We start from the raw sequence: 72,089 nt of genomic DNA, 5'->3' as shown, positions 1-72,089 counted from the left end.
AAAATCTTCTCTCAAGGTCGGTAGTGGAAAGGCCTAGAGGTTCACAACAAGCTGCACACCGCTCTGTGGATCAGTCTTAAACTTGGAGGTAGAACATACAAGTTATTATGGAAGTGTCCTAGAGCATTGGAGGCACTAGACTGGAGAGAGTTAACAAAGTAATTCAAAAACTCCATCTCTCACCGGTCCCCTTGGCAAATATCCCTCTAGACCCTTTTTGGAGAGAAATGTCTAGAAGGATAAACAATAAAGGACTCAGATAATTGGTCCATTTCTGGGACAACAATAGTAGAAGCTGTAAAGTAACATATCAACTCGCTACCTAGTTCAATCTAATTAGTGGGACTTAAAGACTACTAGTCAACAACGCTTTGGAAGGGCTTTCAATACAACTACTATATGTCAGTGTGTGAGTCCAAGTACAAATGGAAAGCCTGGTGATGACCCAAGAGTATACATTTTTGTAAACCAAAAACCAAGGATACCTACCTCACTCTAACAATCTTCACTGATTGGTTTCCCCCCTCAACAAGCAATGGGAAAGGCAATCGCCGCAGGCAAGATGGGTAGCGATAGCAAATAGTATATGCAATCCACAATGGCCAATGGTAATGAAGTTCTTTCTATGGAAGGTGTTATGGAGGGCTTTGCTGATAGGAGTAAAGATTCTTGCAAGAGGGATTGGATTTGATAGATGTTTAGGCGGCAGAATGGCTTGTGAGAACCTCCTTCACCTATTTAACGAGTACTCGGCTATGAGTGGCCTAGGAAGGAAGACTTGAAAATGGGTACAAAAGACCTAGAAAGTAGGGTTCTTCAAGAACGACGTGTTCCTTGAAAAGATGGTGATAAAAAGCCAAGTTCTACTTGTATGCACAGAAATTGTTAGATTTTGCTACTCCAGGAAAATATGGAAGGTTAAGAGCTATCAGATGTTTGTGAATGGTCGTTCAACTACTAGATTCATGGAGATCGTTCAAGACAACAAAAAATTGATTGTTTCCATTTGTCAAAGGAAGGACTCTGAAGAGTGGTATAGGGCGATCAACATCGTAGTGGCAGATTAGGACTCACCAGAATATATGCGTAGTTGTTTGCCTCTTGGTGAGGCCTAGTAGCTTATGGATGTAGTAAGAAATTATTAAGGCTTGACACAAGCTTGAGGTTACTTTGTACATTTCTTTTGGAAAATACAATACATCTACTCACTATTGTGAGTTTGGAAAAGAAACCACTTTCTTGCCAAACAGCTCTAGGAGCCAAAAACATGATTTGTATAATCATGATAAAGGAGCGAAGCATTAAATTTGTGCTATTTATTCATAATAGTTCTTCAAGCTCTCTCTAGGAGAGCCCCCACCCTCACGCTCCCCAACACACACACACACAAAAAAAAAAGGAAAATCACCACCACAAAAAAACCCACACACACATTTATTTACGCATACATAGGAATACTTACAATATACAAACATACAGATGTGTATGTGCATGCACAAATACGTGTCTATCATATACACATAGCCATGTGTGTCATAATCGACATTTTTTCAAACATAGAGTAACGAACCTTTTACAAAACTCACAATTTGTGGAGAGCATGAAACCTTAATTAGGTTTAGCTTGCTTAAAACATAATCTGACAATAACATACAGTAGATTCTTGGGTGCATATTAAAGCATTATTTTCACATCCATATTCAAACTAGCATGCTTATCCCTAAAATTAAGAAAAAGTGGCAGGGGGGAAAGCAGTTGCTCTACTTTGTGCATTGCCTTGCCTCCCGGGGGGGGGGGGGGGGCTCCTCATAGGGGCTACCTATGGTAGGAGTCCATGCTAGGTAGGGGTGGCTCCAACAATGGGAGGGAGGCTCCACCTACGGAGGAGAGGGAGTTCTGTCTTGGTGGGGGATGATCGGCCCACTCACCCTAATTGTCCTTCATCTCTTTTTCTACCTTGTTTTTTGGAGTGAGGGATGCATCCCTCCCACCTCCCCTGGAAGGAAAAGGATGCATGCATGTGCTTGGTGGGTCCCGACAATTCTATGGTGGATGGTAGGCATTTGGTTTTGGTGGCAGCGGGATTAGTGGAAGGATCTTGGCCCCCCTCATGGCCTGTTTCTCTTGGGATGCATTGTCTTGTGGTTCTAGTTTTGGTTGGTGGGCTGGTGGATGGCTTATGTAATGGAAATGGCCTATGAACTTTGAGAATAGCGGAATTAAGAGAATTAGAGTAAGCATTTTTGTGAGACTACTTTTGAGAACATAGAGGGTGAACTTAATTAGCCGTAGCAACATAACCATACATTTAATTAACTTGGCATGAACAATATTTTTGCAAGAGAGAGAGTTAGAGAAGTTGACAACAGTGGAGGACCCGATTTATGTGGAGCCGGTCCCCCCTCCAATAGGCTTTTGTATTATATATTCTCCCATCAAGAGAGACTTGGTACAATACAATAGTTGTGTTCCTTGTGACCTAGGCAATGCAATCAAGACGGAAAGATTCATGCATCACAAGAATAACATAGTCTTTGTAAAAGCATTAACCATCCCCGGCCTCAATCCCAAGGCTTCAAACACCTTCAAAGGTGAAGAGAGCTAGCGGGGAATGAGGGTAGGGAAGAGGAAGAATAAGCATTCATAGGAGAAAGAAGTAGTTCCTCACTTATCATCACTCTTCTTGCTTAGCATAGCATAATATCGTAGTAATGAAGATGAAGAATATGGAAAGCTTAAGCATTGCAGCATGACTCTTGGTTGGATTTTCATTCCATAGCCAAGACCCTCAACTTCTCAACAAGCTTGGAGAAGAAGATGGAGCTCTTGCACTTTGCACTTCACACAATGAGAGAGAGAGAGAGAGAGAGAGAGAGAGAGAGAGAGAGAATACCCCCCCAAGCTAGCCCCCTCCTTGCTTTGGTCGACCCCCCCCCCCCCCCTTCTAGCTCTTGGTGGAGTCTCATTGGAGCCCTTCAAGCCTAGCCAATCACATGCAGAGTGCATATCAAGCAAGCATGCTAGCCTTGAGACAAGTGTCCCCCTTTCCCCTTTGAGAGAGAGGACTTGATAAATACATACATAATTAATTGAATTAGTTAAATTATCATTGGACCCATTGAGAGGCCAACCAATATGCTTTAAGCATCTTATGAGGGCAACATGGAGAGGAACTTGACTTGGGTTGCATTTATACGCCCATATAATAATTTTTATACGTATTATACGGGATTATATGTGAATATCCCGTATCATACGCAAATAGCCCGTATTATTTTTTTCAATCGAAAAAAATTCTTTCAATTGAAAGATTTTTTGATCTAAAGACTTTTAGATCCAAAATCTAAAGCAGTATAAATGTTATGCGTGTATGCTTTGCTCCATTCAAGCACACACTTTCTTCTCCATTAGAGATGTAAAGGTTAGCTAAAAAATAAAAAATTATATATAATAATTTAGTCCTCATAAATAGATTTGAAGACCAAAAAATTTATAAAAATACATTTTCCAAAGTAAAATAGAAAAGATGAATTTAGAATATAACTTAGATAAATAAAAGTTTGGTTCAATTAGCTCTTAGAGCCAAGTCACGCTCGGGGTTAGCAGAGCCAACAAGATAATTTACTTGCCAATTTTAGGCATGTTCATGTTGTAATGCACGCAACCGGAGCCCTCTTGCAATGATGCTATCACTATGGATTTTGGAGGTGTTAAGCGAAAGACACGGAGGTGCAAAGCACCTCTCATTTCCAAGTCTTCAAGAACCAATTATGTTGCTCACTATTGCCCAAGCCTACGCCTAGAAAATCTCTCCCTCTTCTTTTTGTGTAAGTGCGACCACAAAGTGGTTTTCACTATAAATTGCTTTCACTATCCCCACTAGTACTAGGTGCGACTCAGACGGTAACTCTTTTAAAGAATATATATAAATACATATATTTATAAATGAATATACTAATAAAGAGTTAAAAATAAATAGCTAGATACATAGATAATGAGTTTGAAAGTATAAATATTAACAAGAAAATAAGAACCATTCAAAAAAAAGAATTAAAGATAATAATAATCAATTAAAAAAACAAGATAGACAGAGACACATTTGGATAGACAAGCAGATTAATAGATATGTAGGTAGGTAGATAGGTAGGTGGATGGATAGACAGATAGATGGATAGAGGGATGGATAGATAGGTAGATGGATATGTAGATAGGTAGGTAGATAAATAGATAGATAGACACATAGATAGGTAGACAATTGATAGATATAAAGATAGAGACATAGATAGATAGTAAAAAAGCTAGATAAATTTATAGATAAAAAATAAATATATTTATGAATAGATAAATAGACACACAAATAGATAAAGTAAAGATAGTGTAATAGATACATAAGAAAATTTAATAATAAAAAGAGATAGATAAAAGATAGGTGAACATATAAATAGCTTGATAGATAGATTTAATTTTTCCCCAGTTACCAAACTAGACTTAACTCTTTTTTATTTTCATCTTCTTTTTGTTGCATTACTAAACAATTGTTAGTTTTTTATTTTAAAGTTATAGCTTTTATGTTTAATTTTTAACTATATATAATACTATTTAAAACTTCAAATTTTCTTATTTTTTATTCATAAATTTTTTTGTTAGTATTTATATTTTATTACTCATTTTTTGTTTACTTAAGAGATGCTTTGTGATCACACAAAAATTGCTCTTATATAGAGAGTTTTTAAGTCTAAAGATCTTTTGATCAAAATATCTTTCAATCGAAAAATCTTTCGATCAAAAAAGTCTTCGATCGAAGAAACAAAGAAATAATACGGTTGCCCGTATTTGCTGATGTTTCAACGTATAATACGCTCGTATAATATGGGATATTATATAGTACATCCGTATATGGCGTATTATACATATCTTGTATAACATATAATGCAACTTAGTGCTTGATATGTGTCCTTGTTTCCTCCTTGGAGTAGGCTTACCTTGTGTGAGGGTGTATATGTTCTCTCTCTTGCACCTACTTGTAGGGATTGTCCCCTCCTTTTAGAAATCCTTGTTGACTTTTGGAACACATTAAGCCCCTCATGCTTGAAGAAGGTTCCCACCTCAAGCTCAACTCTATCAGGCTTGGAGAAGGTTCCCACATCAAGGTCAGCCCTAGCACCTCAAGCACGACAAGCACCTCAATCACCTTAGTCATCAAGCACAACAAGCATCTCAAGCACCTTAATCAGAAAGCACGACAAGCACCTCAAGCTTGGGCCGGGTTCCCACCTCAAGCACATCCCTAGCTTGCCAAAGGGCTAAGGACTTTTAACACTAACCTTTGGAGGTCTTTAATGAAGCTAACCCTAAGGTCTTTAAGCTCCATTAGCTAGCATTTTTCTTTGACATACCATCTCTCATTTTGACCCCTTTAACCTTGGCCCTGTGTTGAGATAGATCCATAAGCATGTGTCTATATTATAGCCCTTGTTCTCGTTTATTCTCACACATTAAATGATCGGTTTAATATGAGAAAATCATTTGGGTTGGTTAGATATTAGATTTTATGACATTACCTCTCTCTTGAAATCATAGTCGTCCTCGACTATGAGGTAGAAGAGATAAATCCTTAGTCATTAGTTTATGTTTCTTAGTGGGTAGAGGATCCTTTTTTACCCTACGAAATCATTCCAAGATGTATGACTAATCCATTTGGTGTTTGGGAGATGTAGTTGTCGCAAGTGTGTCTGCTCTTTAGTCCATTTCATTCTCCCAAAGTAGAATGACAAATTCTACTTGGTATTTGAGAGACGTCGTCATCACAAACATGATTCTAAGCATGCATACTACTTAATTTGTGCACAAAAAAAAAGAGAATTAGTCTTATAAGACAAGAACATTGGTCATTTAAAATACTTTGCTTACTCTAATGTAGCATTGTAAACATAAGGTTCATACTCTCCTTAAGTTATATTCCTTGCATCCATCTAGCATCTTCAAAAGGATAATTTTTTAACTTAATAAGATGCCTTCATATAATCTTACCATGTCGTAGTACCTTGTCTTCATGCCGAAGGATAGCTTCAGGTTGTAACACCTCTTCTTGGTCTTGAATTTTTGGAGAGTCTTCAATAATTGGGTCTCTTGGTGGCTCTCCTTTGTAGGGCTTAAGTAAGCTCGCATGAAAAGCATTATGTATGAAGCAATGGTTGGTCAACTTGAGTTGAAAATGACCATAATATCTTTTTGGTAGTTTAGTATAATACTTTTGTTGGCCCGTAGGATTTTGCCCGTCATTTGCCTTAATCGAGCCTTGGGAAACTTGAGTAGGACCCAATCATTTTCTTTGAACGTTAAGGCCCTTCTATGCTTTTTATCAACAACAGCCTTTTGCCTTTCTTGAGAGATGGATATTGTTGAGAGATGGATATAGCCTCCTTAATCTTTTGGAAAGATTCTTGTAGGTCTCCGCTATACTCATCATCACTGAAGATCTTCCCATGTAATTTTAGTAGCAAGGGACTTTTAGGTCTTCCCTCTATGATCTCAAAAGGTGTCTTTTCCATAGTAGTATGTAAAGTATTATTGTACGCATACTCTACAAGGGGTAAGTACTTCTCCCATTGTGAGCATTGATCTACTTTGGTAACATAAGTCTTTAGTAGATCTTGTACCTAGATTTTTGAAGAGATCTTTCTAGAAATTACTGGTCATTCTAGAATCTCTATTCGACATGATGGATGTCGGAAATGTTTGAAAATTTGAGATATGAAGAGAGTTGCCATTTGGGTGTGCCCTAATAGTCTTTTCAGCAGGAATAAAGTGTGCTTGCTTGCTAAACCTGTCGACTATTGTCCATATTCCCGTCTTTCGTTGGATAGACTTAGGTAATCAAAGATGAAATCCATGGATATACTTTCCCATGGTGAATTAGGGATTGGAAATGCCTGGAGTAATCTAGGTGTTGCTTCCCTATATCATACTTGGTCTTTTGGCATACCATACATTTTGAAACATACTCTTGTATGTCCACTTTCATGGTAGGCCAATAGAAGTACGTCTCTACTCCTTGAAGAGTAGCTTGAACACCTCTATGCCCCGCATAGGGAGGAGCATGGGATTCATACATAAATTTCTCACGAAGGGAGTGAGATCTCCAAAAGACATTTGAGGTCCAATGTGATGCCTGTGGTGATTGCCTTGGAGCAGTTTTGCTTCAAAAAGGGGATGCCATAGCATATGAGAGCCAAAGGCTCAACGCCGATGAACGGGTATTGGACATATATGAAAAATATCTTTTAGTTGTTCTACATGCCCTATACACATGGAAGCACTATCTCTTGGAGACTCTGTTTATTTTGCGCACGGATCATCGAAGTCTCAAGTACTTTATGACACAAACCAAGCTTTTCGACAAACAAATGAAGTGGGAAAATTTTCTTTCGCAATTTTATTTTCATATTGCTCACATTGCTGGTAAACACAATTAAGTAGCCAATGCAGTTTCACGATGACCAAGAGTTAATGCGATGTCTATAGCAACTCATAATGATCTATCTTCTATGATAGATGAGTATGCTACTAACCCCAACTTTAAAAACATAATGGCAACCCTTGCATTGGGAAAGAAAGAAAAACCATTCACCTTGCAGGATGGTTATCTTCTCCATGGCAATAAGCTATGTGTTTACTCCAATTGGCGCACGCCTCTCTCTCTCTCTCTCTCTCTCTCTCTCTCTCTCTCTCTCACACACACACACACACACACACACACACACACCTTGGTTCTTAGTAGTACAAAACCACCATCTACTTTTCAAGGGTATACTACACCACCCTAATATTTTAAACCCACCAATTTTCAGGTAGCAAAGCATGCACAAAGAATGTTCGGTAGAAACCAAAAAAATATAGCGCCATGATGGCTTATACAAAAATAGCCTTAACCGTGAGCCAAAACATCGTTAATCTAGGATTTTTATCAAGAAAAAAGGTGTAAAATCCTACAAGTAAAACAATTTAACACAATAATCATGAGCTAGTTTAATAATCAATGGTGCAATCCTATGTCAGAGAGATGATGCAGATAAAAAAAGAGTTGCTAATCCAAACAACATACGGACATAACCACCATTAGCTACCAAGTCCAAGCATGTTTTGGAGAGTTTTGCAAAAAAAAACCTTCTAACCAACCTGAGATGCTTCCTTGTGTTCCACCATCTCCATTGCAAAATAGTAAGCAATTGTTCAAACACTCAAAAGAGCTCACTTTTTATGCACTCACACAAAAAAAAAGCACAAGCGCCAAGGCTAAGTGAGAGGTAAACCCTCACCTAGTTTATATATATCGGATCTCGTACATGTTTTGAGGAGTCATATTCACGTGAATCGTGACCAATGTGTTATCATGAGAGTATACTCCAACGGCGGCAGCCGCGACATAAACTAGTGTTGCGCGTGCACGCGTGTGCGCGCGCGCGCGCACACACACACACACACACACACACAGAGAGAGAGAGAGAGAGAGAGAGAGAGAGAGAGAGAGAGAGAGAGAGCGCCAATGAGGAAGGGGGGAATCCAACAATGCAATTTTTGAAGTCGATAGCATACCATTGAGGTTTTCTAAGGTTTAAACTTGCAAGGCTCGAGCAATCTACATGTTAGAGTTCTATGCTACTATACTTAAAAGTGTTAGTCTAGATTGGCATATATCATAAATTGCTTGAGGGTTTAATACATCAAAATCATGATTTTTCATTATCGATCGGGAAATTTACACTATGTGAGCACCAAATGATATTTTCTATACGAAAAATGGAAGATTGTAAGGGTCTACTAGTGGTTGACAGAGGGAAGGAGAGAGTTTAAGATATGTTGGGCACGTGCACAACATTCTAGGGGAGTGAGGTGTGTTAGCATCCAAGGTGAAAGAAAACATTGATTTATGAAGAGCGGCCCTAGAGAAACTCATATCCCTTTGCAAGATTGAGGCCATCATGGTGTGGCTTGGTACCCGAATTGCCTCAACATGGTAGGATAAAGGGGCCCATAAAAAACCAGGTCCCTGTGCTGGGACCCGTCCTGCCCCTTTAATAAAAGCGTTTTACTCCAGTCGTAGGACACAATCAAGCGAGTGGTGGGTTGACTAAAGCATGGCACGATGATGTCTTCGTCGTCCAATCCCATGTTTAAGCCTCGTTGGTTGCCTGGTTTTAATTGTCCCCCTCATTGTATTCCTACTCGCGATCAATTTTTTAACACGGGAGATTGTGTATGACGGCTTGCGTCTTGTGCGCATCACCGCTTGCGATGCTGCTTCTTTCCCATAGAGCGCTTGCGTTCAGCTATCGAATGTGCCCTTCCAAGTTGAAAATAGTGCAAAGCAATGGTGGCAATTCGTTGCCTCTCTTAGGTGGCCTTAATTGGGGGTTTTACCTAAGCTTAGAAAAATAAAAATACTAGGAATACTCATTAACAATAGATAAGATGTTATAGTTTTTTTTTTTTTTTTAATAGCAAAACTCACAATTGTGAGTGAATTATATTGAGCAGCCGAAAAAAAATTACAAGGTTTTGTCATGCTTCATGTTAAGCCATGACAACATCCCGGAATCATAATTACAACGGCTATTAGGATAGCCACTCCTACCGATGGCCAAGGTTTGCCCCCGTCCCAGGTATTCCGTCTGTTGCTGCTGACAACAAGGCACAAGTAGTCCTAGACCAATCCTCCGAGTGATGCTTGCGCCTGAGTGCCCATATTAGCACTTTGCTTTCCTATATAATTTCTGTGAAGCTTGCCACCTCACATCCCCCTTCAAAAACACGACGGTTCTTTGTTTGCCATACATTATGAAAGAAGAAGTATCTGACAATCTGGGTGCCGACGAGAAGTGCAAGGCTACCTGAGTTTTTACCTCCAAAGCATAGGTCAGTCTTGAAAAACCTAATTTTCCATGTTCTCTGGACCCAGTTGCATACTTTCCCTGCGAGGCCTTTTATAGCTTGGCAGTCCATGAAAAGGTGGGCCAGATATTCACTAGTCAACTTGCACCCCAAGCATCTATCTGACCCAATCCCGCTCTCCTGAATCTTCACCCCCGTCGATAAACCACCCCACACAACCTTCCATAGGAACACCTTCATGTACTGTGGAACCTTTGGCTTCCATATGTTCTCCATCACATACTCCCACCTTTCCTCCAGCCATTGCTTTTTCCATAGCTTATTAAGGGGGCTAGACCAATTCTTCTTTTGCATCATTGTCTGATAGATGATCTTGGTATGGGGTTTCCCCAAGAGACTGCTTCCGGGCCATTTCCAAGCTTTCCAGTCCAACTCCGAGTCACAGATTGGCATCACTAGATTGTCAAGTTCTTTCACCACTTTATGTACCAGCAAGACCTCCAAGCTATTGAGTTGGTACTGGGTAATCATACGGTCAATGGTTTTCCAACTCTTGTTGACACTGTCCCAGAAGTGCTCAAGTCGGATCAGACCCTTATTGTTCAGCTTCCTTGCAGTCTCAATCCAATAGGGAGTTTGTGGCGGATCTATAACTTGGGAGAGCCAGGGGGACCAATGCAAAATGGAGTTCTTGAAGTATCCGGCTTCTTCCCCCCAAGATGTTATAGTTTTATTAATATCGTTATTAAACCATTTATGTAGGGAGATATTGTGGCCACAAGTCCATATTTCCAAATGATACAATCTCATTTAAAGGGATCTATGATTGAGAACATGCATCGTGGGTTGGGGAAGATTTGGTCCTTTCACCACATGAAGGTGTACAAAAGGCACTACACAAACATGCACTAATATTAATGGTAACCTTAGGGCTTCAACTCCTATAGAAAATCTACTAATGGTTGGGGGCAATTGGCTTTATCTTGGGCACAAATTATCGTGCATATTCTCAAAGTTCTAAGGTTATTTCTTAGCTCAAGGCTAGGGCTTGGGCTTCACACATTGTGCATGTATTTATTTCATGTTGATAAGGTCTATAAATCTTACTAGCTATTGAGGGATAGGTGATGCTCGCCACCTTCCATAATGATCCCACCTCCATGTCCTCTTCTTTCCCTCTCTCATGATGCAAAAGAGTTCTTCACCCCCGTTGCAGGTATGTATCCATGAGACAACGAGCTTGCTCTTCCACTAGGCACATGTAAATTCATGTGAGAAGCCTCCTCATCCATCCATACACAAAGTTTTGGATAAATTCTCACAATAATTCCCACATTGCGACTTACCTCAACATCATGAGCTTTTGTGAGGGAGGCACCGTATACCTAGCTAGGTATGATTGGGGGCAGGGGACTGCCAGCCCAATGGGGGTGCCGGGGGTCCCCTGCCCCCAATCGTACCTAGCTAGGTATGCGGTGCCTCTCGAGCAGAAGCTCATGATGTTATGCATGGCATGGTGGGAGTAAGCAAGGGTAGATAACACGACACTTAAACAAAAGCCTCCTAGGCAATCCATTTATGGCCATGCTTGCTTCAAGTTGTGTAAGTAGCCACACAAAATCCTTGAGAGTCTGCATGAATCTCTTGAAAAAGAAGATCCATCATGTATGGAGATGGCTTTTTCCTCAACGAAATGGACAAGGATTATGCTCGAAGAAAAATAAGCCATATCACGTGCACCATTAAATGCACTCTATGATGAGATAAAACCCACACAATTATAGAGAAGGAGCTTACTTGTAGCACTCATGGGACTTTAGGCCAGATAGTTGAGTTTTCCTATCTTTCTTTGTACTTGTAAAATACACTCGCATGTAGCTTATTAGAGTTTGAAGGGAAGAAATGGTGGTCTTCATTTTGTCTGACAACATCCAAGGTGCTCTAGGAAGAATTAGCTTTCCATTGGACCATCTTTACCTTTGGAAGGTACTTCAAGGCTTTGAAGGGAAGAAATGGTGGTCTTCATTTTGTCTGACAACATCCAAGGCGCTCTAGGAAGAATTAGTTTTCCATTGGGCCCATCTCTAGCATCTCCGACTTTGGAAGGTGCTTCTAGGCCTTCACGCCCAACAAAGTCCCTCCTGCCAATGATGTGATCCTATACAGCAAGGGCAGCATTCTTAATTATGAGCACAGGTCCAAGATATGTTGCATCTTCGAGGACCAGTAGCGAAGTTTCCTACTAAACCATACTGTTGAATTAATGTTGGTGGGTTAATTTTTCTAGGTGCTCTCTTCCAAATAAATAGAGCAAATTTGTCAGCATGAGCATAACAGAGAATTAATTTTTGCCATCTAATGTAAGTTTTCCTTCGAAAGTATCACTTCATAAACTACCTTCCAACACTAGAAGGTGTTGAGGATTCAAAGTATCTTTACCAAGGTTTATGAGAAACTCCACTAAGCATGCTTCTCCACATGTCAACATAGTTTAAGTCACCATCTATTTTCCATCGCTACTTATGCAGTGTAGCTCTCGTGTATGGCTATATAAGCAACTCTTTTCTCATACTCCAACCACCACGAGTTTCGTATTTAGAGTGTGTATCTCATGAATTTCATGTGTCCTTTCTTTTTTATCCTATATTCCAACATGATATCGAAGACCTAGATTTAGTTAGAGAAGAGGTTTTCTTAATACACTTGGTTAGTCTCCAATCATGAGGATTTAGTGGTTTTACATGTTATTAATATTTTCACTTTAGTAACTCTATAAATGTTATTATGCCCTGATTTGATGAGCTCATTGCACACACAGCATCTACAATAGACGAATAGCAAGGTTGGGTGGGCAGCTTATCAGCACCACTAATTGGCTACTAAGTTGCCTACAATCAGTTCAACAATTGATGACGATCAGCAGTTCCAACACACCCTATTTTTGAATATACAGTTAACTCGAGTGTGTGCATCCTCAGGTTGTTGATAGCAAGCTGGTCGAATCTTTTGCCGACAAAGACATTGGCATCAGATTTGATGGGCCTACTCAGCAAGTTTGCGTGCAGTTTTCAACTCATTCGGGGTCATGTTTTAAGGTGCAACTCAAAAACCTCATTTTACAAGGCAAAGGATGCCCCTCGCATTCAATGTGAAGCTAAGGATGGTCAATTCTTGGCTCCATGTGTCTATCGATCCTAAATCTCAACAGAAGGCAAACCCTAATTCATAACACTAGAACCACCTCCCCTCACCTAATGTATGTGATGTGTCGGATCACTGGTAGTGCAAAGCACGCACAAATGTGATTGGCACATAATATGTGCAGTATTCCATGAGAAGGTAAGCGGCCCTTGCCTGACCATGTATCCTGGGTCCAACAGACCACCCATAGGAGAAAAACTGTATTCACTATCTGGCAACCCACGAGACTTGTCCGGTATCTTTAATCACACGCTCAAACCAATCAGATAATTGCACAAATGAATGGATTCATCATTACAGCATATTGTGTCTTTTACAACACATCAAAAGAAAAAATACATACTAGCCGATCCTTCAGTTCTTCATCTTACAATTTCAAGGGCAGAGCCGAGCAAACAACCCCAATGTAGCATTTCATTCTTGTGCATCAATAAAGAAACCCAAAATCAAGTTTCTCTGTCCAATGTTACATTATATGATATAATGTCACATACTATGATGTAAAGATTCAAACCAGAGACTAACATGGAGGCCCCTGTGAAAATTCCCATGCTGTATATCTTCAGAAAGAGCTGAAAAAGGCCTTTGTTCTCTAGGCCTTGGAATCTTACTTGATGCACAGAGAAAAAGAAACGGCTCAAGTAAAGAGAAACTAAACTCCATGTCTGGATAGGAAGAAGCAGAAGCGAGCTCCCTTTCCAACCCTACCATCTAAAAAGAAGCCTACAAATGGCATATACAGAAATGAGCTAGAAAAAAATTTACAGCTTTGAATCAAAGTCATCATCTCAAGTTGGAGCAATCAAACTCTTCACTGTTTTCTACATCAAAAAATTCGACTTCGTCCAACGCATCAAGCATCACATCTTCCTCAGCATTGGAAGTTTGCTCTCCTTGAGGAGGTGCAGGTTTTGTTCGGGCCTCCTCCAGGATGCAATTTATCTCCTCTATGGTTTGTAGGGGGTGGTTGGGATCCTCTCTATCATATGTAGGGTCAGAACCCAACACCAAATCTCGTGGTAAGTTCTTCAAAAAAAATGGGTGCCTCATTATCTCGGGTATCTTTATGCGCTGCCATCAACCAGCCAGATTTTAACAACATTGGAAAGAAATTTTTAAAAAACTCATATCAGGATAAACCACCATGGCTGTTCTGACAGAGTTAAGTTAAATATATCCCCATAAAAAAGTTTGCTTACCTTGGTTGGATTGGCTACAAATAAGCGCGATAGTAGATGTCGGCATTCTGGCGAGATCTTGCAATAGCTTGGTATTATATATTGAACGTTCATGATCCGCTGCGGTAAAGTAAAGGCCACAGATCAAAAACTGAATGATTATGGGAAATACATAAAATGCAGGGGACTTCCCTACGTTGCTGGGCACACAAAGCTGTATTAGTTATTTCCATGGGAATTGACTCAATTGAAATAGGATGCAAGCATATTGGTGAGGCAACAGCAGGGGGGGGGGGGGGGGGGGGGGGGGGGGGGGGAGAGTTAACAACATAATTCCAAAACACCCAAGGTGGTAAGAAGGACAAAAAACAGTTAAAGTTTACTGCTTTGAAGATTGTAATATGAAGAAACAACATACTTCAATAAATTTCTGTAAGTGATGCTTGTAGCTATAAGAGAAGCAGCTTACCCCAATCGTTTTCCGGAAGTTCTTGGGGTCATCTGCATCCTCGAAGGGGTAGGCACCCACTAGCATTACATACAACGTGACACCACATGACCAGACATCTGCAGTCTAAATACATAAATGTGACGCAAATTAGTCGAGCTCTGAAGATATATCATGACCCAAAACATCTTTTTCATAATCCCAAACAAGAAAATACACCAACAGCCTGTTCTGCACACAAGCATAAACAGCTACCATATGAGCGACAAGCCAGCATATAGCTCACTTAGCACTAGTCAAGAGGCTGAGCTCCCCCGACCAGTCGAGGATTTCACGGACAACATGGTTTTGTCAGATGGTGGGAGTATTAAAATCATAAGGACAAGGATTCTTTTCTAGGAACCCAAGTTCAAATTCATTTATGTAATAAAAAGGTTGAAACCTCCATGACTCGTTTAGAATTAGGTACATAGACCACCAGCTGGAGGTTAAGCCCTTATTGGTTCTATGGCTGAGAAGTCGGATTGATGTTTATTCCTTATGCTTGTATGGCTTTTGTCTAAACACCGGTGCTGCAGGCTCCCAGACCAGGGCTTATGGTTCTATGGCAAGATGCATCCTAGGAGGCTACAAAATGAACCATGTTTTGGCTGCCACCATCCTACCTTACTCCAGAAGGTGATTTATGAGATTAAGGTGGCGCATTTTGCCTCAGTGAATTGACACTGCAAAACTTTCAGGATTCGTAAATGAGGTGGCTTAGCTGAAGCGGTGAGATAGGACTACCTTAATTGAGCCCAATCACAGCTTAAAAAACGGACCTAATTCAACACTGGTCAAACTTTGCAACTCAGCCACAGCCCAATCAGGTCATTGTGTTATAAGAGATAAGAGGATCAGAAACAAGCAGCTTACTAATTTACAGCCAATCCTTGAGTGACGACTACACTAAAATCAACTACATCATGAGCACCCTATTGGGTCTTACCTGCTAAAACACAAGCTTTCCTACTTACTCTATGTACTTGCCTTCAGACAAGAACCCTCACCGACAAATCTACAAAGATTTGCAACAATACATTAACCTAACAACTCTCATGCCACATTTCAACATCAGGGCAGCTCAGTAATAAGAAGCTGCTCTCGGCCTTCTAGAGACAGTTGGGGCACAGATGAAACTCAAAGCAGCAGTGTATGCAAGCTTAAAGCATGATGCTCTAAAGGATAATAAACTACCTGCATATGAGACAAACTACTCAATGATAAACTCATGTTTCAAGATTAACTCAGAACAGACCTCACATGGCATGTAGAGAGAATCTAGCTTCTCAGATTATTTTATAAAAATAATGTAGCTCATGTTCAGTTTATCTACTTGAGAACCTACCAACTTAAGTAGCAAATACCTTTCCATCATAGTTCTGTCTTGAAAGAACCTCAGGAGCAATGTAGGCAGGTGTTCCCACAGTGGACTTTGGTGCTGAATGCAATACAGCAGACTGCAACAAAGCCAACTTATCGTTCAGGAAAATGCCAAGAATTGCACCACATGCACTCTACCTGTTCAGCATGACACCTTGGAGTAGCCAAAATCACAGATCTTAAGCCGTGGAGCTGGACTCCCATCAAGCAATGTGTTTTCCAGTTTCAAGTCTCTGTGGCATATATGCTGCAAGACAATAATCCTCAACCTTTCACACATTGGAATGAAACCCACGAGGATGTGCATTGAAAATTTTAACTGTTTACATCATGATACCTCAACTAAATTAAAAAGGTGGATCTTTTTACCATAGCATGGCAGTAGCTCACTCCTGAGATCAATTGCTGGAAGAAGAAACGAGCCTGTGTCCAAAAAGCAGTAGCCAGTGGTTTCAATGAGAAAGGAAATGCGCTTTCCAACTTATTTGAAAACATTCTTAAGAAGGATCGTTAGTTTTACAAACCTCATCTTCAGTAAAACGCCCAGCATCGCATATGCGCTCAAATAGCTCTCCACCAGCAGCATACTCCATTACTATGGCCAAATGTGTATTGGTCAAGCACACCTAGGAAAGATTGAAAGTTCATCAGCTTTTAGTCATGTTACTCTACGTTCATAATAGAGAAGCCAAACTCTATCAAATAACAGTAAAACGACAGTCATGAACATCGAGGTTTTGGAGCCTTTTATTTGAGCCAAATTCCATGTCTGCCTATAAAACCCACTTTGCACAAATCAGGAGGGTGGAAGAAATCTGAATATTGAATTTCATAACTAATAACCCAGTTATAGTAACGGTAACAACCAAAAATAGACAAAGAAAGCAAAATGAAACGGGGAGCGGAAACAGGCACCAATTGGCATTTTTTTGACTATATACTTCCAATTGTGACATGGACTGGGGATTAGAACGGGTCAATGGCAACAAAAAGGGGGGACCCAAAAATGACCATTCCCTATGAATATGAACCATATCAGAGTGTCCCTCAAAGGACTTGCATCTGTTGCAAATTAAGTTTTAGCCTCACGTGACAAAACCACCATGTAGTCGCCCTAGAGACATCAAGAAAACGAACTACCGCAGAAATGCTGGTATGTACATGGCACCAAGTTATGCTATACGGACCTCTAGTAAACATGTGAAGCAGGAATACAGAGCTACACTCTAAGCGAGTCATGACAAGAACATTGTCACTAAAATGCTGCCTTTCCAAACTCGTGAATGCACCACGAACATGACCTTCCAAAGCTTCGCAGTCAAGAGAATGTGTTGAAACACGACTACACAATAAAACAAATGGCATTTCTAGTTTCTTGGTGGTCTTGTTATGCCAGAAACCCAAGTGACAAACATGTAACGAGTGTCACAAACTGCTGGCGTGTCAAGCCACTGAAGAACAGAGCCACTGTGCACAACACCGGCCGAGGGGCCTAAACCCTAAGAAGCAGGAGTAGAAGAAGATGATGTGGAAAACTGTACGGAACTCAGAATTTCGCGCTGGCTTGTTGACGTCGCAGACTGTACGAAATTCAGCATTTCACGTTGACTGCTGACGTGGCAGATTTTACAGACTTCCGTAATTTGCGCTGACAAGTGATGATGTGGCACTGTACGGATTTCCATAATTTGCGCTGGTAGCTTTTGGGCATCTGCTTTTGGACCATATGCTTTTGAGTTTGAAGGCTTTTCATGTAAACTGCTTTTAATGGCCAAGGGCCTTTAAATATGAGGCTAGGGCTCATTCTCTAGCACGCTTCAGTGAAAAGGTGAAGAGCGTGGAATACCGGCTTGTATTGTGTTGATGCAATATAAAAAAATACCGAAAGGGGCGCCCAGGTTTGGGGCCTATAACAAACTGCTCATGTGTCAAAGCCTAAAGAATGGAGCCAACTTACAAATGTGGCCGAGGGGCCTAAACTGTCACAAAGTGATGACGTGGCTGCTCGAGAGAAGAAACCCTAACCCTAATTTCTGCCAAAAACCCTAATTCTGGAAACCCTAACCCTAAAACCTGCAAACCCTAATTCTGCTACCAAAACCCTAAAACTGCAGAAACCCAAATCCTAACCCTAAGGGCAGCAGGGAGATTTTCTGAAAATTGCGTTGGCTGATGACGTGGCAGGCTGTACGGATTTCCGTGATTTACGTTGGCAACTTTTTGGCTTTGCTTTTGGACCAGAAGCTTTTGAGTTTTAAAGGCTTTTTACTGTAATTGCTTTTCAAGCCAAAGGCCTTTAAATATGAGGCTAGGGCTCATTCTCTAGCATGCTTCCTGGAGAAGGTGTAGAGTCTAGAGTACCGGCTTGTACTTTGATGATGCAATATAAAGAAATACTAAAAGAGGCGCCAAGGTTTGGGGCCAATACTCTTTGGGGTGGAATTCCGCCACTCCCTGTCGCATGTCAAGGTTTGGGGCCAATACTCTTTGGGGTGGAATTCCGCCACTCCCTGTCGCATGTCATCTCTCTCTTTCAGTTAAGTTGTTATTGAAGTGCTAAAAGTCTGTTCAGTCTGTTCTTTTCTATTGGCACGTGGTGCCCGTCTTGTGACAAGGCCAATACTCTCTGGGGTGGAATTCCACCACTCAGTGCCGCGTGCTCTCTCTCTCTTTCAGTTCAGTTGTTATTGAAGTGCTAAAAATCTGTTCTTTTCTATTGGCACGTGGTGCCCGTCTTGTGACAACGAGACAGGCACCACATGCCAACTGAAAAGAACAGACTCAGACATTTAGCACTTCAAAACAACTACACTAACAGAGAGACACTTCACACGAGACACGGAATGGCATAGTTCCACCCCTAGAGTGCACTAGCCCCAAACAGTTGTGCCCCTTTTGGTATTTCTTTATATTGCTTCAACGAGGTACAACATTGGCGGCTCTGTTCTGCATCTCCCGTGGGTAGAATGCCAGAGAATTAGTCTTGAGTACATATTTAAATGCCCTTGGCCATCCAAAAGCAGTTTACATGAAAAGCATCAAGTCTAAAAGCATTTGGTCCCAAAAGCTAGCACCAGAAGCTACAAGCGGAAAATCTGGAAATCTGTATAACTGCCATGTCAGCATGATTCTAACCCATTTTAATAACTAGGCCACCTAACAAAAATCTGTAAGTTGGTAAATCCTTCTACTTCTTATGCTTCTGCAAGGGTTTAGGCCCCTTGGCTGGGAGAGCTACAAGTCAACTAGGGGAGTCCTAATCCTCTAGGTCTTCAATGGCTTGACATGTCAGCAGTTTGTGACATCCCCCCTTCTTGAGAGAGGAGTACTTGTCCGTGATTATATATGCAAAACAACTCAACTTGGATCCTAAAAAATCCGAGGGTCATTCAGTTTTCTCATTCCATATCGGAGCTCTCAATATTCTGATGTAGCAAAATTAGCCATTACAGCCATACCGCATTGATCTACAATGGGTGTCTTGATGCACTAATGTTCCATACCCAAGCCATCTCACCCAATTAAGAATATTCATTAGATGGCATACCACGATGCAACACAGATGCTTACATATGCATGTTACAAGACACAGAAACATACAGTCGCCGATGAACACTCCCCCCGCAAATAGCCATCTAGGTCTCGGCCATGAGGTATTCAACGACTCCCTCATTACTCTTCCCGCAAATAACCAGGTCCGGGCCATGAGATATAGAGACCTTTTGCAACCAAACGCTCCCCATACCGCAGCCTACATCGCTTGGAAGTTCCACGAGTGAATACTTCTCAGACTATATCCAATTTTCTTTCAAAACTCCTCCCGCACATAACCAACGAGGTCCGTGCCACCAACAAGGTCCGTACCACGTTTCGATCATTGAATACTCCTCTCACGAAAGCCCGAGCCATGAAATATTCAAACATTATCAAGCATCAATTCTTCTATTCAACACTCCTTCCAGGAAAGAACCATGAGTATCCAAAAAAATTCCAAGAATACTGGAACCAGTATCAAAACCAGAATCAAGAAATCTCAAATCAGTACCAAACACGTTCAAAACGGATCAAAACCATTTCAAGCATATTTCCAAATGATATTCTCAAACAAAGTTCAAGAAGTATCTAAATACAAAGCCATTGTAAAATTCAATCAAGGATTTCTTCTGACACTCAAACGTTAAGCCAAGAGAGCATTGCAATTGCCTAGCTTCATAATGTGGAAGTTTGCCTTTCCATGGTACCCTTGGATAGTGACCGGAAGGGAACCAATGAGGGGTACAACCTTTTGAGTTTGCCCTGTGGCTAACTCGGCTTCAATTTCTCCTGCAAATTGGTCATACTCGAAGTCCATCTTCTTGAGGAAGTCTGGATGGATAAAATTCTCAGTGGCTCCGGGATCAAAAGATAAGTGCTTTGAAGCTCTTGGTTCTTCCACAAGCTCTGCACAATTCATTGGAACTTAATTCCATAAAGAACAAGTCCAATCGCAGTTTGACCTTTTTTAGCCGGAGGTGGTCCTGAGGTTCTATCTGCTCTCTGAGCACGATGTGGCTCTAATTGTCAATCTGCTCTTTGGGGACAATTACAAAAATTATGTCCTAAGGGTCTATCTGCTCTTTGAGGACAATTACAAAAATTATGTCCTGATTGAAAACATCCAAACATCAGCCTTCTTGTAATAGACTTTTGCATTGTAGCTCGTCAAATGAGGCCTTTGCATTGGACTTTCACGAGAATCCCAAGAATTTGTTCGTTGTGGCCGAGGATTCTGATTGTTTGCCAAAGGATCTTCTGTAGTAAACTCTAGCTTCCCTTTCATAAGCTTGTATCCAACCGCAGCATGGTCCAGACTCCATAAGATCTTGCATTGTTGAAACTTGTATAGAGAGACAATATTCTTGTAATGGTGATGGCAATCCAATTGTATATTGCTCGCATTGGTCCTCCAAGGGAATCACCTTGAAGAAAGACACCGGAAGGTAAACATGAGGAACCTTTGGTTGTAGTCTTCCATGGTTTCTGTAACAAGCATTTTCAAGTTTCCCCATTCTAACAAAATCTGGATTTCGAACAGGGAGGTCATGTAGCTTCGTGCAAAAATAGTCTTGAAAGCCTCCCAAGTCCTTGGAGCATGCGACTGGGTAGCGATTGAACTCCACCAATGCATAGCATTATCTTTGAGAAATCCCGCGGCTCGACAGATCTTTGATTCCTGGGTGTAGTGCCCCAAGGCATAGATGTTGTCAAACTGTTGTAGGAACTCCAAGGCTTTCTCTCTATCTTTCACTCCAGAGAAAGTGAAAAATTTTATTGTAGTTCCACCATCCATGGACATAGCGTTGTTGAGAGAGAAAAATACCCTCTTCTGATTCAAATCGTCGGTCCAAGTATATAATGAAGTCATACTCACAAGGGAGGCGTCCCGAGGAGTGGGGACAAGGGACGGGGCTCAAATGGATTTTGTGTAAAAAACAGGGCGGGGCGGTAAGTGGGGACGGGAAGCCCAAAAATAGGTGTCCTATGTGACTTTGAATGAAGTAAACCTTGATGTCTCATCTCAAACTCCTTGACAAGGGCCTTCATAGTCCAACGGATGTGCTTGACAAGGCTACCTGTGATAACAAGATTCATCCACATAGAGAAAGCAGCAAGGCAGATTGCTCTAGTGCACCTGAGAGGAACCTTGTGTCTCCCTTCTCAAAGAGGGTGAAAGTGCTGATATTTATCCATAAGAAAGTGTTATCAAGAGCGAGAACATTGAAGGAGCCACAAGCCATGACTCGTCGATAAAGTATGTACACAAGAAAGTCCTTGTTGGCACGTTACCACCATGTACATTGTACCATCCGTTCCCATGCACCAAAAGGCACATAAAGTGAGGTAAAACTTGCAGTTCACGTTGTGTTCGTGTCACAACGCAACAATACTCAAGTCCTTGTGTGACGTAGCAGGGATAGGCCTGCAAGACTCTTCTCCCTCTCTGTGTATGTGTGGCATTGCAAAGTTCTCTCATGTGGTAGAGAATCCTACAGGAGTCGAGCTAGTTTGGCGTCAAGTATCCATTGGATTGGAGGCCAGTTCGTGCTATTGCTCTCTATTTTGACATTTCTAGGGAGGATAGTCAACATCCCTTTGTTGAGTGTTCTCTTGGGTCTTTCTTTCCTCTGTATTGCTTCATGCTTCTTGTCATCCTCTGTCCCCTCATGATCCAATTTTTACAAGCACCTTTTGAAATGTTGGTTTGTCACAAAGTGCTGACATGTCAAGCCACTAAAGACCCAGAGGGTTAGGACTCCCTAGCCCTAACCCTAGCCGATTTACTATCCCGGTTGAGGGGCCTAAACCCTAGCAAAAGCAGAAGAAGCAGAAGTTTTTACCAACTTATAGATTTTCATTGAGTGGCCCAATTATTAAAATGGGTTAGGATTAAAATAGGTTAAATATAAAAATCTTAACCCCCAACAACTTATGGAATTCTCAATTGATGGGGCCTAAAATAAAGCAATCACACGCACACTCCAACTTGTGTAAAGACTGATGACATGGCAGGTTGTAAAGATGTCCACGTTTTGCACTGACATGTTGACGTGGTAGCTGTCACCAGTGTGTGACTACTATCTATCCTTTTTGTTGATTTCTTTCTTATTATCTATTTACTTTCACTTTTTGGAAACACCCCTCGGGAAATCTAACTGCCCTGCATTGCATAGCTAGTGTGGAACTGTCCAGAGGGAGTCCAGGCCTGAGGGCAAGAGAGCACTAAGGTTGGACAAGGACTATGGTTAGCCAAGTGGGGTCATTGACTAGCCAAAGTGGAATCCTTTGCTACAGAGGCTACATTTCAGTTCTGGATGTGGCCGCAGTGTACAAAGAGGGTCGGATGACCTAGAAAGATACAATGGCAGCATCTCCTAAAATTTAGGGAACTGCTATTTTGGGACCTGAAAATGTCTTCGCGTCATTACGTGCAGTTTGACATGGGGATCATTTTGTTACTCTGTGGCCAAGTCAACAGAGGCTGCAGGTGAGATATTTTTAGACCCGAGGGTCTAAAGCGGGAAAATGCACAAATGAGTGACACTTGGCACTTTGAGGCCAGTTTACTACTTATAGAGAAGGCAAAAACGTGATTTATAGCTGGGAGGCTCATTTTGCAAGTCTCTGTCACAGGTTAAGAGCTATGGAGTGCTTGCTTTCCCTCTTATGCACAGTGCGGTGCCAGGAGTGATGCCCTGCACGCTACGCACTGCCCTCTCTCTCCCCTTTGGCAGTATGTTATGCCCCTCTAGTGGGCTCTTCATTTGACCAATGTACAGTTGTGTGGGTTCATGCGCGATTGCCGAGGCAAGAGCCTCTTGCACAGGTACTGGATTAGCTAGCGGCTAATCCCCCCGCAGGTACAGGTGAATTCGGAGAGGTTTCACGCCAGAAATCTCGTCCGATTCAAAGGGCAAGTAGCCCTACAGGTGCGGGAGCTCGAGGACTTGCTAGGGATGCGACCGGCACGCGAAACGGAGCCCGAAACAGTGAATTACAGCCTGCTGTGTATTTTTGCAGGTTTAGGGTTTTGGCCCTAAACGGACCCTAATACCCCCAGGAGGTTCGGGGACGCAAGGGAACCGCTGTACAGGCGATCTGGCGCATTTTCAGGGCTGAAAACAGAGAATTCAGCGTGCTGCAGATTCTCGCCAGGTTTTGCAAAGTGCCCGTATGCTTCGGGAAAGTCGGTCAATGCGTGGGAATACTGACCGTGAAGGGTTCTAGTACAGTTATGCTGCCGAAATCGGGCTGGAACAGTGGAAATTCAGCCGAGTTTGTGCGGGGCAGCTTGTAGGAACCACAGCGTTTATTCCCTCTTTTGAACAATAAAGAAATACCGAAAGGGGCGCCTAAGTTAGGGGCCAATCTGGTGTCTGTCTACTCATACAGGTGCAATCTAGCAGCCTGTATCCCTCTCCCCTTTGTTGTGTCTTGAAAGTACAGGTAAAATAGACGACTAATAATGGGTGAAAGCTAAATCAAGGTTTAAAGTAAAGTCTACCCCCCTTTTTGGATTGAACAGGCCGGTTACATGGTTCCATCGACGGGATTAAATCACTTTTTCCCATAGAAGTGAGCCTTGGTCAGTTTTGGACTTGAAGACACAGGGGATCATAGACCAGACACAGGGAATTGTAATTATGGCTGACAGACCAGATGATGTGACTGAAGAGGTTTCCTCTTCACAGGGTCAACAGACACATGAAGTGGGTGAGTCCTCAAGACCACCACAGACTGATGATGATATATTCAGGACCCAGTTGGTTACTGCTGTGGCTATGTTCACACAAGTAATGCAGAATCCGAGGTTTTTAGCCTTTCTGCAACCTCCTGTTCCGTCTCAGCAAGTTGGGTCACTGGATCATATTCAAAAGCCTGTTAAGGCTCGAGCACAGGTGATTCATACCGCACAGTCAATGGAAACACCTGTACACTTGACGGAGAACATGCAGTCTCCACAACGTATGCCTAAGGTGCAAGAACAGGTGGCTGAGATGCCAGTTTTTCAAGCTGTACCAGTTCAGCCCGCCACCTTTCAGCAGCCTATAGCTGGTTCTAATGGGCAGGGAAGCAACTTACAGGCTATGCAACAAGTCTTCCCACCACCTTCAGTACACCCTGACTATTTTGGAGGTGGATCCGTATTTCAGAGCATGGCTGGTCATGCACCTGGAAATCAGTTTTATACGCCAGGAACAGTGTTTGCGGGTGCTCAAACGATGATGCCTAACCCCATGTACAGTGTCATGGGTATGCAACCAGGGTTTCAAAGCACTCAGGGACAATTTGGGATGCCACAAGTAAATTTTGGTATGGCTGGAATTACAAATCAGCAGCCAAATATGGCATTTCCAGGTCAAGTTAATAGCGGCCAAGGAACACAGATGAACCCTATTAGTGTTCCCATGTTTCAGTCACTTCCATATGACAATTTAACGCCGCTGGAGAGGCCAACTCCGTACAAAGAAGGTGGCAAAGGAGTGTCATTCACGACCTTTACAGGGTTTGATGACAGGAAGAAGGCTCTTTCATTCCTCCAGCAGTTTGACAAGGCCTATGCAGGGGGAAACTTTACCGAGGCTTCAAAGGTCCGCAAGGTAGCCACTTTCTTGACAGGGAATGCGGGACAATGGTGGACAACTTTATTGCTTCAAGGGCAAGCTCCGTCCACATGGATTTACTTCAAGCAGATTTTTGCAGCAGCATGGTTATCTGATGATTTTGAAGCAGATGTCATGACAGAATGGCACCAGCTTAATGCTGCCACTTGCAGAAATCTGGATGATTACAATCGGAAGTTTTGGAAAGCTCTACTTCCAGTAACTCCCTATAGGTTTGTGCCATTGACAGAACAGATTGAAAAATACTGTTGTGGCCTACCCAAAGGATTGAGAAAATACTGCACGAAGACAAAAGTCACTACTTTGACGCAGCTCATCGAGGTAGCAAACACTGGCAATGGTTTGCTCAAGGGAGAAGATTGTGAATTTAACACTGGCGTCAAGGCAGGATCAGGCAAGAAAAATTCAGCCAAGAAGCACGTTCCCAATGAGGCTCCTAAAGGGACTCAGGAGTCGGCCAATGCAGGGAAAGACAAAGCTACGGCTGAATCAGAAAAAGGACCAGCAAAGAAATGGAAAAGACGTTTTCCTCGCAAGTCAGAAGAGCAAAAGAAGGTCCTAAGGACAGAGAACAAATGCTTTATATGTGAGCAGCCTGGCCACATTGCTTACAACTGTCCTACAAAGAAAAGGCCAGCTGATTCTGAAGACAAGGAAGACAAGAAAGGAAAGAAGCCCATGGCTGGTCTAGTGCCAGATATGGTGGGCGACAAGCCAAATTCAGATGCGAGTGAGCTTTGCAGAGCATGGGGAAAGGTTAGGGATCAAACAGTGCTTATCTTCTTTGATCCAGGTGCCAAAGCCAACTTCATTTCCCCAGAATTGGCTTCAAAGTTGGGAATCAGACCTGAAGAGATGGGGTATACAGCAGAGGCAGGTTTGGCATGTCCTGGCCATACAGAGGCTGTGACACCCATCATTGGAAAGTTGCGTCTACATATCCAGTCCTATGTAGATGCTGAAGAATTTTACATCATGCCACTGGACGGATGTGATGTGTTGTTAGGTATTCCTTGGTTATTTCGTGTACAGGGAATCATGGATGCCTACAACAAAAAGATCACTGTACAGAGCAGGGGAAAGACTCACATTCTGGATGTAAAGCTTAAAGGGGAGTCTATTCCTACTGTATCAGCTTCTGCTATTACTTCTGTAATGAAAAAGCATCTTTCTGCGTACTTGGTTTTTGCACGTGAAGTGTCAGATTGTGATGAATCAAATTTATCTGTGCTAGATAAAGAAAGGTCAATGTTTTTACAACAGTATAGTGACTGTTTTTCCGATTCATTACCGTCTCAATTACCGCCAGAGAGACCCGAGGACCATGCGATAGATTTGGTGCCAGGCTGTAGCCCACCAAATAAGCCTCCGTACAGGGTTAGTGCGGCTCAGCAGAAAGAGATAATGGGCCAAGTACAGGAGCTGTTAGAAAAGGGGCTGATTCAGCCCAGTTCATCTCCATTCTGTTCTCCAGTGTTGTTGGTGCAGAAAAAGGATGGCTCATGGCGTATGTGCATCGACTACCGTGCACTGAACAAGAATACCATCAAGAATAGGTTTCCTATACCTAGAATTGATGATATTATGGACAAATTAGAAGGAGCAGCTATGTTTAGCAGGATAGATCTAAAGAGTGGGTATCATCAGATCCGCATTAGATCAGAGGATGTGCACAAGACTGCTTTTAGAACAACGTTTGGCCTTTACGAATTTTTAGTGATGCCCTTTGGTCTCACAAATGCTCCTGCTACGTTCAATAGGATGATGGACAGAATTTTCCGTCCACACCAGCAGTTTGTTGGTACATTCTTTGATGACATGATAGTCTACTCAAAGAATGAAGAGGAGCATAGGCATCACTTGGCCATTGTATTCAAAGAACTACGCAGTCATAGGTTGCTCATCAATGCAAAGAAAAGTGAGTTTTTTCTGGAAGAGATTCACTTTCTGGGACACATTGTCTCAAAGGATGGTGTCAGAATGGATCCTGCAAAAGTTGAAGCGATCAAGTCATGGCCAAATTTGAAGACGGTGCATGATGTCCGAAGCTTTTTGGGACTATGCTCCTATTACAGAAGGTTTATCCGAAATTTCGCTGAGATTGCTTCACCTTTACATGCTCTTCAAAAGAAGGCAGTCACCTTTAGATGGACACAGAAAGAGATTTCAGCTTTTAATCTCTTAAAGGAAAAGATGACTTCAGATCCAGTCATTGTGTTGCCAGATCTTAGGAAGTCATTTGTGGTCCAGTGCGACGCCTGCGGTACTAGCATTGGTGCAGTACTAATGCAAGATGGCAGGGTAGTAGCCTATGAGAGCAGAATTTTGCAAGGGCCAGAGATGACCATGCAGGTCTATGAGAAAGAGTTACTGGCTGTGATTCATGCGCTCTTAAGTTGGAAACACTACCTGCTAGGTGCAGATTTCGTTGTCCAAACGGACCATCAGACCTTGCGATACTTCTTGACACAAACAAAGTTATCTGAGAAGCATATGCGATGGGCAAATATCTTGTCCATGTTCCATTTTCAGATTGTGCATGTGGAAGGCAAGAAGAACGTTGTGGCTGATGCCTTGTCAAGGAAGCCACAAATTTCAGCTGTGTCGATTCCTTATCATCATGAACTTGATGATATGAGAGAACAGTATGCAAATGATGAAGATTTTGCAAGGGTCTTCGAGCAACTAATGGATGGACAACGTCATGAACACTATCTTCTTAAAGATGGGTTCATGATGATGCATGGCAGATTGTGTGTCACAAAGCCATTGCGACGCAAAGTTATGGAAGAGAGTCATGTCCCACCGTATGCAGGGCATCGTGGTATCGATGCTACAGTTAAAGCGGTTGAGACATTCTTCTATTGGCCTACATTGAGAAGAGATGTGGATGCCTTTGTGCGAGAATGCCTAATATGCCAAAAGGTCAAGTTTGACAGGCAAAAGGCACCAGGGTTATTGCAACCACTACCTATTCCAGATAAACCATGGGAAAGTATTGCTATGGATTTTATCTTTGATCTTCCGAGAACGCAGACAGGAAACGATGGTATTTGGACCATTATTTGCAGATTCAGCAAACAGGCTCATTTTATTCCTGTCAGGAAGAAGATAAAGCCAGATCAGATGGCACGCTTGTTTATGAGCAATATTTTCAAGTATCATGGCATGCCACAGTCGATTATTAGCGACCGTGATCCACGCATGACTAGTTTGTTCTGGAGAGGCTTGTTTGAGAATATGGGTACCACGCTCAAATTCTCTTCGTCATTTCATCCTCAAACAGATGGGCAGTCAGAAGAGGCAAATTCTACTGTCCTAGATCTCCTGAAGTGCTATGTGTCAGAGCATAAAGGAAAGTGGGAGCAGTATTTGCCATTGGTGGAGTATGCATACAATAATACAGTGCATTCATCAACTGGCAAAGCACCTTTTGAGATAGTTGAAGGTGGCAAGAAAGTTCCTCCCATACTGCATACAAAGGACAAGATATTTGAAGCAGATAAGTATGTTCAGGACATGGATGAAATGTACCAGAAGGTCAAAGTGGCCTTAGAAAGGACTCAGGCAAAGCAAAAGAAAGCAGCTGATCGTCACCGTCGTGAAGTAGTATATTCACTTGGTGATTGGGTGCTTTTACGCTTTGAAAAGGCAAGGTTAAAGAAGATGAAGGGCAAGGAAAGACTGTTTCCAAAGCTCAGCATGCGTTACTATGGGCCTTTTCAAGTATGCGACATAATCAGTGATGTTGCATATAGGCTGAAATTGCCTGACCGTTGGAAGATTCACAATGCGTTTCATGTGAGTCTTCTCAGACCCTATGTGGGTGATGTGCCAGAAGATATGCCAGCTGAAGATCAGCCGGAAGTCGAGGAACTTGACGAGATCTTGGTCCCTGAACAGATTTTGGCACACAAAGAAAGGAAAGTGAAAGGCAAGGTTGCTAGGCGTTACTTGGTAAAGTTCAGAAACTATCCACCAATGGATGCTAAGTGGATGGAAGAAGGTGAACTTGCAGAGTCACCAACTGTGTTATCACTTTACCTGGAAGCCTTCGATTTGCAACCTACCTTGACCCCTTGAGTTTCAAAGCTAAATGGATTGTCAGTGTGACAATGGCTTTTGAAACAAATGATGTACATGGTATTTAAAGTGAGCTCAAATCAAATACCTGTTACATGAATGTTAGAGCTGTACAGATTGTCAGTTTGGCAATTGCTCTTATGGAATGTCCAAAAGTTTGCTTAGTGCTATAGAAGTGAGTATTTCTTGTCAGTTTGTCAAGGATACAGTGATTGCTTCTATTGAAGAGTACATGTGTAACTGCATTCTTAAACTGTCGGTTTGGGTATGCTCGAAAGTGTTACGGGATCCAACGTGTACTATAAGACAGTGGCAAAATGTGCAGCTACCATTTTGTCATTGGAAAGTTAGTGACTCAAAGCAATGGCAGAGTGTGAAGCTACCACTATGTCATTGGGACAGGGTTCACACGCAAGCAATACATGAGTCGACGAGGTGTTGAATACACCAGGGTTGACAATGAGCATGTATGTGTCGTACATGTGTCGACAGGTGTTGAATACATCAATGTTGACTAGGAGCTTGTACGACATAGATGCAAACGAGGACGTTTGAGATTTCAAGAGGGGGGTATGTCACCAGTGTGTGACTACTATCTATCCTTTTTGTTGATTTCTTTCTTATTATCTATTTACTTTCACTTTTTGGAAACACCCCTCGGGAAATCTAACTGCCCTGCATTGCATAGCTAGTGTGGAACTGTCCAGAGGGAGTCCAGGCCTGAGGGCAAGAGAGCACTAAGGTTGGACAAGGACTATGGTTAGCCAAGTGGGGTCATTGACTAGCCAAAGTGGAATCCTTTGCTACAGAGGCTACATTTCAGTTCTGGATGTGGCCGCAGTGTACAAAGAGGGTCGGATGACCTAGAAAGATACAATGGCAGCATCTCCTAAAATTTAGGGAACTGCTATTTTGGGACCTGAAAATGTCTTCGCGTCATTACGTGCAGTTTGACATGGGGATCATTTTGTTACTCTGTGGCCAAGTCAACAGAGGCTGCAGGTGAGATATTTTTAGACCCGAGGGTCTAAAGCGGGAAAATGCACAAATGAGTGACACTTGGCACTTTGAGGCCAGTTTACTACTTATAGAGAAGGCAAAAACGTGATTTATAGCTGGGAGGCTCATTTTGCAAGTCTCTGTCACAGGTTAAGAGCTATGGAGTGCTTGCTTTCCCTCTTATGCACAGTGCGGTGCCAGGAGTGATGCCCTGCACGCTACGCACTGCCCTCTCTCTCCCCTTTGGCAGTATGTTATGCCCCTCTAGTGGGCTCTTCATTTGACCAATGTACAGTTGTGTGGGTTCATGCGCGATTGCCGAGGCAAGAGCCTCTTGCACAGGTACTGGATTAGCTAGCGGCTAATCCCCCCGCAGGTACAGGTGAATTCGGAGAGGTTTCACGCCAGAAATCTCGTCCGATTCAAAGGGCAAGTAGCCCTACAGGTGCGGGAGCTCGAGGACTTGCTAGGGATGCGACCGGCACGCGAAACGGAGCCCGAAACAGTGAATTACAGCCTGCTGTGTATTTTTGCAGGTTTAGGGTTTTGGCCCTAAACGGACCCTAATACCCCCAGGAGGTTCGGGGACGCAAGGGAACCGCTGTACAGGCGATCTGGCGCATTTTCAGGGCTGAAAACAGAGAATTCAGCGTGCTGCAGATTCTCGCCAGGTTTTGCAAAGTGCCCGTATGCTTCGGGAAAGTCGGTCAATGCGTGGGAATACTGACCGTGAAGGGTTCTAGTACAGTTATGCTGCCGAAATCGGGCTGGAACAGTGGAAATTCAGCCGAGTTTGTGCGGGGCAGCTTGTAGGAACCACAGCGTTTATTCCCTCTTTTGAACAATAAAGAAATACCGAAAGGGGCGCCTAAGTTAGGGGCCAATCTGGTGTCTGTCTACTCATACAGGTGCAATCTAGCAGCCTGTATCCCTCTCCCCTTTGTTGTGTCTTGAAAGTACAGGTAAAATAGACGACTAATAATGGGTGAAAGCTAAATCAAGGTTTAAAGTAAAGTCTACCGCCCTTTTTGGATTGAACAGGCCGGTTTCAGTAGCTGTACACATTTCCGTGATTTCCGCTAGCAGCTTCTGACGCTAGCTTTTGGGACTAGATGCTTTTCATGTAAATTGTTTTTGGATGGCGAAGGGCCTTAAAATATGTACCCAAGGCTAATTGTCTAGCATTCTACATGCGGGAGATGAGTGCAGAGCCGCCAGTGTTGTACCTTGTTGAAGCAATATAAAGAAATACCGAAAGGGGCACCACGGTTTGGGGCCAGTGTACTCTGGAGGTGAAACTACGCCACTCCATGTCTCGTGTAAAGTCTCTCTTTCAATTTAGTTGTTTTGAAGTACTAAATGTTTGTCTCAATCTGTTCTTTTCAGTTGGCACGTGGTGCTCGTCCCATTACAATGGTATCAGGATTCAGAGCTCCAATCGTGTGCTTTTCTGAAAGATATTGGTCCTTTCAAGAACAAATAGATCAAGATGGCATCTTTGGATTCTACAGAGTACTTGCAGTTTCTCCTCGACGAGCTCCGCAACATACTTTCGTGGCATCCTCAACAGAATCTCCTAGTCCTGCAAAGTTTTCAGCAGTTCCTAACTTACATGTTGCTCCTCTAATGCCTCAGGCCCTTTGACACCAGAAAGTACGAGAGCGTTTAACCGACAACCTACTTAGTCCTCTATTCTAATGGTGGGAATTTTTAGGAGCATGATATAGTTGTTTGACCTTGATCCGGTGCAACCGCCGTTGCCACCACCAATGCCTCTTGGGTACAATGGTTGGAGCCAACCAAAAGATCCTAAGAATTGTTGGGAGGCTTTTGGCATGATCAATTGTAAGCCTATCTCTCGTCCTACGGAGCCCAAACAAAAGTTGTCCTCGTATGACCCCTTAGATGTAGCTGATGCTCCTAAATATCGAAAACTGGTTGAATCTCTCATTTGATTGTTGAACACCTGTCAACTTACTTCTCAATTCCATTATGCAGAAGCCCGCCAAGCCACAGTGCAACAAGGTCTTTGGATCTTGCGATATCTGAAGCAATCGCAGTCGTTAGAAATTAGTATGCCGCTAGAGGTCTTGACTCCAAGTGCCCAATGCTTTCTTCCGATCTTTCACCCCACAAAAAGTGAAAAATTTTGTAGTAGATCCACCATTTTTGAAGTCCTTAGGTTGAGAAACTGCTCGTACAAGTAGTGGATAATAGGAATGCGCATATGAGTTCCAACTATGAAACATAGGAGGAGGTGGTGGCAAAGGTGGTGCGAGATCAAGTGTTGCAACCATCCGACAAACAACTCCCCAATTGGAATAGAAGCGTTTATAGATTGCGAAGAAGCTCTTACGATGTCATGTGCTGAAAGGGTAGAAGACCTGAGGCATGACAGGCGGTAGCATGAAATTTAGGAACTGCTGAGAATTCTACAAAATCGGTGATTTTTGTCGAGGATGCTTCAAGAGAATGTCGTGAAGTTCATTGATAAGAAACTGCGAGTACTCGCTAGAATCCAAAAACACCATGTTGTCTGTTCCGAAAGAACCAGTTAGCTTGTCAGAACACCAATTGACTGAAGCTCTGATATGGTTGTTACATATCCGGACACCACATGCCAAACAACAGACAAAACTGGAACAAACTTTAGCACTTCAACACAACTTGAAACTAAGAGAGAGAGAAATTCCACACATTAGACAAAGAGTGGCAGAGTTCCACTCCCAAATGCAATGGCTCATCGGCTATCCTTCTAATAATCCTTTAAATACTTCATAAGTTACTTTGCAACGAAGCTAGCTTGCAGTTCCCGTTGGAGATCTACAAGTTTTGGATCCTCAATCAATGATTCTTCAAGTTGATCATCTAACTCATCTTTAGACGATATAGAATCTCTGTTGTGGGTGGGATGCTTTCTCATTCCTGATCGGATACTCAGACAGAATCATGTCGTGTGTTGCAAAAGTCCACAGAAGGACAACCGACTAACGCTCTCATATCAACCGGTTTGGCACTGACAAGATGGTAATTCCATGGCAAACGCACGAACAAAACTGAAAAACTAACACTTGAACTTGAAACAAACTGAAGTCGCAACACAAAATGGCGGAGTTCAACTTCCGAATGCTCTGGCCCCACCAAAGTCTGACACCCAGCACTTCTTTTTATGTTAATAGTCATAGAGTACAACAGCCGGAGTGTCTGCTCTGCAACTGCACCATGCACTAATCTGCCAGAGTAGACCCCCTATGCGTTAAGTTATACGCACTATAGCCCAAAAGTAATTGATACAAAAGCTTGACGCCCGCAAAAGTAGAAATCCTAAAACATGGCGCCCTAAAAAGCATACAGGTCAACTACTTTTAAAACTGCTGCTAAAAGCTGCCACCTCACTTCCGTGACTTTGGCAGTAAATTGCAGCTAAAATACGGGCTGCCACGTCAGCACCGTATGGACGCACTAGGTCTTTTTCTCTATCCCTTGCCTGTAGGTCGGGTGCCACATCATCACTTTGTGATAGGGCATGGTAGTTCTTTGCGAGTATGGCTATATAAATCTTTCTTAGAATATTGCACACCAGGAACTTCTCTCTTTTCCTTGCAGTAAATCCTTTAAAGCACAAAAATACCCATGCACACGCTTCACACATGCACATAATTCGACGCATATACATATGCACTTAACACGCACAGACATATACACATAGATGCTCACACACTTGCACACATATATGCACGATTCACCAGAACACACACAAGTGGGCACAAATGAACACACACGAGAGATGCATCAAAGAACACAAACTCACGTGCACAAGGCAAATGCACCAACACACGCACACTCACACCCACCAATGAACCTTGCGATGTAGTTTGACATAAAACATTTCCTGGTGTCAGCCATTTTGAGGTTTTGAAGCTTAAAAGTTCTGTTTGAATGCAAGAAAAAGCAAAATAGGTTTCATGTGTGTGCATTAAGAGGGGGTGGAGGAGGGAGGGAGGAGGTGGAGACAGGAGGGAGGAAGGGTGGAAAAGATCAAGTGCAAGTGTAGAAGAACCAACAAATATCAGTATTAATCAACATACAACACACTTTGAACTTTTACAAAGGTAAATTTTAAATTGGATCGTGCACAACTTGTTTTTTGGGATTGAAAGAATAATTTAACTGAGAAGTTACATCAAACATGGTATAGATACAATAGTTTGAGCTTTAGATGAAAGGGACATACAGAATAAAGATCAAATGATATTAAAATAAGTCAGGGCTTTAATCTCTAGCCCCAAAAATCAAGTAATAATGCTAAGCAGGCTATAGCAACTAGTCACTAGCTCTAGAATCCACTTTAACATATCATGGTCTGATGTTACATGCACATCTCAGTGCAGCATCTGTCTCATCACAACAGAGATTCTAGTGGCTTGACCGCCACAACTTCCACATGCTTTTTTTTTTGGGTATTTTCAGTATTTGGTTATTGATCCTTGTGTGCTCAAGGGTGATAAGAATTGCAAATGTCCTCGACAATGCTTGAGGGTTTGGGCTTCCCCTCGAAAGGAAATTTATACTGATGCTCACCCTTATCAAACACTTTGTTCACACAAAAACCTTCCAACAACTATGTCCCTCAGCTCAAAAGGTCACAAAGCAATACAGATGATATAGCCTGTGTTTTTGGGCTTTCTTTACTATATGATTGGGGCAAAGCACACTCTAGAAGGTTCAGCATAAGCTAGTAGCCTCCATGAACCATCCAAACATTCCCAATGCAACTTTAACAAAAAGGGGTCGAAACCACAACATCAATCACTCGGAATTCATATGTCCCAATGTTCAAAACCCCACAAATGCATCAAAATGACAGCAAATGTACCCACTCTACAGATCCTGCAAATTCATGTGGCTCTCACCTCTTTGAACCGAACAATGTTGGGATGCCTCAGTGAACGGTGATTGATGATCTCCCTCTGCACATTCTGGTCGATCTGTCCATACATCCCAACCCACAAGTCGATTAAATAACTGTATCATAGAACCAATCAAGCTAAACACACATAATGGTGGAGTTGTCACCTTGTCTCCCCTTTCTATGTACTTGATAGCCACAAGCTCTTTGGTTCGCTTATCGCGCATCAACCGTGCAACCCCAAAATTACCAGCTCCGATGTCTTTCAGATGCTCGTATCGATCCATTCTCGTGTGCTATGTCTGTAAAGGAGAGTACTCAAGACTTAGCGTTGTACTGAAGCTAAAATGGTGGGGTGGGTGATATCCCTACTGTAAAAGGGGGAGCTTCAGCATATTGACACTTTGGGTACTTCCCTAATTAAGAGTGCACTGAAACACAATTAAGCCCTAATTAAGCAAGCTTGGACAAGATTAGCTACTTTAATAGAGCTGGCTTATGCGTGAAGCACTCGGACGCATTAATGATAAAAAAATTCAAAATCGTGAAAATGGCGTGCTTGGTGGAGGGCAACACTTACTCTTTTGTCTGCTGATCAAGAAGCAGATCGAGAGAGAGAGAGAGAGAGAGAGAGAGAGAGAGAGAGAGAGCTCGTTAAAAGGGCAATTCACAGAAAGACAGAGAGAGAGAGCGAGAGAGCGCTTGTGAAGACAGCAACAAAGATCCGAAGTAGCCACCCCAAATGATCTAGAGAGATAAAAAGGATGCGATTGTGTGAGGAAGATCGGTGCGCGTATGCCCGCGTAGCACAGAGAGAAGAGAGCGGGGGTTCGTGTGTGCAAAGGAAGGAAGACGACGGGATATTGTGGTGGCGATAGCTTTACAGAGCGGGATTATACAGATTTGCATGTACACAACTACACGCGCATAGCTGGCAATTGCTGGGCTGCAAGCAGGCATGGGAAAGCCTCGAGAGAAAGGGCTGCGCGTACTCTGGAGAGAGAGAGAGAGAGAGAGAGAGATACACTGGTCAGAAAATGGAGAGAGGAGCTCACTGCGCTGCTCGAGGGGCTAGTCAGAGGAGGTAGAAAGAGGAGAGAGGAGAGCGCGCACGCCAATTTGACTGAACCCCTTTGACATATGTCTTGAGACTTGGAGGTCTTGCATGCACAAGATCTAATATATATTTCTTGCCGCACATTTCAAGAGCCATCTTACTTTCCCATACCCATATCCCGCACAACCCAAATAGAATTCTTTTTTAGCACAATCCACTTTTCCCGTGCACGGTGATACAATGAGCGTCCGTGAGCGCTACTAGGGTTGCTTCACCACACTCAAACCTATGACCTTATTAACGGAGAACGAGTACTCAATCAATCAAGTTAGCCCTTTGGAAAACCCAAATAGAATTCTTATTTCAACTAGTATGCTCTCTGGAGCGAGCTTTTTTTTCTACTCTCCCTCTCCCCTCCCTCTATCTCCTCTCTCTCTCTCACACACACACACACACACAATCCCTCTCACTCTCTCTACCTAAATCTCTCTCTCTCTCTTTCTCTCTCCCTTCCTCCTTTTTATGTACCTCTCTCTCTCTCTCTCTCTCTCTCTCTCTCTCTAGATGCACCCTCCTTGTTCATCACACAAATCGAGATTATATGCCCCATCACACAGGATTTGATTCAAATAGACACCAAGAGGACTTGGACAGAGCCAACACAAGAGCTTGGCACGAAGATGGCTTTCTACATAGATCATCTTCTCCAGCTAACAAAGGATAGCTATGTGATCAAACCTGCCTATATGGAAAGTCATTTATCCAATGGGATACGATGTGCTATTGGTTAGATGAACTAGATATTGAGACTGGCATATTTAGGAGAATACCAACAAAGGTCAATATTTGCCACTTGTGTCATATGGAGTCACAGACAGAGTTACATCACATATGTCATTGTCCAGTATACTATGACATATGAGGCCACTTTCATTACCTATTCAGATAGGGCTTTGGACCATCGGCAAGAGTCATGAGATATCAAGATCAGAGATGCCTCTACTTGTTTTAGCTTTTGCTAGAGTTGCGTAGACACGGGGAGAGTTTCTTGAGGAGATTAGACGGTAGGAGACATTCACAAAGGGAGATCATTGATTTCTTTAGAGCAGAGACTCGGCAGTCATATGAACAAGCTTCGCAACAGACTTTAGAGTCCACCTATACCAGAGGTATATTGACTGACAAAGCCATTGAGCTTGTGAGAGCTAGACTGATAGAGGTATATTGACTAAGAGAGCCATTGAGCTTGGTTGAGCTAGACGTCCACGTCTACAAGGGCCACCACAACATCGGCGGAGGCTCCATCTGAGAATCATGACTATTCTAGCACAACATGAGAGACATCCAGTATGACTATTTATGTCATAATAATCAATATCTAATTCTCCTAAATGATTTTCTCATATTAAACTGATCATTTAATGTGGGGAAGTGCCAAGGGAGAAAAAGCTAGAATATTGGTTAAGTTAGCAGACCGGCAACAGTAGGGATCCAAAGGAGGGAAAATAGGGATCCAAAGGGGGGGCCATCTGCAAAAGAGCCATGTGAAACAACGGGCTAAAAAGACCCTAAGGTTCAGCCCATTAAGACTTCCAAAATGCTAAGGTTCCAAAATTCAAAGGTTGTGTCCAAAGGTCAACCTTAGGGAAAATTGGATGCTTAGTGTGTGCCCAAAAAGTCTTTCTACATCCCTACATGGGAGGGGGCGAGCCCCAAAGCTAGGGGATGAGAGAGAAAGCCACACACACACACACACAGGCTCCCTTTACACAAAGGGAATGAGGGACACATGTCAGCTCCCTAGGCCAGATGCCCACAAGGTATGCCCAATTCCTATTGGAAGACCCTTGAAGTGGACCAATGAGAATTAGGCTAGAGTAAATCTAGTTTAATTAATTTAAAAACATTTAATAAAAGAAACCAATAAGAATTAAGTGTCCTAGAAGACTATTGGGCAGTCTCCCAAGGGGTCCAATGAGCATTCAGGAGCCCCATGGCTTGCCTGATTCCTATTGGCCAGGAGGCAAAGGGGTCCAATGAGAGTTTAGTTTAATTATTTAATTATCTAAAGCTCTCACAAAAGGGGAAAGGGGGACACATGTCAGAAGGCTATCACTTATGCTGCTTAATCCCTATTGGCTTGACCTGGGGAGGTCCAATGAGGCAAAAGCCAGACTAACTTAGCAGCTAGGGCTCGCCCAAGAGAGAGAGGGGGCTGATTTTTGCTTGGAATTGACAAACACACTCTCACACTTGACCATGTGTGAAGGGAAAATACTCTATCTCCTCCCAAGCTTTAATGGAGAGCTCATCACCTACTCCAAGCTTGTGAGATAGAAGCCTACATCAACACTCTCTTGGCATGTGGATGCAAATCCAACCAAGAGCCAAGCTTCAATGCAGGCTCATCTTCTCTACCAAGCTAATTACTAAGCTAAGCTATGCTAATATGAGTGATTATGTGAGGAGATGTACTTCTTTCTCGTAAGATACTTCTTTTTCCTCTCAATCTACTCTCATACCCTGCTAGCTCTCACCATCTTCGAAGGTGTGTGAGGTCTTGGGTCTGAGAACGGGGATAATTCAAGTTGTGTTTGATTAAGTGTTTTGCTTGGTGTATGAAGCTTCCATCTTCATTGCACTAGCTCGTCTTGAAGGAACACAAAGAATTGTATTGTACAATGTCTCTCTTGATGGGAGAAACCATAATACAAAGCCTTTTGGAGGGGGGACCGGCTCCATGCAAATCCGGTCCTCAACTGTTGTCAATAGCTTAATTGCTCTCTCTTTTGAAAGTATTGTCGATGCTATCTAACTAGGTGTTATGCTTTTTGTTGCTCTCTCCACCCAAGCACTCTTGTAATTCTCATTAGGAATCAACTCTAATGAAATGCTCACTATGTTCATGCTAATTTCCGCTACACATAAGATTTTAGGCCATTAAATGTTACATTGGTATCAGAGCTCAAGGTTTCTCTTTTCTTGCTCAAGAAGGGAGGTCCTCAAGCTAGCTACAAATCGTTGGTATTATTAATTGCCTGTGAGTAAGTAGAATAGGGATTTTTCAGCCTTGCAGTGCGCCTGCCTTTGTGCAGTTAACGGGGCATCACCGTCGAGAGCTATGGTCTTAATAGTGGAGTCCTACGGGGCTTGCCTACGGCTTAACCACTATTGAGCTATTAGAAGCTTGACAGGAGCCGGTGCTGTTTTGGTGTCGAAAGACCCTCTCTTCTATTCCTTGCAATTAATGGTATTCGAGCCGCGGGTACAGTAGCTTGAGTGCTTTTTCTAAAGGGGTAAAGAGGAGTAGCAACTAGGGCTTGAAGTGCCAAAGTACACCTAAAAAGTTTACACCTAAAAGTTGTTAGAATGGCTGACAATATTAAAGAGAGTGAAATTAATGTTGATAACTTTGATTTTGCTCATGAGCAAGCTACTAATGATGCTTCAATGCTTGTTAATTATCTTGTTTCTAGGCTTCAACAAGCCATGGGCAATCCATCTCTCCAAAGTGAAGTGCAACGGCAGCTCCGTGCTCACGGGATTCTCCAAGCTCATCACCATGACGAGAGAACACCTAGGAAGCCTCCTTGTGAGACTACCAAAAGAGGTCTCTCTCCGATTCGGGAAGAAGAAGAGAATCCATATGAAGGGCTCAAGAACTTACTTCTTGATGATGCATCTCCTTCCCAAAGGAGAACTCAAGAGCCTCCACTGAAGGAACGAGAAAGAAGCGAGTCTCCCGCCACCTCGGCGGAGATGGCTCCACGAAGACGGCGGGCTAAACGCTCTCCATCACCACCAAAGCGGAGAAGACCATCACACTCTTCTCCACGCCATAATTCAAAGAGGGATGATAAAAAACAACAAGAGAAGAAAAAGGCGAGAAAGAGAACACCCTCTTCTCCATCTTCTTTATCCTCTTCCTCTTATGAAAGCTATGGTGAAGACGACAAAGATCAAGACAAGAAAAAGGCGAGAAAGAGGTCACCCTCTTCTCCACCTTCTTCAAATTCTTCATCTTCTGAAGAAAGTGATGGTGCAACTTTTGAACCATCAAAAAGAAGAGGCCATAGGAAATCCTATGCCGCATGGAAGAGGTCGTCCAAGCTGAAGAAATTCAAAGAGGGAGGGAAGAGCATCTCTTTCCTTACCTATGATGGCACCTTCGGTGCTACAGACAAAGTTTTGGCCTTTATCCAGCAATTCGATGCGGCGTTTGGAGATGAGGGCTTCACGGAGTCCTCTAAGCTACGCCATGTAGCTATGCACTTTCAAAAGTCCGCCAGACAATGGTGGTCTAGCCTACGAGCCAACGGTGAAGCTCCACGAACATGGAAGGCTTTAAGAGCTTCCATTATGAAGCAGTTTTTGGCCACCGATGCCAAAGACAAAGTACTCACCGAATGGCGAAGCTTAAAGCTCTCTCCCAATGAATCCATCCACAAATATGTAGACAAGTTTTGGGACCTACAACTCAAAGCCACTGTCTTCAAAAAGTTGGATTTTGGAGAGCAAAAGCAACAATTTTGTGCGGGCTTAACCGAAGAAATGGCGGAGTATGTCAACTCCCAAAGGCCACGTACCATATCGGCGGTAATACACCATACTATGGTGGCCTCGCGAATCAATTTCCAAACGGGGGGTAAAAGAAATAATAAGCCCCCGGAAAACAAAGGTTCCAATGAGCCTAAGGGGAAGGACAATGTCCAAAAGTCTCCTAAGGGCAATTCCAACAAAGCTAAAGAGAAGGGAGTTTACAAAGGAAAGAATAAACTCTCTCCTGAAGAGCTTGAGCGTTATCGTAAAGATAACCGGTGTTTCAAGTGCGGCGAACAAGGGCATGCGTACCGCGCTTGTCCCCAAAAGAACAACCGCCAAGATCCTCCTAGAGCTTCTTTGGTTGAAATCCAAGAGGAGGAGATTCACCAAACTCACCACAAAGGATCTCCTCTATGCCATGCTTGGGGAAAGGTAAGAGAACATGATGCTTTTATTCTCTTTGACCCTGGTTCTACTCACAATTTCATATCTATGGAGTTAGCCACCAAGCTAGGCATACAATCCTACGAGATGGGAGATATCCTACCCGCAGACAGTGCCTTCAAGGGGCAAGAAGCTTCAGTCACTCCCTTAATCGGGAAATTGAGGCTTCATGTCCAAGGCTATGTGGACAAAGAGGATTTCTTTATCTCTCCTCTCAAGCATGAGGATGTAATCCTAGGGGCACCATGGTTTGACCGTCTGGCTGCCCATGTTAAATTTCCTGAAAGGAGAATCTCCTTTAAGTTCAGGGAAAAGGACATGTATATAGATGCTAGGGAGATGGGTAACACCATCCCCATTGTACATACACCAGCTTTCAACAAGTCAATAAAGAGCTCTATTTCCGTGTACATGATTTTTGTTAAAGATTCTCAAAATGAACCTAATGCTTTAGCAAAAGAAAATAAAAGCAACCAAAAGGAATTAGAGTTATCCAATTTTCTCAAGGGGTTTCAAGATGTCTTTATTGACGACATCCCTTCTGAGCTACCTCCTAAACGAGGTAATGACGACCATGCAATTGAACTTCTTCCAGGAAGTTCACCGCCTAACAAACCTCCTTATAGAGTTTCTCAAGCTCAACAAGAGGAGATTATGCGGCAAGTGCATGAGTTAATTGAGAAGGGCATGGTTAGGCCTAGCTCATCTCCATTTTGCTCACCTGTGCTATTAGTGCAAAAGAAAGACGGCACATATCGTATGTGTGTCGACTATAGAGCACTAAATAGGATCACTATCAAGAATAGGTTTCCCGTTCCACGGGTAGAAGACCTATTTGATAAGCTACAAGGATCGACCTACTTCAGTAGGATTGACCTAAAAAGTGGCTATCATCAAATAAGGATAGTTGATCAAGACATTGTAAAGACCGCATTTCGTACTACATTTGGTCTTTACGAATACATTGTCATGCCTTTTGGCTTGACTAATGCACCAGCCACATTTAACCGCTTGATGAAGAAGCTGTTTAGACCTCATCGAACCTTCACTGGAGTGTTCTTTGATGATATTATCATCTACTCTAATTCATTAGAGGAACATAAGCAACACCTCCAGGTAATATTTCAAGTTTTAAGAGAGAATAAACTTTATGTTAATCGAAAGAAAAGTGAATTTTTCTTGCAAGAGATTCAATATTTAGGTCACATTATCTCTCAAGATGGAATCCAAATGGATCCATCCAAGTTAGAGGTAATAAAAGGATGGCCTAAACCCAGGAATCTTCATGAACTAAGAAGCTTTATAGGTATGTGTGCATACTATAGACGCTTCATAGAAAAGTTCTCACAAATTGCGGGACCATTACATGACCTAACAAAGAAAAATGTTAGGTATACGTGGTCTGCTAAGGAGAACAATGCTTTCGAAAAGCTTAAAGAAAAGCTTATCTCTCAACCTGTGCTTACACTACCGGATCTCTCAAAACCATTTGAGGTCCAATGTGATGCTTGTGGTGATTGCCTTGGGGCTGTTTTGCTCCAAGAAGGGCACGCCATAGGCTATGAGAGTCGAAGGCTCGACCCTGTTGAGCAAGCTCTAGGCATATACGAAAAAGAACTCCTTGCAGTTCTACATGCCTTAGACTCATGGAAGCACTATTTATTGGGGACTCCTTTCATTCTGCGAACGGATCACCAAAGTCTTAAGTACTTCATGACGCAGACCAAGCTCTCCGACAAACAAATGAGGTGGGCAAATTTCCTTTCGCAATTTCATTTTCATATTGCTCACATTGCTGGCAAGCATAATCAAGTAGCCGATGCACTCTCAAGACGACCAAGAGTGAATGCGGTTTCCATAGCAACTCACAATGATCTATCTTTAATGATAGATGAGTATGCTATTGATCCCGATTTTAGAGATGTGATTTCAGCCCTTGCCTTAGGGAAGAAAGAAGAACCATTTACTTTACAAGATGCTTATCTTCTCTATGGCAATAGACTATGCGTTACTAACTCACTACGTGAGAAAGTAATGTATGAATCTCATGCTCCCCCATATGCGGGGCATAGAGGGATTCAGTCTACCCTAAAGGAAATTGAAACATATTTCTATTGGCCTAGCATGAAAGTGAACATACATGAGTATGTTTCCAAATGTGTGGTATGTCAAAAGACAAAATTTGATAGAGGGAAGCAACTTGGATTGCTTCAACCCTTGCCAATCCCTAATTCACCATGGGAGAGCATATCCATGGATTTTATCTTTGGATTGCCTAAGTCTATCCATGGGAATACGGGAATATGGACGATAGTAGACAGGTTCAGTAAACAAGCTCATTTTATACCTGTCAAAAAAACTATCAAAGCCCATCAAATGGCAACCCTCTTCATTTCACAAATTTTCAAGTACCATGGCTTGCCAATGTCCATAGTGTCGGATAGAGATCCTAGAATGACCAGTAATTTCTGGAAGGGTCTCTTTGAGAATTTAGGAACAAGGCTAAACTTCTCTTCGGCCTATCATCCACAAACTGATGGCCAAAGTGAAATAGCTAACCTAACTATTCTCGATCTACTAAAAGCCTATGTAACGGAAGTAGATCAAAGAACCCAATGGGAGAAGTACTTACCCTTAGTAGAGTATGCTTACAATAACACTGTACATACTTCTACAGGAAAAGCACCTTTCGAGGTAATTGAGGGAAGATCAAAAAGTCCCTTGCTACTTAAGGTACATGGGAAGATCTTCGCTGCAGATGAGTATAGCCGAGACCTACAAGAATCTTTCCAAAAGATTAAGGATGCTATCTCTATCTCACAGCAAAGGCAAAAGGCTGCTGCTGACAAGCACAGAAGAGCCCAAGCCTTTAAAGAAAACGATTGGGTCTTGTTAAAGTTTCCCAAGGCTCGATTAAGGCACACGACGGGCAAGAATCCTACGGGCCACCAAAAGTACTATGCTAAACTAGCAAAAAGGTACTATGGTCCCTTCCAGATTCTTAGGCCAATCAATGAGATGGCCTATCAACTTAAGTTGCCCAATCATTGGCTCATACACAATGCTTTTCATGTGAGCCTCTTAAAGCCTTACAAAGGAGAGCCACCTCAAGAACCAACTATTGAAGACCCACCGGAGATCGAGGACCACGAGGAGGTGCTGCAGCCCGAGTCCATTCTCCGACATGAAGACAAGGTATTAAGAGGCGGTAAGACTATCCGACGATATCTTATTAAGTTTAAGAATTATCCTTTTGAAGATGCTAGATGGATGCAAGGCATACAATTAAAGGATAACCTAAACCTTGTCAATGCTTACAATGCTTCCCAAGAGTAAGCAAATGTACAAAATGTTAAAAATGAACAAAAATTTTTGTCTTATAAGACTCTCTTTTTCTTTATTTGTGCACAAAAATGAAGTAGTATGCATGCTTAGATCAAGTTTGCGGAGACGACGTCTCCCGAACACCAAGTAGAGCTTGTCACTCTACTATGGAAGACTGATAGGACTAATGTGCAGACATGCTTGCGGCAGCCTCAGGCTCTCAAGCGCCAAATGGACTAGTCATCCATTATGGAATGATGTCGTAGGGTAACATAGGGATCCTCTACCCGCTAAGAAAAGGACTCATGCATATGCTTTATCTTCTCTACACCATAGTCAAGGACGACTATGATTTCAAGAGAGAGGTAATGTCATAATAATCAATATCTAATTCTCCTAAATGATTTTCTCATATTAAACTGATCATTTAATGTGGGGAAGTGCCAAGGGAGAAAAAGCTAGAATATTGGTTAAGTTAGCAGACCGGCCACAGTAGGGATCCAAAGGAGGGAAAATAGGGATCCAAAGGGGGGGCCATCTGCAAAAGAGCCATGTGAAACAACGGGCTAAAAAGACCCTAAGGTTCAGCCCATTAAGACTTCCAAAATGCTAAGGTTCCAAAATTCAAAGGTTGTGTCCAAAGGTCAACCTTAGGGAAAATTGGATGCTTAGTGTGTGCCCAAAAAGTCTTTCTACATCCCTACATGGGAGGGGGCGAGCCCCAAAGCTAGGGGATGAGAGAGAAAGCCACACACACACACACACAGGCTCCCTTTACACAAAGGGAATGAGGGACACATGTCAGCTCCCTAGGCCAGATGCCCACAAGGTATGCCCAATTCCTATTGGAAGACCCTTGAAGTGGACCAATGAGAATTAGGCTAGAGTAAATCTAGTTTAATTAATTTAAAAACATTTAATAAAAGAAACCAATAAGAATTAAGTGTCCTAGAAGACTATTGGGCAGTCTCCCAAGGGGTCCAATGAGCATTCAGGAGCCCCATGGCTTGCCTGATTCCTATTGGCCAGGAGGCAAAGGGGTCCAATGAGAGTTTAGTTTAATTATTTAATTATCTAAAGCTCTCACAAAAGGGGAAAGGGGGACACATGTCAGAAGGCTATCACTTATGCTGCTTAATCCCTATTGGCTTGACCTGGGGAGGTCCAATGAGGCAAAAGCCAGACTAACTTAGCAGCTAGGGCTCGCCCAAGAGAGAGAGGGGGCTGATTTTTGCTTGGAATTGACAAACACACTCTCACACTTGACCATGTGTGAAGGGAAAATACTCTATCTCCTCCCAAGCTTTAATGGAGAGCTCATCACCTACTCCAAGCTTGTGAGATAGAAGCCTACATCAACACTCTCTTGGCATGTGGATGCAAATCCAACCAAGAGCCAAGCTTCAATGCAGGCTCATCTTCTCTACCAAGCTAATTACTAAGCTAAGCTATGCTAATATGAGTGATTATGTGAGGAGATGTACTTCTTTCTCGTAAGATACTTCTTTTTCCTCTCAATCTACTCTCATACCCTGCTAGCTCTCACCATCTTCGAAGGTGTGTGAGGTCTTGGGTCTGAGAACGGGGATAATTCAAGTTGTGTTTGATTAAGTGTTTTGCTTGGTGTATGAAGCTTCCATCTTCATTGCACTAGCTCGTCTTGAAGGAACACAAAGAATTGTATTGTACAATGTCTCTCTTGATGGGAGAAACCATAATACAAAGCCTTTTGGAGGGGGGACCGGCTCCATGCAAATCCGGTCCTCAACTGTTGTCAATAGCTTAATTGCTCTCTCTTTTGAAAGTATTGTCGATGCTATCTAACTAGGTGTTATGCTTTTTGTTGCTCTCTCCACCCAAGCACTCTTGTAATTCTCATTAGGAATCAACTCTAATGAAATGCTCACTATGTTCATGCTAATTTCCGCTACACATAAGATTTTAGGCCATTAAATGTTACAATTTACAAAGGTGGACTTTGACAATTCTCTTCAGGCATCAATGTAGTACATCCTTGGACAGTGCACAATGTCGGGCATCCTCGAACACTAATGTTTATTTTGGCCTAATAATGAGGTATCAAGCGTGATGAGGACGGGAGCAGAGGTCCTTGTAGAAGCCAGGAAAGCAAATGGCACCTGCAAGGACGATGCATGTAGAGTTACAGAAGGATCAATGCACACTACTTAGGGATCGGGGGGCCATCCATGATAGAGCCGCACTCGAGGCAACAGCTTCTAGCGCAAGCCCCAACACAAGAAACTTCACCACCGCCTGAAACTGCCCTTCACCATCGTCTCTCTCTCTCTCTCTCTCTCTCTCTCTCTCTCTCTCTCTCTCTCTCTATCTCTCTGGTGTAAGAGAAAATGTTGCACTCCGATGTTCGAGCAAAAGCTGCATCTTTTGTAAGAGTGTCTGTCAGGACAACGGCAAGGCCGGACTAGACGAGGGCAAGGCCGGGCTAGGCAGTGTGGAAAGGGAGTCCAACTAGGGCAAAGGGCTAGGAGTCCATGCTATATAGTGGGTGGTTGGGAGGTGGACTCCTGGGTTCTAGTTCCCCTTGTCTAACATTGGTATCAAGAGCAAGGTTACTATTTTTGGGAAGGGCACAGCCGTGGTGTTGGAGAGCCACACAAATTCTTGCATGCTTTTGCATGTCGGGGTCAAGGAGGCCGTGGAGCTCACCCCCTGTGAGGAGGACGACAAAGCGGACGGCATGGGAAACACCGCTTGCGAGGGGAAGAGGCCGACAAGAGACTTGCACAAAATCGTGCCCTCTCGGGCTTGACGGCATCACGTGGGCGCACTGAGTGTTTCACGAGCTTGTATAGCAGGCACTCTCAACCACCATGGAAGGCGGGGTGAGCAAAAGCTCCCCCCTTGGGCTGTCTGCGGGCCGCCATAGCCGGTGAACAGTTTTTTTTTCATACTTAGTGGGCACCCTCAAATTTTTCACCAACAAGGGACGGTACCCACAGGAGGGTACCCCCCCCCCCCCCCCCCCCCCCCCCCCCCCCTTCCCTCTTATGAAGCTTAGGGCGAAGCTAGGAAAACCGACAGAGCCAAGCAAGGGCAAGGCCGGGAAATACAAAGGCAAGGTGCTATTTGTGTTGCGTATCCTGCATATTCTTGTTTCGTACCTTCATTTCAAGTCACCAAGTTATCCAAAATGTTGGGGTATAGGCGCCTGTGCCTTGCCCGGCCGTCCAGAGTCTAGGCGCCCACTGACTTGTATACCTTATACATAGCATAAGTGTATAGGGGGCTACTCACTGATTGATTCTCCCCACGCATATATGTGTGTCGTGTGCTCTTCTCCTTCCTCTTCTCTCCTGCACAGTTCCTTTAATTTGTATCAAAGCCAAGTTCAATGCGTTTTTGCGTAATCGTGCGCACGCGCACTTTTCAGGCAGATTCTGGATCCGGAGCTTGGAAATTCACACTCGGCGTTCCGGTAGTATTTCCAGTAGGTGACCTACGGTTTTACCCCCCTTTTGAAGTTTTTTATGCCCTCAGAATTTTGTTATGAGCACTACATCAGAAGATAGGTTTCAGCCGCAAAGAAACCCGTCTTGTGTAGATTGGCAAGCAGGAGGTGGATTGGTTTGATTTGCTCAATTGTGAGTATTTGCAGGTGTTACAAGATCGGGTTTGACTCCCAGGTACAGGTTGAGTCTAGTACTCCCATAGGTGTTGCCAGTTGCACTTGAGTGGTTCTTCTGTAGTGTTGTGGCTTTCATACATGGTCTTTGAGCGGGTAATGCTCTATGTATGCTTATGTGGTGAGCAATAGATCTTGTAAGCAAGTGCAGAGGTTGGTTGTGGATGATATGTACGGTCACCTGTGGTACTCTTTGTGAGCATTTGTTGGACACAGGTTTGCAGAGCTTATGCATGTATGTTGAGTGTAGTTTGATGCGCATTGATTGCTCATTGTATTGAGCTTGCAAGACAATGGTTATTTTGTGTTGATAGCCAGTGTGCGTCGAAACTCTGGCGAAATTCTCCCAGGAGTTTTATGCGCATAAATTGATGCAATCCAGGTTGTGATTGCGATTGCACTCAGTGATTACGTGCGGTGTTCTCTGCAGGTGGGAGCTTAGTGCATGTATGCATCGATACCGCACAGTGTGGGCTTGGTGATTAGCTCACGGTTTGACAGGCGTACAGTTATCTTGGCACACTCACAGGAGTGAATGTTGTGATGTATGCTTGTGTGGCTACGAGCTAGGTAGCCGGATTCGAGCACTAATGGCTTGAGGTTTTTCAACAGGTTTCAGCTACAGGTTTACAAGTTTACAGGCAGGTTTGAGGGCTTATTTGGGCGCTGAATTTTCAGCCATTGTTTCCTCTTTGCAGGTGTCCATGTATGGCTCAGTTGTAGGCTGATCTGGGACACGTTTGTGACTTGTTTATGCAGCTGTTTAAGAGCTGAATTTTGGGGTTGTTTTGGGGCTGATTTGCAGCCATATTTTACAGCCATACAGGAGCTTGGTTTACTCTACAGGAGCCTTGTACACTTGGCATTTGGGATTTGCATCATTGCCATTTGTGGAGCATAGTGTGGTTACACTACTGTGAGAGATTTTATGCGTGGATTCGCATGAGCATTGTAGGTGCTGGTGAGCTCTTTTTTTAAGAGCATTTTCTCGTTGCAGGTTGCTTCTTTTGGATCAGTTGAGTGCATTTCATTGCTACCGTTGACATTCACTTATAGTAGTCTATATGTGTGAGACTTTCGAGTCTAGGACAATGACTCATGAGAGATGGCGTTCTCGTTCGTGTCGACACTTGAGATGTTGGCATTATGGTCACACGGGGCACATTAGACGACGATGCTTTCGTCGTATGAGACAGCACAAGAGACAGGCTAGTCTCAAGGATGCAGAAGATGCTATAGGCTCAGTTGACTTGACAGTTTGCGAGATCAGATACAGTGTCTGAGTACCCTAGTGACAGTGAGGTCACATTTGCTTCGTGTATTACTCCTGATTTTTTGACGTCTGAGGATAGTGCACTTCTTTTGCAGTGGGTGCTAGACAGGGACGCTACTTTTCATGTCACTCCGTATCGTGAATGGTTCAATAGCTATTCTAGCAGAGTGCATGGTAGTGTGGGATTGGCAGATGGGTCACTGCATGAGATTGCTGGTTCAGAAAATGTGAGATTTTCATTACCGAGCGGTGCATTGTACGTGCTCAGAGATGTGCATCATGTGCCAGATTTGACGATGAGTTTGATCTCCGTTGGTCAGCTTAAGGATAGTGGATGTCGGGTATCGCTGCTTGAGCGATCTTTTGCATTGCATTTGGGTTCACTAGTGATTGCGAGAGGTGCTAGAGTTGGCACATGGTACCCATTGCACGTAGTACTGGTGCGAGATGGTCGAGTCTCAATCTTGTTACAGCCATGCAGAGAGCGAGAGACCCGGACAGTCTCTTTTGCTCATGGGTTGCAGGGAACTTTGCATGGAGTGTAGAGTAGTGAGCTCGTTGTGCACACAGTTGGGGCACGACTTGAGCAGTCACACAGAGAGGTGATAGAGTCATGCATGCATGCTTTGCTAGTGACTGAGCAAAGCAGAGAGTCAATTGTGCGAGATACTTCTATGCAAGATAGACAGGTAGAGCGGTCTTGCTCTAGTGAGTCACGACAGGAGGAAGTTGTGCAAGAGTCTATGCATAAGGAGTTAGACCATGAGAGCTCTAGTGAGTCACAGCACATTGAGTGGTCATGTTTGCAGTGGATGATTGCAGAGGAGGAGATGAATGTGGCTGACACGCCTTGTCAGCCAGAGATGCCTATTGCCAGGGATATATATGTTGATACATGCTCTGTAGAGCTAGCAGGGCCCGCTAGCATTGCATCGGCATTCGGTGGTCTCATGTATGAGATGCTGATCTTGAGACCGGATATCGCAGCTACAGTGGGGACATTTGCAGTTGGGGTTGTGAGTCGTTTGTTGACTGATGATGGCATAGTGCATGAGGGAGATATGCAGGTATTACGTATATACTTGCAGTACGTGTGTGGTACGTCTGGTGGTGTATGGACTTACACGGGAGCAGGACAGCCGGATGCACACGATCACAGCCAGCCAGTGGTCATCTATTGAGAGCGATTTTCTCTGGCCTTTTATAGTCTTTAGACTAGGTTCCCTTGCTTAAAGGAGCAGTCGCCTTTAAGTGGGAGGTTGTTGGGGTATAGGTGCCTGTGCTTTGCCCGACCGCCTAGAGTCTGGGCGCCCACTGACTTGTATACCTTATACATAGCAAGTGTATAGGGGGCTGCTTACTGATTGAGTCTCCCCACCCATATCTGTGTGTCATGTGCTCTTCTCCTTCCTCTTCTCTCTTGCACAGTTCCTTCACAAAATACATAAACCAAGTGCAATACGGGTGCTCAAGGCAACCACACCTACACTATTGAATAGTTTTCTTGGAACCCGGAGCAAGATTACATCTTCAACGGCAATTGGAGCACGAATGAAATTAGCAAGGCTAATTACCGGTATCAATGGGATTCTTTATCGATATTTACCAATTGCGGTACATCGGGTATTTTTCTTGCTATTCCTTGCACTGCACTATGTCGCCATGGATTCAGATATCAATATGACGCTTGATTTCTAGCAAAATACGCCTGATCTTGCCCATGATGGCTTGAGGCCGGACGCTCTCACGGAGAGTGCCCGCGACGCTACGGCAGGTGACAACACATATGAATTGCTCGACATTCAAGAATTTCATGCACTTCAGACATGCATATCAGTCATGGAAGGGAATTTCAAATCTTTAAATGAAAACGTCACTAAATTATCCACGTTAGTGATCCAATTAATGCAGCAGCAGTCCAAGGGTCCTGCTGACACGCACATGCATGAGCACGTTGCTACACAGGGGCAAGGCCCTTCTAATCAAGGACAAGGTCCAACTGCTGATACTTTGCACACTCTCACTGCAAAAGAGGTGGATGAGTTGTTGAAAAACACCAAACCCACGACTTTTAAGGGAGAAGACCGCGCTCGCAATAAGGATGCAGTGAATATCTTTCTAAGCAAGTGGGATGGAATTCACGCCTTACGACGTACTCCGAACGCAGTCAAAGCACTACAAACAAGCTTAACTCTAGAAGGCAAGGCCTACAAATGGTGGATGTCTCTCAAGGAGAAGAATATCATACCACAGAGTTGGGCAGCTTTTGAAGCTATGTTTTGTAAGGAATTTTTTCCTACAAATGAGGCAGATCGGAATTGGACGTCTTGAGACACGTGTTCCATGCGCCAATACCCATCATTACTTGAATATATATCTCACTATTGGGATGTTATCCTTAAGTTGGAAGGCCTATATAACTTTCAGCAAGTACGGGGATTTATACGTGGTCTGACACCAGAGCTTAAGAAGCACGTCAAGACCCAAGACCCTAAAACACTTGGAGGAAGCCATAGTGAAAGCACATATTCACGATGATCTAGATGAAAAGAAATCACATAATACTCACGTTCCTGCTAATACATATGGTAATACACGCACACAATATGGGCACAATAAAAGGAAGTTTATAGTAGCCAATTCAGAAGCATCTAAAAAACCCAAGGGGTCCAGAGGTCCTCTCTCTCCTGAGGACTTTGATAAAGCTAAGAAAGAGAAATTATGTTTTCAATGTTTAGGAAGCGGTCATGGCAAAAAGGATTGTCCCAAGGGGAAATCTGCTGCTCATGGCAAGGAGAAAGCAGTGCACACGGTGCAACTGTTGCCTCTTGAGTCTTCCTCACGATTCTCTACAGTGGAAGTAACACACACCGAGGTGGTGCATGAATGCTGTCTCACAGCTTCCATGTGGCAACAGACCTTCGGACCACATGAGTTAGTACGTATGCACGGATCTCTGCAAGGGCACAAGGTTGGTAGATGATGGTGCTACGCACAATTTTATCAATTACAGATTGGTGAAAAAACTCAAACTGCCTCAAACTCCAAGTACCCATTGCTACAAGGTAGTAATGATGAATGGCCATGATACCAAAATCTGGGAAACTCAAGTCCGAGTTGTTCCGTTGGAAGTACAAGGTTACTCCCCCATCCTTGGATTTTCAGGTTATGAACATGGAGAGGGAAGACGTGGTACTTGGTAGGTAATGGTTGCATAGCCTAGGACCATCACTAAAGCGTAGCTATGAGCACAACATCTTGATGTTCGAATCCCATGGCGCACATGTGTTGCTATTAGGAGAGAAGGATGTACCTTCTTCACCATTGATATGTACAGCTGAGCTTATGCAGCTAGTTTCTGATAATGAAATAAATCAAGTTTTCTTGTGTTATTCATTGTCTCATTTTCTCTCTAACATTGAATCTCTTGAACATTCCTCAACGCCGCATGCTTCTCTCTCATCTCTTCCACCAATGGCTACTTCCAAACAAGCAAACGTTGCTAGTGAGTTACAGAAATTATTAAAGGAATCTCAAGATGTTTTTCTTAATAATTTTCCACCAAGATTATCGCCGTCACGATCGGTGCAACATAGCATCGATGTGGTTGTTGCAGGCAGTAAACCTGTCAGTAAACCGCCCTACCGTATGAGTTACTCGAAAGCTGCTGAGGTGGAACGTCAGCTTGCTAACTACCTTAGCAGAGGGTTTATCCAATCTAGTTATTCACCATGGGCTTCTCCTATCCTATTAGTGAAGAAAAAAGATGGCATTATGCGCATGTTCGTAGACTACCGTGGCTTAGATGCGGTTACGGTTAAGAACAAGTACCCATTGCCATGAGTGGATGAGTTGTTCGACAAACTCACTCATGCTCGCATTTTTACGAAAATAGACTTGTGGTTAGGTTATCACCAAGTCCGTATTCAACTTGCTGATATACCCAAAATTGCATTCTGAACAAGGTTTGGACACTACGAGTTTTTGGTGATGCCCTTTGGGTTAACCAATGCGCCCGCAACATTCATGACACTTACGGATAGTGTCTTGAAGCTGTACTTGGGCAAATTTGTCATTGTTTTTCTCGATGACATTCTAGTCTACAGTGCTTCTGAAGAAAAACACTTACAACATCTGAGGCAGGTGTTCGAATTGTTACGAACAAATAAACTATATGCCAAGGAATCTAAGTGTGATTTTTTGAAAGAAGAAATTCACTATCTTGGGCATGTTATTTCAGCTAATGGGCTATATATGGATCAATCCAAAGTGGATACAATCCGACAATGGCCTTCTCCTAAAAATCTAGAAGAGTTACATATTTTTTTAGGATTCGCAGGTTTTTATCGAAGGTTCGTTAAAAACTATGCTAATATTGTTGTTTCCATGACGGATCAACTGAAAGGCAAAGGCAAAGATTTTCAATGGGGACCCGCTCAACAACACAGTTTCGATACGCTCAAGGATGCATTAGCTACAACTCCCATACTATCTATTGTAGATCCTTTGAAACCATTTGTTTTGGAAACAGATGCCAATGACCGTGCTATCGGAGCAGTCCTGTTATAAGACGGACGGCCAATTGCATTTGAAAGCAAGAAGCTTGATGCAACTCAGCAGAACTACTATGCTTATGAGTGCGAACTATATGCAATAGTGTCTGCCTTAAAAACATGGTGGCATTATTTGTATGGTGCTCAATTTGAGATTATGTTTGACCATGAAAGCATCAAATGGTTTATACAACAAACTGATTTGAAGGGTCGGAAAGCCAGGTGGGCCGAGATTCTTCAGGAATATGACGCTAAGCTCCGATATCGTAAAAGACGATACAATGTGGTGGCTGACGCTCTAAGTCGTACGTCGGAGGTCAATTTTCTCTTGTTCATGGAACTTCCTAGTGAATTTTTGGATTCTCTCAAAGGCCAATATGAGCATGATGAAGCATATTCCAAAGTGTGGAGCCATGTACAAATGAGGGATCCTTCTCACTCCAATGATGGTAGTGTAACGTTAACCTCCACACATAGTTCTCCTCTATCGAGCGATGAACTACAACGATGGAAGCATTTCACCATCGACAATGGATACCTACTCCATAAGGGGAGAGTTTGTGTACCGACGGACACAGATATTCGGTGCCAGATTCTTTATGAATGTCAAGTGCAGGGCACCTAGGTATTAGAAAGACTTATGCTCTCGTACGACGACAATTTTACTGGCTAGGTTTACATGGCTTTGTTCAAGGTTATGTCTTGCATTGCCAAAAATGTCAAGTTAACAAAGCAAAGCGCCTAAAAGCAGGTGGACTCTTACATCCTTTGGAGATTCCCAATGGAAAATGGGAAAGTATCTCTATGGACTTTATTGTGGGTTTACCAACCACTCTACGAGGTCATGACTCGGTATGGATGGTCGTAACCGGTTGACTAAACTATGTAAGTTTATTCCAACAAATCAATGGTTAAGAATTTAGAACTAGCCAAGTTATTTGTGGACAATCTATACAAGTTGTATGGTTTGCCAAGTAACATTGTCAGTGATCGTGATCCCAAGTTTAACAGTCATTTTTGGAGGGCTGTGTTCAAACGATTGGATACACAACTAAGCCTCAGTACAGCCGATCATCCAGAAACAAATGGTCAGACTGAACGAGTTAACCAAGTGCTAGAGGATATGCTAAGAGCATACATTAGCAAAAAACAGTTAGACTGGGAAGAATACTTACCTATTCTCGAGTTTTCCTACAATAGTGTTAAGCATGTCACAACTGGATTTAGTCCTTGCATGCTCATGTATGGGTTTCAACCTAGGTCACCTGTTACGGTGGGGTTGGCAACCGAAAAGCTCCAACAAGTTAAGGATTTTCTCGAAGACCACATGGATATGCTGAAACTCGCTCGTCAAAATGTCCGACAAGCGCAGGATCGGTATAAGAAGTACGCTGATGAGAAACGTCGACAAGTTACCTTCGAGGAAGGGGAGGAAGTATTTTTACGTGTGCAAGAACATTCAGAAAGTCTGAAAACTGGGCCAACACCTAAATTATCTCCCCGATATTGTGGGCCTTTCAAAATACTCAAGCGAGTAGGTGATCGTGCCTACAAATTATTGCTACCTACGCATTCTCGTATTCATCCGGTGTTTCATGTAAACCGTTTACGTAAGCGGTTACATAGGGACGACAATGTCATTGACCAACAGATTTTGGTTGATTTCGTCGAACCTCCTATCTTACCGCATGAACCTGAACGTATTCTCGACTATCATGATTTACATACGCGTCATCATGTACGTCAACAAGCCTTAATCAAGTGGAAAGATCGACCTGAGGAAGGTGCCACTTGGGAAAACATTAGTGTTCTTAAGAAGAAGTTCCTTACTTTTGTTTTCGAGGACGAAAACTCTTCTTTAAGGGGGGAGTAATGTCAAGACAAGGGCAAGGCCGGACTAGACAAGGAAAAGGCCGGGCTAGGCAGTGTGGAAAGGGAGTCCAACTAGGGCAAAGGGCTAGCAGCCATGCTATATAGTGGATGGTTGGGAGGCGGACTCCTGGGTTCTAGTTCCCCTTGTCTAACAGTGCCAAGAAAGACTTCAAAAAAGTCGTACCATATGAGGGAGCTACGGACTGCACAGTCACAAAAGATTTGAGTTTTGAAATTGGTAGGGAGGTACCCAGGCCTCTGAAGCAGTGCAATACTGAGGTGATGCGAGGGAGAGAGAGAGAGAGAGAGAGAGAGAGAGAGAGAGAGAGAGAGAGAGAGAGAGAGAGAGAGAGAGAGAGAGAGAGAGAGCACCCCAGTTAGTGTTTGAGAAAAAATCAATTTCATAAACATATGAAATTTCCTTTAGGCATTGAGGAAATTTTACAAAATAACTGACATTTTTTGCAATTTAACTCTATCTTCCTAAATTTTTAAATGGTTTTTCTCCTTCTTCCCCTCCCTTCAACCAAGGACAAGGGTCCTACGGGCAAGGCCATCGGCACGTCGGACAGTGTGTACGCTAGGGGGAGGCTATAAGATAGCACGGTTTGGTGGAGACTAGCACATGCATTACCATTGCCCTTTCACTGGTATCCGAGCTATTTTGGGAAAGGGGAAAAGCAGGTTGTATATGCATGTGACATGCTGCTTCTCCCCTACGATTTGCACAGCGACGTCTCCATTGTGCAGCAAAAAAAGAAGGCAGACACAGTTTCTTGTGCGCAGCGTGCGAAGGCAAACAGTGACAACCGATGGTAGCCTCCCCACCTACGTCCTCCACAACGCACAACCAAGGCAAGTTCGATTGACAAGTCTACGACACCGAGGTTCCGTGCATACAAATGCCCCCTAAACCCTTGCTCAAAGGAGGGTTGAATCCACCCCATGAGGGTAAGAGGCCAACACTTTACCATCAAGCTATTGAGCCTTATTGTGTATAACAAGGAAAGATAGCGTACTTGTGTTGACAAGAAAGGTAGAAGGAAAGGGAAAGCTTCAAACTTCAAGGAAGTAGTTTCACTCTTCCTTTTCACTTAGTGAAAGTCGAGTTTTGCTCCAAAATTCATTTTTCTTCAAGGAAGAAGCCTCACATGTGAAGAAAAGCCTTCACAAAACGACAAGTTTTTGTGAAGAATCAAGGAGGTGTTCTTACGACGAACGACATGTAAAGCGTTACAATTTTCGCAAGGCGAGGTTCGCATGCAACGCAAATCGTCGAGTATAAAAAACACAAAAACTTCAAGCTTTACAAGGTACAAGTTGACGTTTTTTTTTCTCTCTTTACATTAATGTGTGTTTACCATGACCAATGAGGATATCCCATTTACACACACTTTTTATTTTGAGCACGTAGATCAAAATCAAGGCACCACGGGTACTGCTGACACTAATATGCATGACGACGATGATCTAGGAGATCATGGCCTTGTAGATATGTCTACTTTCAAGACTTTGGAAAATCACCAATGCGTACTTGAACACAACCTCTCTGCACTCAATGCAAATGTGTCAAATCTTACTGAGCTACTTGTGAAATTTATGAATTCACAGACGGCTCAAGGAGCCAACACTAGCACGGTTCAAGGAAACCACACTCGCATGACTCAAGGCGTCCAAGAGACAAGTGCTTTAGAAGATGCAGAAGGTAGCAATGCATTGCTTAAGAATATCACCATTCCTGAGTTTCACGGGGAAGAGCGTGATTGCAACAAGAATGCGGTCAATACGTTCTTACACAAATGGAGTGATATTCATAGGTTGAGACACACCCTAGATATAAAGACGGTTGTGGAAACAAGTCTATCTCTTAAAGGCAAGGCCTATAAGTAGTGGATGACATTTCCAATAGATGCTCGTCCTCTATCTTGGGCTGCATTTTAAGCTTCTTTCTCTAAAGAGTTTTTGGACTCCAATGAAGAAGATAAGAATTGGTTAGCATGGGATGCATGCCGCATGTCTAGCCTCTCTCTCACACAGTACCTTTCAAAGTATCGAGAAATCATATTAAAACTAGAAGGTCTAGATGAATTCCAAAAGATACGGGGTTTTAATAGGGGTCTTGACAAAGACTATGATCTTCATGTCAAGATCTAACATCCAAAAACTTTGGAAGAAGCCATCGGTCATACCCAAAGATATGATGATGACCAAGAGAGGAAAGGAAATGTTCCCTACTCTAAAAATAATTTTGCTAAGAGCAGTGTGGCTAAGAGCCAATGACGAGGTAGATCTCCCACACGTTCTAAGAGGAATAAGAGACAATCTACCTCTCACACCAACAAGAGGCTAAGAAGCCTAAGCAATCATGAGATACTCCACGTGGGTCTCTCAGCACTGCTGATTTTGAGCATGCAAAGAAACACAAGTTGTGTTTTAGATGTGTTTCGGACCAACATAACAAGAAAGATTGTCCTCTTTTGCAAGGCAAAGAAAAGGCCATGCACACGATGCAACGCCTCATATTAGATTCATCTCCTAAATATTGTGTTGTAGAGGTTCTTCATATGGAAGAAAAGCACAAGTGTTGTGTGTTTACTTCAATGTGGCAACCCACCTTTGGACCCCATGAGTTGATTCGCATACATGACACTATTAACGGACATTGTGTTCGTATTTTAGTGGATGACAGTGCAACTCAAACTTCCTGAACTATAAGCTAGTCAAGAAATTGAAGCTTACACAGACTCCTTGGTCCCACAAGTATGTGGTAGAGCAGATGTCTGGGAATGATAAAGAACCTTCAATTTAAGTTCCATTTTTGAAAATTTTCCATTTCATAGCTAATCTTCAAAAGCTATCTCTTATAATATTGTTCAATCTCGTGATTCTCAATACGTTGCATGATTCAACAAGGCCATTCATGCATGAAAGATCGACAATGTCCTTTCTCTTTTGCATTGACATTTGTGGGTCACCCAGAGCACCTGTTAGCTAAGAGCACTCAGGTTCTGCTTTGTCTCATCTCCTCGATGAATCTATGCAAAGCAAGTCTTCAATTTGGCGCATTTTTCCTAGATGCTTCCAAAGTTTGGAAGATGCTGGTAGCAGACAAATTGGGAGAAACTTGGCAACATGTTTACTTGTCTTTTATTGGAGGTCATTATGAACCAAGCCTCGAGACGTTGAAGAGGGGGAATAGGGAACACACCCAGCACAAAAAATACTTGCCTCTCTATAGCCCAGGGATTCCACAACACCCCTAACCTCTCAAATAACACCTTCAAATTGGCTAATTTGCACTAACAACTCTGCTTTAGCATACAAAACAACTACCTCACACCTTGCAAAAAAACACCCACAACACAAATGCACCCACACTGCTCAACTCACCCTTTCCGACTCACAAAACACTCCTAATCTTCCCTCTTGGTAGCACCTTTTGATCTGCAAGCAAACCCTGTGCAAGCAATGGCCAATACACGAAGAGTGAGAGAAGAGGAGGGGAGTGGGGAGCAGCAACACAAGAGATTGGGGCAAACGAGTGGTATTATTGCATAGGGAGTAGTACAACCAAGTATGCAGCTTCAATGGCAAGCTTAGCAACACACAAGCTTCAAGCTTCCACTCACACACCCAGGCCAAAAAAGCCACACTGGTCCAAAGACCCTAAAAAATGAACATAAAACTCCTTTTATAGGGGTGTGCCTAGGAATCCCAAAAAAGAAAAATGGGATGATCTTCCATGTCGCGCACTTCATTTGGAGTTCCTTTTAGCATTTGATTGCATTGCCAACACTTGGCCTAGTTTTTTTTGGACACCTTTGCATGCTACACCTCTTGTCCTTATCCCTTCCATTTTGGCCGGCCGGATTTTCCCTTGGGCCCTCTTGCCTTGGCTTGCTCTTCTTCCCTTGTCGGCACCTCCTTTGCAGCGGGACCCCTCCCTTGTCGAGGCCATAGCGATGTCGCTATTGGGGGGGGTACACCTTTACCCTAAAAAATGTTTGGCCCTTGGCGGGCGCGAGCACCGCCTTTTAACTACTTGCCATGTCATCACCGAAGTCACACCACCGTGCTGCCGTGCGCGAGCGCGCCTCGTCAAAATCGCCGCCAACGGCCATCAAGTCCGCCACGCAGCACCGTTGCACAGCGCCATGGCCAAGGGAGGGGAGCTCCCCTCACTCCTCTTGTGTACAATGGGGAGCCATGCTCCAGTATCTCTACCGCGGCAAATTCGCCCCCGCTGGCGCATGTGGGTTTTACCCTTGTCCACGTGGCATCACCATACTCCTCAAGTCTCAAGGCCTTCAAAAACAAAAAACCCGTTAGTTTTTTAACCAAAAAACTTTTTACCCTGCCTTTGCCTAGCTCTCTTTCACTGCTCCAATGTCATATTGCTGAGCCGCAAAGCCCGGATGTAATCTTGCATTGCCGGCTTACTTCTCCATAATCCGCACCGCTACTCGACTTTTCCAGGCCTAAGATCTAAGGCTGCAAAAACACGATCAAATCATCTGCAATCAACTTCGGATAAAGACACCTAGTTTTCCGACTGCCATAACTTCTTGCTCCGGACTCCGTTTGGCATGCAGTCACTTCCTGCTAGCTCCGTATGATGCACACCTTGCTGTGAAATTTTGTCAAGGCTCAGAAGATGCCAGATGGCACATTCTCCAATGCGGCCAAGTGGGCTCAGACCCGAACCTCGAAAAAACTTCATTTGACCATATCTTGCAAACCAGGGTTCCGATCCGCAATCCGAAAAGACGGGTAGGCTCCATGAATTGAGCTCAACACATCTATATTTTGATTTCCACTGGGATCACCTGTCTCCTACTGCCCTGTCCGGTAAAAATCTGCAAACCACTAAAGCTTCAACCTTCAATAACTTGGGCTCCGTAGCTCAGTTTGATGAGCCGTCTGGACCTGCTCCTTCAACACTTCAAGCTCTTCATTCCTGGACCCAAAGGTTGTAGTTTGCATCTCCTTCACCTACTACCCCAATTAGCCCCACACGGAGCCTCCCTTGGCCTATAAGCCGCATCATGCATACACTTCCGTTACTACCTGCCATCCCATGATTCTCCTAGCTCCTCTAGTCCTTTACCATGCTTCTGCTTGCCTGCACACATCTATCCATGTCACCTTCTAGGTTCGACACACTTTGGCTGCACCAACGTCTCAATTTCTCACCATACATGGCTACGAGCCACGTTTAAGTGCAGATAACTCTTCTCAGAGGGGCGACAAGGTTATAAAATTTTATGTTCTACTTGTATTTATGTCTTTAACATTTCATTTGAAAAATATTTCTCTATTGTGCAAAGCAAAGTGCTTTGATAGACTTACTACAAAGCAAGGCTTCTATTTGGTGACAAGGTACTATCCACTGATTTAGGGTCACAGATAAAGGCACACAAGTTTGTCAATAAGAGGCTATAAGCTCACAATTAGGGTTTGCAGTGACCAACTATGATGTATCCATGCTAGTACACATCGTGCAAGGCACATATGGAATCTACTCACATTGTGAAGATTGTTATTGAAGTCAAGGGCTTATCATACTATTTTTTTGATGTGCATCCATGGCATGCCAATATTGTGGACTCATTCCACTAAATCATGGTTTACGTTTCCACTATAACATTAGCTACTCTATATAACATCAGTTACTTTGTTCAGAAAGAGTTGAGGGTGATATAGTTGCTTTTGATCGTTGTATATCACTACACAGGTGAGCAATTTCTTTGCACGCGGTGATGGCATTACAATGACTTTTTTAATGGATAGCAAGAAGACATGGCCTCGCTATCAAGCAAATAATTCATGGATGACATGAATAGACTCAAAGAGCCTCAACATAGGTGCTCACTTGTTTTGAGCACCCATGAAACTTTAGTATGACTACCATGTTTGGGGTGTTGACAATTTTTCTCTTCTTTTCATGGAGAGATACGATTTCTTCAAGATCCACTGACTCCAACTTTGAGATGATCAATGCTTAGTTGTAGCATTGATTGTGTCTCTAGGAGTGGTAATTTTAAGGGTATGACCCAAATAGTGTATAATCACTCCATAGGTGTTGAGGGTCGACTCGATATGATCTCAACATAGTTGTATTTTCAAGAAAAGACATTCACAATCCTGGTGGATTCACTCTATATACAAAATAGGATGCCACCTACGAACGAACAACTTTGATTAAACCCCTATATACGACTCATAATAGGGAATATGACCCCCCTTTCCACGCTTGTACAACAATTACTGAAGAAAACTAGCATACCCCTATCTTACATATAAAATTTAGGTCTCACATGATCTAAATGAGTAAAATTAGTCAAAGAGTGTGTAGCATAGTGATTGGCAATGTACTAAGGAACCACTTATGTTGATAACTAGATACACCATCAATGTGTCTTAGTTTGACTTTCAAACGATGTGTCCAATCAGCGTGCACTCTGGCTACTCGTCCAATTTTGACCCATCCAAAGCTGGTGTAAATCAAACCTTGATCTGCTCCAAATCAGCCCTTATCTATGATCGACTCGATGCAAAATTTGATGTGTGACCTAATCAAAACCTTCCTCTAAATTCATCCATATTCTAGTGCACATCGGTGACCAATCATTACAGGTAATCAACCCGGGTCAGGTTGCCCCCCCCTCCCTTATTTTTAAGCTCGGGAGATAAATTGGGGGCATGCCCCTAACTTATACGCTTATGTAACTTGTAAAAAAAACCCCCTCCTTTGCTTTTACGTGGTGCGGTAGGTTTTCCATGGTGAATCTCTTGGGTTCACAATCTACCAAGGGGTAGTAAATAGAGTCTAAACCAAGGGGTTTAATAGTCCTGATTTTAACCAAGGGGTTTAGATTGCAAAGGCAACAGGTAGGGGTTACCAATACAATACTGCTTGATTTTCACTAATCATCCACTTAGTGTTACTAGGCCTTTTTAGGTAGGAGATTAGCTCATGTGCATTTCAGTACGGGTAAGTGAACACTATGTTCAACCTCCAGGTACGCATCCAATTTGGTTTTATTTCATTTTCTAATATGCTTTGTTAATTTTTCCAAGTAGGATGTATAAGCTTCAATGCTTTCATCCACTTTGCTCCTCAGAGACATGATAAGGTCATGTAGGAGCACAGACTTTTGGAATGAAGTATCCTAGCTACATTTTTGCATTATGCAGTTAAGGACCTACATAATAGGGTTTTATTTGGCACATGCTGTCACAAGAGGAGAAACATGGTCTAGGAACTCATGGAGTTTGGTTTAGCCACTGTGGAGTAAGGATAACCTAGATGTGATGGATTTTCACATTCTATTAAGGTCCAAATATGAGCACTATTTTCACGTGGAAGAAATTTAATTCTTTCCTGGTGATGCTGCCAGTTATTTAGAGAGGATAGATAGTTTACAAGTGTTAATATTGTGCTAAAGAATATGCTAATTGCATACGTTAGCACCAAGCAATCCAATTGGAAAGGTTATCTCTAGTTGGAGTTTGCTTACCATGAAGCCAAGCATGTTGAGAGACTAAGTTTAGCCTCTTCATGTTTAAATCAGCTTCCCAACCTTGAACATCGGTTATGGTGGGGTTGTCTATTGATGAAGAATGATATTAAGTTAGGGACTTATACCTTGTTGATGAGTTACGTCAGTCGGTTACTTTCATGGAAAGTGAAAGGAGGTACTCTTTTAGATACATCTAATTTGTTTAGCATACTCAAGTGAATTCTAAATAGAGTCTATATGCTATATTGACGGATATATGTTGGTTACACAAGATGGTTGCAAAGGGACAACAATGTGAAAAATCAAGATTCTTTTCTTGATTTTATTGAATCTCCTCATGGACCGTGTTCTGACCAAATGGACAGCTGGATCCATGAAGGATGCCACTGCAAAAAACAATAGTGTTCTTATGAAGATATCACCACTTTTGTTTTCGAGGACAAAAATGCTTCTCCAAGGGGGGAGTAATGTCATGCCTAGGGTAAGACCGGGGACAGGCCAAGGGTCAAGACGGACATGCGGTCAAGGGGTGCTATGTTTGGACGGCTAGGATTCTATATATAGCGAGGCTGGGTGAAGAATTGCATGGTCCAATCCTTCGAAGTCTTACAGATTCATATGCAGGTCATGAGTTGGATTTTCATCACCAAGACATATTTTTTGCCATGATATATAGCATCACACTTTGGACCATGTGGAAGGCTTGTTGCGCCCACATTTTGGGCTCTCAGCCCTCCTCTATGTCTATAATGGAAATGGTCTATGAAGTTTGAGAATAGCAAAATTAAGAGAACTAGAGTGAGCATTTTTATGAGGCTACTTTGAGAACATAGAGGGTGAACTTAATTAGCGGTAGCAACATAACCATTATACTTAATTAACTTGGAACTTCACACAATGAGAGTGTGTGTGAGTGTGTGGGAGAGAGTATACTTGCAAGCAAGCCCCCTCCTTGCTTGGATCGACCCCCTCTTCTAGCTCATGCAAGCGCATTGGCTCTCTCAAGCCTAGCCAATCACAAGCTTGGGTCAAGTCAAGCAGTAGAGGTAGTCTTTGGACAAGTGTCCTCCTTTACCCTTTGAGAAAGAGGGCTTGATAAATGCCTAATCAATTAATTTAATTAGCTAAATCCTCATTGGACCTCTGTAATGTTCCCGATAGGCTTTGGGCACATCTTGAGGGCATCCTAGCTAGGGTCTTGACATGTGTCCCTTTTGCCTCTTGAGCAAGGGGTGCCCTTTGGGAGAGAGAAGTCATTTAACCTCATCCCCTACTTGTGTGGATTGCCCCCTCCTTTGTAGGCATGCATGTTGACTTTCAAGACCCAAGCAACTTGGTCCAGATCTTTTGCTACTTGAGTGCCACTATATGTCTTGGGTTGTTTTGTCCCAAGGGGATATCATTGCGGCCAGGTTTACATGATTTTTAAGGCTTGGTTTGGGCTGGTTGATATGGCACATGAGTGTCCATGAGTGATTCTTATTTCATGCTCATCAACTCATGCATATCTTGGTTGGGCAAGAATCATTCTACAATGGCCACTTCTAGTTCTAAAACTAATTACAAGAAGGTAGCTTTCATAGCATTTTTTGATTGTATCTAGCTGAGGCACCTCTTGAATGACTTGGACGTACGATCACACTGTGCCACCACTATCTTCACTAACAATCAAAGTGATTTGGTGCTTTTGAGGAACCCACTACTCCATTTGTTATCAGATGTAAATGTCTTCTTATAAATCCATTTGCAAGGTAAGGCCTCCTTGCCTTCTAGAACTGCAACCAATTCCCATGTCTCATTATTGACAATCAAGTTATACTCACATTGCATGTCCTACTCCCACTTGACCTTGTCATCCGTTTGCATGGCTTCTTTATAACAAGATATCTCATCACAATCTATCAGCATGACATACTCCACAACCTTGGTTGAAACCGCTAGGATCTAGTGGATTGTCTCAAATCCTAATTGCTTCTCTCTACCCTGCCAATAGGAGCACTACTAGTGGAAGATACATGACTAGTATTTAGAGTTTTCAAAGATCCTGAGACAATCGAATGTGACTACATGTGAACTGCAAATTACTTTGCAAGATTCCAAGTGCTAGTGATGATATCCGATCTCTTCATTTGTACCATAACCAATGAAAATGCATTTATATGACTTTGGATCTAGTTTTTTTAAAAGTTATTTTGGCACTTAGGCATATGTTTCACATCCAAAGATACAAAAATGATCGTAATGTGGCTTCTTTCTAGACCACAACTCCTTTGAAATCTAGTAAATTCGATGGCATACTAGGAGACCTGTTAATGATGTATACTATTGTTAGTTCTGCCTCTCCCCAATCTTGAGTCAAATTCTCCATAGAAAGCATGGCTGCAACTCGCTCCTAAATCATTCGATTCATCATTTTTGCAAGTCCATTGTGATGGGGTATGGAAGGATCAGTAAGTTGCCTCTTAATACCTCCTTTGTTATAAAAATTCTCAAGCTCCCTAGAGATGTGCTCTCCACTATTATCAATTTGCAAGCTTTTGACAAACTAATTCTCTACCAATGCTAATAAATTTTTAAAATTGGTAAAGACTCAATCCTTATGATGCTGACAAGCACAAGCACAAAACACCCTAACGGCCTCTACGCCAAGACCATGCACACAAAACTCATCACATAGAGTGAACAAGGGGCACCACCTAGCTTTGAGCGGCTAGGATGCGGACATCAGTGATTCAAATAACACTAATACATCACACCGTATAGAGAGAGAGAGAGAGAGAGAGAGAGAGAGAGAGAGAGAGAGAGAGAGAGAGAGAGAGAGAGAGAGAGAGAGATGGAGACGTAGATGATGAAAACCCCTCGAGATGTGAGGGAAAACTTGATTCAAGTGGTATTTACAGCAAACTTAGTTTCGACGAGATGGAGACCGTGGTGATAGAGAGATAGAGAGAGACAGAGAGAGCCTATAGTGCATTCTCTAGGGAAAATTCCATATGTATAGAGATACTACTCCTATGTGTGGCGATCCTTGGAGTCAGTGTGTGTGCATGGCTTCCTTCTCAAGTGCTGACCCCTGATAGTGACCTCTTAGTGCTCTTTTATAGGTGTAGACTGCATTAGTTTAGGATAATATGATTAGGCTTGGGCCCTAATTAGGAGAGACAATGCAAGGAGCCAGGTCCCAGATGGTTGACCCCTGCTTTGTTTTAGGAGAATTTTAAAATGATATCTCCTAGGTGGGCCTTTGTGACCATCACCTAGAGAGAGGTGGCAATATACAAATGGTTTTTTTACAAGGTTTTGGCTTGAAAACGGGAAAAATAGATTACCCTACGGATGTTTACTGCGGAGATGCATCGTGGACAAGATGTCCGTGAATTTGCAGGCTTTATTGGTGCGTTGGTGTATCATGGTTGTTAACTTCGGTGCTAGCTGGGGCATGCCTTCGGCGTCTTTCTTTGAACTGTGGTTGCCATCGCGTGATTTCAGTCGTTCTTCTTCGTTGTTTTGGGCGTCGATGTCGAGCTTCTTTGGTTTTTTCTTTTTGTGTGTGCGTATGGCATGCGTGTGTTTGTTTGAATGTGTGCGTGCGCTCATGCGTGCAGTGTACGTATGTGTACGTGCTCATGAGTGTGTGTGTATGTGCATGGAAAGAGAGGGGGGGGGGGGGGGGGGGGGGAGAGAGAGAGAGAGAGAGAGAGAGAGAGAGAGAGAGAGAGAGAGAGAGAGAGAGAGAGAGAGAGAGAGAGAGAGTTGAAATTACTAAACGATAGAGATAGAGAAAGATTGTTTGAACAAGTGTGTGGGTGTGTTTCTGTATGTAAGTGTGTGTGTGTATTTTTGTGAATGGAACGACATTCTCTGGCTTGATGTTGACTGGCTCAATAATGTTGTTGAGTTTGATGATTGCCTCTTCAAGGGTGTCCTCAACAGTGCACCACTGCAAGGGGAGCCCACCGATGCATACCTTGAGGGCATTATCTTCTTGAAATTTTTGTTCGGAGATTTCCTTTGTTACACACGTCTTCACTTGGGCGATGGTTGTTGAGTGAGCTTGGCTAACCTTAGCCTCAACCTCCTTTACCTTGTCGGTGGTGAGATCAACCATAGAATTGAATTGTTCTTCTAATTTGCTAAGGCGAGATTTCAGTTCAAAGTTTTCTTCCAAGACTCGATCAAGAGTTGCTTGCAACTGCGTGATGCGATCAAGTTTGCTAGGGGCTGCCCCCCAGCACTATTGCAAAACTCGGTCTTGTTTTGGCGGGGGTCTTTGGGGTAGTCATCCCTGTGCTTGAGGAGGTAGAAAGGAACCAACCACTGATTTGAAAATTCCAAAGGAAAAAACCTTTGAGATTGCTCAAGACTTCAACCTTGAAAATGCTTTGAACTTCAACCTTTGAAAGACTATGGGGGAGAGAGAGAGAGAGAGAGAGAGAGAGAGAGAGAGAGAGAGAGAGAGAGAGAGAGAGAGAGAGTATGGGAGAGATAGAGATGGAGAGAGAGAGAGTGTGTGTGTGTGTGTGTATGGAGAGTGTGGAAACGCGCGCGCGCACGAGAGAGAGAGAGAGAGAGAGAGAGAGAGAGAGAGAGAGAGAGAGAGAGAGAGAGAGAAGGAAAGAGAGCGGGTGAGGGTGTGTGTGTGTGTGTGTGGATGTGTATGTGAGTGTTTGTGGGTGTGTGTATGTGTGTAGGTAAGTATGTGTGTGTGTGTGAAGAGAGAGAGAGAGAGAGAGAGAGAGAGAGAGAGAGAGAGAGAGAGAGAGAGAGAGAGAGAGAGAGAGAGAGAGAGAGAGAGAGAGAGAGAGAACTTATCTTGCACCTTCTTGGGCTACCGACACACACACACACACACACACACACACACACACACACACACACACACACACACACAGAGCTGCCGTTTGGTTGACGAACGAGAGGGAGAGAGGGGGTGGCGGCAGATAATGGAGGAGAAAGAGGGTGGGAGATAATGGAGGAGAGGGAGAGGGTGGTGCCAAGGGGGGGCGGCCCACTATGACGAACGAGCATGGAGGGGGGCTGGGGTGGCAATAGCCTGCAACACAACAAAAAGACATTTTTTAATTTGTTTTTTTAATAATGCTTCCCTGAGTGGGGTTGGTTCCCACGACCACGACTCTTGAAAGCCGGCCATCATTAGACCTCCCCTTCTGGCTAGAGGCATTCATGCCTCTAGCTGTGCTTCTGATTCTCTAGCAGTGGACGAAAAGGCAAGATGAAAGTAGGACTAGTTCTAGATTGCATGGGTACTAACCCAAGCATGATTGATAAAAGTACATAACTTTACTGAGCTTGGGGCAAAGTGAAAGATAAAGAAGCCCTAATTTTCTTTGATGGAGGAGCCAAGGCCAACTTCATTTCACTTGAATTGGTGGCGCGGCTCGAGATTACACCCGATTGGATGGGACCACAAGGAGAGGCAGTTCTAATGATCTGTAAGATCATCACAAAGCAGGTGAATAACCACATCAGTGATTGAGATAAGCATATCATGGCCACTCTTTGGGCCTACCGCACGACATTCCAAACATGACTAGGTTCACCCCTTTCCATTTGGTATATGGAACAGAGGCCATTCTACCCATCGAGGTACAGATAGCCATCTTGCGAGTCATGGCTAGCCAGTTTTACAACGCCCAATTGCCCATGTCCACAGCCACATCTTGGATCTAGAAAGGCTTCAACTAGACAGGGAAGATGTGATCAACCACTATGCAACACAAGCAGAACGACGCCAACTCACATTGAATCAAGGGCTTAAGGAAAAGTGTCTGAAGAAAGGCATGTTAGTATTGAGATACGACAACAAATTTGACACTAGGAAAGATAATAAGTTTCAGCCTAGATGGGAAGGGCCATTCATCGTCAAAAGGCGATACGCCAATGGTAACTACAAATGGATGGAAGTAGATGGTCGGGTTCACAAGACCAGAGTCAATGCATGGAGGCTCAAAAGGTACTTCTTAAGGTTTGATATGAAGTTCATGCTTAATTTCAAAACGGCTGAAGCCGATACAATAGGGACAGACTCGCCCTTCAATTTCACATCAAGTACAATGTTTTGGCCCTTTTCAGTAGTCAATGTCTCTTTCTTCACCTGATAATCGACCACGGCGTTGTTCCTATGGTACCAAGGGGCTCCAAGGAGGACATCACAACCTTCCAAGGGCATTAGGTAGAAGTCCTTGTGCCCCAAATACCCTTGACAATGCAACCGAAGTTTGCCAATGTCAGGTGTAATGGCCACGTCCCTGTCGGGTGCTGTTTACCTTTTCCACTAGACCATTGTATTGTAGATAGTATGGAGTGGAGTGTCGGTGTGTGATGCCTAGCTTTTTCATCTTCTCCCACCAAGTCGCCTCTGAAACCTGGCCCTCTATCAGATATTATCTCCAGAGGTGTGCCAAAGCGGTGCTAGAGGTGCTCAAATATGAACTTCACCACTTCTTGGGCTGTAATGCGTGTGGTGGCTGCTACTTCTGCCCATTGGGTCATGTAGTCTACACCAACTAGAATGTACATTTTACCTGATTGGGCCCTTGGTAAAGGACCAATTGCATCTATTTCCCACTTCTCAAACGGGCCATATGAGATGATAGGAGTCTGTGGCTCATAGGTTAGTGTTCAATCACTGGATACTTGACAAGCTTTGCATGTTTTACACCAATGATGCACATCCCTATTCAAACTAGGCCAAGAGAATCCTGCCTATAGAATCTTCCTACTAGTAATATCTAGAGTAAAATGGCCGCCCCAAACACCATCATGGCAACTTGAGATCACCTCGGTGGTTTCACTGGAAATTGGCACTCGCCTGAGAATTTGGTCCTTTTGCTTGCAATATAAGTTGTTGTTTATAAGGCAATATCTTGCTGCCTTCTGGACAACCCATTGTTTTTGGCCCTAGGTATACCCATTAGGACATTTTTCTTTATCTGAGAAGATGATGATATCAGGCATAACATCACTACCCTGAAAGAGGGGCAGCTTCAATTTGATTGCTCCTATGGGGACGTCTTGTATTCTTTCCTTGGCTAGACCATCTGCTTCTTGATTTTCTACCCTAGGGACATGAAATAACTGCACCGCTTCAATTTTTTTTAAAAGATCCTTAACTTGGCGTAATTGGCCAAGAAAAACCTGATTTTTACAAACCCAAGTGCCATTTATCTGCTTAATCAAGAGCATGGCATCGCCAAACACATTTAGGCGCTGAACCCCTTGCAAAAAACATTGTTCTAATCCAAGAGTTAGGGCCGCGTACTCTGCTTTGTTGTTGGAGTGGGAGTGTAGTAGTTGCCCAATAAAGAAGACCTTTTCCTTTTTCTCATTGAAAATGACGATGCCAGCATGTCCACTGTCCTTTTGTAAGCTCCATCAAAGAAAAGAGAGTGAGCTCCTTCTAGCTTAGGACTTTCTACCATTGGTGTCACTTCTTTGCCTTCTGTGCTGACCTTTAGCTTCTTCTCATAGTGACAATGAGTAAGAATCCCTGCTAGACTAGCTCTGGTGGAGTTCTCCACTTTCATAGTGTAATCAAACTCTTGTAATCTAATGATCCACTTACAGATTCTAGACGAGACATCCATGTGTTGCATTATATACGAAAAGTCTTCTTTCATTGTTAGAATTACAAAGGGTCTTGGTAATAGATAAGAGCGGAGCTTTGTAGTGGAAAACAATGCAAGCACCATCTGCTCTACCGTGGTGAATCCTTTTTTTGAGGGGGTCATGACACGACTAGAGAAGTAGATAGGACGCATAAAAGAGGTTTGGGGGCCCTTCTGCATTACTACGGCTCCAAGTGTATCACTTCCTACACTCGGGTTAACATCGAGGGGGTGCAATGGTGGGAAGTGAGGCCAGGATCTGTTTCACTTCGCTGAACTGCTGCTCATTTTCTTCACTCCATAAGGAAGACATCTCTATGGGTGACTTGTTGTAAAGGGAGAACCACTTGAGAGAGCAAGTGAATGAACCTGCTCAAATACCTTACCTTTTGAAGGAAAGAGACCAATTGCTTAGCTGTTGTGGGTGATGATAAAGACACTAAAGCTTGAACCTTGCTTGGGTCAGCCTCAATTCCTTTGGCTGAAATTACATGGCCGAGAAGAGTGACCTTGATTTCATCAATGTGACACTTATCTACATTAAGTTGGACACCCAAGGTTTGCAGCCTAGCCAGGCCATCATAGACCTTGCTCAAATGGAGGGAGCGAGAGCTGTAGATGCAAAAATCATCTATGAAAACTCGTATTGATTTACCAAAGTATGGCTGGAAGACAAAAGTTAAATATCATTGAAATGTGGCCGGAGCGTTGGTGAGGCCAAAAGGCATCACTCTGTAAGGAAAACATCCCCATGGTGTTATGAAGTTTGTCTTTTCTTGGTCTTCTTCTACAATGCTAATCTGCAAGTAGTCTGAATAGCCATCACATACTGTGTAGCACTCATGACCTGCTACCTCATTGAGAATCTCATCTTGGAATGTCGTCTTGGAATGGGAGGGGAAAATGATCCTTCTTTGTTG

General features: G+C 43.1%; 1 protein-coding gene across 1 annotated transcript; it reads right to left on the bottom strand.

The window, feature by feature from the left end:
* Window positions 1-13,486: 13,486 nt before the first annotated feature.
* Window positions 13,487-36,418, bottom strand: LOC147462882 (serine/threonine-protein kinase SRK2A-like). The gene is made up of 10 exons (XM_086485868.1): window positions 35,873-36,418; window positions 35,460-35,594; window positions 35,297-35,371; window positions 16,665-16,766; window positions 16,510-16,563; window positions 16,295-16,387; window positions 16,125-16,217; window positions 14,740-14,844; window positions 14,292-14,390; window positions 13,487-14,163 (listed from the first exon to the last, which is right to left on the bottom strand). The coding sequence occupies exons 2-10, from the start codon at window positions 35,577-35,579 to the stop codon at window positions 13,876-13,878; spliced, it is 1,029 nt and encodes a 342-aa protein (XP_086341994.1). The 5' UTR covers window positions 35,580-35,594; window positions 35,873-36,418; the 3' UTR covers window positions 13,487-13,875.
* Between the last annotated feature and the right edge of the window lie 35,671 nt (window positions 36,419-72,089).

This window comes from Adiantum capillus-veneris, chromosome 2 (assembly GCF_014529385.1).
Source record: "Adiantum capillus-veneris isolate H3 chromosome 2, ASM1452938v2, whole genome shotgun sequence".
Classification (NCBI taxonomy): Eukaryota; Viridiplantae; Streptophyta; class Polypodiopsida; order Polypodiales; family Pteridaceae; genus Adiantum; species Adiantum capillus-veneris.
The sequence above is the reverse complement of the archived record's forward strand: the minus strand, read 5'-3'. Positions and strand labels throughout refer to the sequence as shown.

Excerpts from the sequence above, each read along its gene's own strand:
- LOC147462882 (XM_086485868.1), bottom strand. The coding sequence starts at position 35,579 with ATGGATCGATACGAGCATCTGAAAGACATCGGAGCTGGTAATTTTGGG. Across the intron at positions 16,388-16,509 it reads TGAGCTACTGCCATGCTATG|CATATATGCCACAGAGACTT; the intron begins GTAAAAAGATCC and ends ATTGTCTTGCAG. Across the intron at positions 14,845-16,124 it reads GACAGAACTATGATGGAAAG|ACTGCAGATGTCTGGTCATG; the intron begins GTATTTGCTACT and ends TTATGTATTTAG.